The sequence below is a fragment of the Lolium rigidum genome, chromosome 6 (assembly GCF_022539505.1).
Source record: "Lolium rigidum isolate FL_2022 chromosome 6, APGP_CSIRO_Lrig_0.1, whole genome shotgun sequence".
Taxonomy (NCBI): domain Eukaryota; kingdom Viridiplantae; phylum Streptophyta; class Magnoliopsida; order Poales; family Poaceae; genus Lolium; species Lolium rigidum.
Window position 1 is genome coordinate 40,246,587 of NC_061513.1, and position 72,089 is coordinate 40,318,675.

The 72,089-nt window shown below is 43.5% G+C and overlaps 3 protein-coding genes and 1 non-coding gene across 5 annotated transcripts; all 4 read right to left on the reverse strand.

The window, feature by feature from the left end:
- Positions 1–27,365: 27,365 nt before the first annotated feature.
- TRNAK-UUU lies at positions 27,366–27,437 on the reverse strand. Its single transcript has one exon. It is a non-coding gene; the product is annotated as a tRNA-Lys (tRNA).
- Positions 27,438–27,853: 416 nt separating this feature from the next.
- On the reverse strand, positions 27,854–30,396 carry LOC124662506 (phosphatidylinositol transfer protein 3-like). Its single transcript, XM_047200334.1, has 5 exons — positions 30,295–30,396; positions 28,994–29,252; positions 28,352–28,388; positions 28,050–28,266; positions 27,854–27,964 (listed from the first exon to the last, which is right to left on the reverse strand). Exons 1-5 carry the CDS (start codon positions 30,394–30,396, stop codon positions 27,854–27,856), a joined length of 726 nt encoding a protein of 241 aa, XP_047056290.1.
- A 6,729-nt stretch (positions 30,397–37,125) lies between these two features.
- Positions 37,126–39,137, reverse strand: LOC124668189 (phosphatidylinositol transfer protein 3-like). The gene is made up of 5 exons (XM_047205365.1): positions 38,933–39,137; positions 38,044–38,302; positions 37,900–37,936; positions 37,559–37,775; positions 37,126–37,437 (listed from the first exon to the last, which is right to left on the reverse strand). Exons 1-5 carry the CDS (start codon positions 39,029–39,031, stop codon positions 37,327–37,329), a joined length of 723 nt encoding a protein of 240 aa, XP_047061321.1. The 5' UTR covers positions 39,032–39,137; the 3' UTR covers positions 37,126–37,326.
- Positions 39,138–62,795: 23,658 nt separating this feature from the next.
- On the reverse strand, positions 62,796–65,143 carry LOC124665387 (phosphatidylinositol transfer protein 3-like). 2 transcript variants are annotated; one of them, XM_047202800.1, is made up of 5 exons: positions 64,796–65,143; positions 63,847–64,102; positions 63,719–63,755; positions 63,285–63,501; positions 62,796–63,199 (listed from the first exon to the last, which is right to left on the reverse strand). In XM_047202800.1, the coding sequence occupies exons 1-5, from the start codon at positions 64,901–64,903 to the stop codon at positions 63,089–63,091; spliced, it is 729 nt and encodes a 242-aa protein (XP_047058756.1). In that variant the 5' UTR covers positions 64,904–65,143; the 3' UTR covers positions 62,796–63,088. The 2 variants fall into 2 exon arrangements, with proteins under 2 accessions (XP_047058756.1, XP_047058755.1); XM_047202799.1 differs by having other exon boundaries at positions 63,847–64,105.
- Between the last annotated feature and the right edge of the window lie 6,946 nt (positions 65,144–72,089).

Consider the following 72,089-nt stretch of genomic DNA (forward strand, 5'->3'; position numbering starts at 1 on the left):
AAAATCAACAAGGTTTTTCCAGAGCCTGGCCGGTCCCAGACCCGGTCAGACCGGCCCTGGCACCGGACGGCCCGGTGCCGACCGGCCCCAGCGCTTGTGCCATCCGGGCAGGATCCAGTAAAGGTTGGGCGAGCACCCGGTCAGCGTCCGGTCGCCAGCCCGGTTTGGACCGAACAATCCGGTCCATGTCCCGGTCGGACCGGGTTCCAGACCGGCTGCTCCGGCGCCCAACCGGAATTTGCACTTGTGTCATCCGGGCGTGATCCAGTAAGCTCAGAAGCTCGTCCGGTTAAGACCCGGTCCCAGCTCCGGTTGAAACCGGCCGGTCCGGTCACAGGCCCGGTCTGACCGGCCTGTGCGCCGGCCAGTCCAGCGCCAAATCCGGTCGACCGGGTTCCTCGAGGAATCTGATGACATGTCAAGTGAGCAGCGACCAGATTTCGAAGAACACTATAAATATCCCTTCTCCTACCTCTGAAATGTTAGGCAATATACTACAAGCTGTTCTTGAGCTCTCTCTCTCACACTCCATTGCTAGAAACACCAAAAGCCTCAGATCTCCCTCCTCCTCCACCCAAACTCAAATCCCTTCAGGGAAACGATAGAGGAGGACCCGATCTACTGTTCTACCAAGCCAAATCTCATCCCCCCTTGTATTCATCAAGAAGCTTGCTCTCTAGGGTTCCTTGGAAACCCTAGGTGGGCAAGAGTGGTCCGGAAGCATCCGGGCTGTGGATTTGCTCCGGGCAAGATTGTGAAGGTTTGGAGGCTACCTCAAAGTCTACCGAAGTGAGTGAGCTATTCCTTCGTGGGATAGGCTCCGGAGAATAGGGTGAGCCTTCGTGGCGTGGGGAATCCTTCGTGGGACCTCCACCCCTCCAAACGTGACGTACCTTCTTGCAAAGGAAGGGAACACGAGAATACATCCTCGTCTCCGCGTGCTATCGGTTATCTCTAACCGAACTCCTTACTTGTGGTTTAATCTGCTCGTGAGAGCCTTCGTGCTCGAGTTAGTTGTATCCTCATATAGGTTGTTTCACCTAGTTTGCATTAGGCTCACCTTTATATTCCGCAAAGCCTAATATTGCAAAGAAAGAATTAAAATCTGTAGAAACCTATTCACCCCCCTCTAGGTTTACCATCTCTATACTTTCACATACCTCTCAAAATACATTTTCAACACCTCTGTTTTATTCAAAATAAAAAGCTCTAGCACATGATTAATCTCTGCTTCCCTCTGCGATGGACCTTTCTTTTACTTATATGTTGAGTCTTCATCTTCTAACTTTATGGATCAATTAAAAGACCATAGTTGTCATTCTGAGTATAATGTGCATAGTCTGAAGATTTATTATTGATTGATTCATAATTATGTTACTGCTTGTTCTCAAATTATTTGTATCTAGTCACCCTTTTGAAGTTTAAAGGTGTCCTATGCATTTATGTTTTGTTATTTCATGAAGGACAAGCTGAATACCACTGATGAGTGCAGAGCACACCATTGGGGAACCCCAAGAGGAAGGTATGATGAGCACAGTAGCAAGTTTTCCCTCAGTAAGAAACCAAAGTTTAATCAACCGGTAGGAGAAAGAAATCACTTCTAAAGGTGTTGCTAGCTGAATTTTGGTAGGGCGCACTACCCGCGTCAGCAACAGCGTGGAACCTGCACACAACACAACCAAAATACTTTGCCCCAACTTAGAGTGAGGTTGTCAATCTCACCGGTTTTGCTGAAAACAAAGGATTAACCGTATAGTGTGAAAAGATATGTTTGTTTGCGGTGAAATAAAGAGAACAATGCTTGCAGTAAGTAAACAAAGCAGGTGCTTGCAGTAGATGAATTTATCAGTGTAAAAAAAGGACCGGGGTCCACAGTTCACTAGAGGTGTCTCTCCATAAAGATAAATAACATGTTGGGTGAACATTACAGCTGGGCAATTGACAGAATAAAGACCACACATGACAACATGATTACTATGAGATTTATCGGATCAACTTGACATAGTATTCCATATTCATCGGATCCCAACAAACACAACATGTAGCATTACAAATAGATGATATGCAGCTCACAAGATCTAAACATGATAGCACAAGAGGAGAAGACAACCATCTAGCTACTGCTATGGACCCATAGTCCAAGGATGAACTACTCACGCATCAGTCCGGAGGCGGGCATGGTGATGTAGAGCCCTCCGGTGATGATTCCCCTCTCCGGCAGGGTGCCGGAGGCGATCTTCTGAACCCCCGAGATGGGGTTGACGGCGGCGGCGTCTCTGGAACTTTTCTCGTATCGTGGCTCTCGGTACTAGGGTTTTCGCGACGGAAGGATTATATAGGCGAATGGGCAGAGTCGGGGGACGCCCGAGGGGCCCACCCCATATGGCGGCGCGGCCAGGGGTGGGTGATACGTCTCCAACGTACCTATAATTTCTGATGTTCCATGATTGTTTTATGACAATACTTACATGTTTTGCTTGCACTTTATAATGTTTTTATGCATTTTCCGGAACTAACCTATTAACGAGATGCCGAAGGGCCAGTTGTCTGTTTTCGTTGTTTTTGGTTCCGTAAAGGCTGTTCGGGCAATATTCTCGGAATTCGACGAAACGAAGACCCAACATCTTATTTTTCCCGGAACCTTCCAGAAAGTCAAAGGGGGACCAGAGGGGAGCCCTGGGGGCCCCACACGTGTGGTCGGCGCGGCCCAAGGGGGGGCGCCCCCCTAGTGTGAGGAGGCCCCGTGGCCGACTCCGACTCTTCGCCTATTTAAGCCGTCCTGACCTAAAACATCGATACCAATTGACGAAACTCCAGAAAGACTCCAGGGGCGCCGCCACCATCGCGAAACTCCGTTTCGGGGACAGAGTCTCCGTTCCGGCACCTCCGCGGACGGGGAAGTGCCTCCGGAAGCCATCTCCATCAACACCACCGCCTCCATCATGCTCCGTGAGTAGTTCCCCCATGGACTACGGGTTCTAGCTGTAGCTAGTTGGTACTCTCTCCCGCATGTACTTCAATACAATGATCTCATGAGCTGCCTTACATGATTGAGATTCATCTGATGTAATCGGTGTTGTGTTTGTCGGGATCCGATGGATTGTTACATTATGATTGTCTATCTACAAAGTTTATGAAGTTATTGTTGCTGCAATCTTGTGGTGTTTAATGCTTGTCACTAGGGCCCGAGTGGCATGATCTTAGATTTAAGCTCTATACTTATTGCTTAGATTGTATCTACAAGTTGTTTGCACATGTCTATGTCCGGAACCAAAGGCCCCAAAGTGACATAAATTGGGACAACTGGAGGGGAAGGCTTAGATACGAGGATCACATGTTTTCACGGAGTGTTAATGCTTTGCTCCGATGCTCTATTAAAAGGAGTACCTTAATTTCTAGTAGATTCCCTAGAGGCCCGGCTGCCACCGGCTGGTAGGACAAAAGATGTTGTACAAGTTTCTCATTGCGAGCACGTATGACTATATATGGGAAACATGCCTACATGATTAATAATCTCGATGTTCTGTCTTAATGCTATTTCAATCCTATCAATTGCCCAACTGTAATTTGTTCACCCAACACTTGTTATTGGAGAGTTACCACTAGTGTAGATAGCTGGGAACCCCGGTCCATCTCTCATCATCATATACTCGTTTCTACATGTCATTGGAAGTAGTATTAACTATTTTCTGGTGCCATTGCTCTCATATTACTGCTATCGTCGTCTGTGTTACTGTTACTACTTGCTCTCATATTACTGCTGCTTTCACATCACCCCTGTTACTAGTGTTTTTCCAGGTGCAACTTGAATTGACAACTCAGTTGTTAAGGCTTATAAGTATTCTTTACCTCCCTGATGTCGAATCAATAAATTTGGATTTTACTTCCCTCGAAGACTGTTGCGATCCCCTATACTTGTGGGTTATCAAGACTATTTTCTGGCGCCGTTGCCGGGGAGGCATAGCTCTACTCATAAGTTCACCTGGGAGTACACTCCACCTCTCTCTCTATTTTATTTTATTTTGTTTTGCTTAGTTTACTTTTGTCTAGTTTATTTGTGCTTAGTTTATTTCTGTCTACTATTATTTTGCTTAGTTTACTTTTGTCTAGTTTGTTTTTGTTTTGTTTTACTTTTCTCATATACCCAAAATCCATAAAAATTTGAAAAACTAAAAAATTAAAAACTGCTATTATGGGAGAACCTACAACCTATTTGGAGCTTATAGAATTATATAATAATTATAGAGAATCAAGAACGGGAAAAGTTATGAGTGCTGTGATAGAAAAATTGAATACAATTGCTAAAATCTTGCTTAAACGCCATGATATAAACTGTTGTTCTAAACATGATACTAAACATCTTAAATTTCAATGTGGCTTTAGTGAGGAAGTTTTAATTAAGAACTATAATTGGAATAGCTATATTCATTTTGGGTTCGAAGAAGTAGAACAATTTGTCTTATTTATGGGAGCTTCTGAGATCGAATCCTTCATTGCTAGGAATTATGAAACTTGTGTTGTTTGTAAGGACCTTAAAGATTATGTCTCTTCTATCCTTAATTTTTGCATAGAAAGCTACAGTGATAATCCTTATATCATTGATTATAAAGAGAGACTCATTAATGCACAAGAATGCACTCACAATTTGCAGGAACCAGTGGAAGAAGAAATTGATGAACTCGAAAGCTCATTGGATGAAAAAGAGGAGGAAATTGATGAACCTGAAAGCTCATTGGATGAAAAAGAAGAGAAGAGTGATGAACAAAAGGAGGAAGAATGGATTAGCTACCCATGGCAACCTTCTAATGAGAGTAACTCTTTATCTCTTACACTATTTGATTGTCCTCCATGCTTACCAAAGGCGGATGAAAGTTATGTTCCTGTGGATTCCCTTGAAATATTCCCTATGAGTAAAACTTGCGAGAATAATTATGCTATTGTTATCTATGATAATCCATGCTACTTTGATAAATTTTATGATAATGCTTTGTTTGTGCCTGATGTCGAAATGCATGGTACTAAAGAGTTTTGCTTGGCAAATGTTTATGATAAATCTATAGATGATGGTCCTATGTTACTTGATACTATTAATTGTACTACTAATGAAAATGGGATTGGAGAGTTCTTGACATTATCTATGAGTCCCATATCTTTTGAGATTGATCAATCATCTTGTTACATTATTGATAAAAGTGGGTTTGAAAGTTTTGATCCTATTATCTTTGAGCTTGATAAAAATTATGTGTTTGTGGATGATGAAAAGCATGTTGTATGTGATAGTTATATTGTTGAGTTTATTCATGAAGCTACTGAAAATTATTATGAGAGAGGAAAATATGGTTGTAGAAATTTGCATGGTACTAAAACACCTCTCTATATGCTGAAAATTTTGAAGTTACTCTCGTTTTATCTTCTTATGCTTGTCACTTTGTTCTTCATGAATTTATTTGTGTACAAAATTCCTATGCATAGGAAGTGGGTTAGACTTAAATGTGTTTTGAACTTGCTTTTTCATGCTCTCTTTTGCTTCAACTCTTATTTCTTGCGAGTGCATCATTAAAAAAGCTGAGCCCATCTTAATGGCTATAAAGAAAGCACTTCTTGGGAGATAACCCATGTGTTTATTTTGCTACTGTTTTGTTGTGTTTTGGAAGTTGTTACTACTGTAGCAACCTCTCCTTATCTTTATTTTATTGCAATGTTGTGCCAAGTGAAGTCTCTAATAGAAGGGTGACGCTAGATTTGGATTTCTGCGCAGAAACAGATTTCTTGCTGTCACGAATCTGGGTATGATTCTCTGTAGGTAACTCAGAAAAATCTGCCAATTTACGTGAGTGATCCTCAGATATGTACGCAACTTTCATTAGTTTTGAGTTTACTGATTTGAGCAACGGAAGTACCTCTTAAAAATTCGTGTTTACTGGCTGTTCTGTTTTGACAGATTCTGTCTCTGTTTTTTGCATTGTCTCTTGTGGACTTTAAGCAAGGTTTTCTAGACATCGAGAGCTGTAGCTAATGTTTTATTGAGTACTTTCAATGTGTCACTACAGGGCTAAGGTGAATTAAAGTTTTTTGAGTACTAACCCCTCTAGTGAAGTTTATGAGAAGTTTGGTGTGAAGGAAGTTTTCAAGGATCAAGAGAGGATGATGATATATGATCAAGAAGAGTGAAAAGTCTAAGCTTGGTGACATAGGCATCCCAAATGGGCCTGCCAAAGATAGTACCCGGGGTTTTATGAAGGTCCACTACCCGAAGAGTAAGAAGGTTCGAGAGCCCAAGATATATTAAGGAAAGTAGAATTGTAATAGGAAGTGTTGTTTGTAAATCTAGCGGGATGAGTTAGAAACCGTCCCGAACTCTGTAACTTGTACAAAACGAAGCCCTTGGCTTCACCTCTTATATAAAGGGGGAGTCAAGGGACGAAGAGATCATCGAATTATTGTCTGCAAACCCTAGTTTTCATAATCGTCGAGTACTTTTCGGCTGAAACCTTCGAGATCTACTTGCCCTCTACTTCTAACTAAACCCTAGCCTACAATCCATAGGCATTGACAAGTTAATCCCTTGTCACTTGGGGATGCCCCCGTGGTTCATCCCTGCATATTTCAAGAAGACTCAAGCGTCTAAGCTTGGGGATGCCCAAGGCATCCCCTTCTTCATCAACTTATCAGGTTCTTCTACAGAAAACCAAAACTGATCCCGGGTGCATATGCACCCGGTATGTATAAAACATATTTCAAAAACATAAAAAATTTAGGAAAAAAATTTAGCATGTAGAGGGACATGTTCTATGTGTGCACGTAAAGTTTCACATAAAACCGACAATTTTTATACCTCGTGTAAAAAAGATAAATAATGCCTCGAGAAATAGACTATTTTAGCACCAAAAATTTGTCTTTTTTGCACAGGGTACAAAACATCTTGATTTTTGCTGAGACAACTTTGTGAGCATGTAACATGTCAAGGTATACATGCGGCATTTTTATTTATATTTTTTTAACATTTGTAAATATATTTAATATGTATTTCAAATAAAGGGTGCATATGCACCCGGGTGCAGAAACACCCTGTCCGTTCTTCTATTGAAACTATATTTTTATTCGGTCACATCTTATGTGCTTTACTTGGAGCGTCTATGTGTTTTTATTTTTGTTTTGTTTGAATAAGATCGGATCCTAGCAATCCTTGTGTGGGAGAGATACACGCTCCGCTTTTTCATATGAACACTTGTGTTCTTCGTTTTACTTTTAATGTTCAATGATAAAAGTTGGAAGCTATTGCATTTATTGCTATTTGGTTGGAAAAATAAAATGCTTCATATTATCTTGGATAATTTGATAATTGGCAATTGTTTTGAGCTCTCAAGTAGATCATGATTAAGCTCTTGCATCATGTAGTTTAAACCTATTAGTGGAGAAATACCGTAGAGCTTGTTGAAATTGATTTGCATGATTGGTCTCTCTGAGGTCTAGATATTTTCTGGTAAAAGTGTTTGAGCAACAAGGAAGACAATGTAGAGTTTTATAATGCTTGCAATATGTTCTTATGTAAGTTTTGCTGTACCGGTTCATACTTGTGTTTGCTTCAAACAACCTTGCTAGCCCAAAGCCTTCTACTGAGAGGGAATGCTTCTCGTGCATCCAAAACCTTGAGCCAAAACCTATGTCATTTGTGTCCACCATATCTACCTACTATGTGGTATTTCCTGCCATTCCAAGTAAATACTTCATGTGCTACCTTTAAACCTTCAAAATGCTTCTCAATTTGTGTTGATGTTTTATAGCTCATGAGGAAGTATGTGGTGTTTATCTTTCAATCTTGTCATTTACTCCTGACGGACTTTCATAATGGACTAGTGGCACATCCGCTTATCCAATAATTTTGCAAAAAGAGCTGGCAACGGGGTTCCCAGCCCCAATTAATCAACTTGCATTAATAATTCTCTTCACGTGTTTTGCCCTGATTTATCACTAAGCAACTTAATTTTGCAAATAGACACTCCTTCATGGTATGTGAATGTTGGAAGCCACCTGAGGATTCGGTTAGCCATGGCTTGTGAAAGCAAAAGGTTGGGAGGAGTGTCATCCATAAATAATGAAACTAAAATACATGTGTAATAAAAGAGAAGAGGGATGATCTACCTTGCTGGTAGAGATAACGTCCTTCATGGGAGCCGCTCTTGAAAGTCTGGTTGATGAGGTAGTTAGAGTGCCCACTACCATTCGTTGACAACAACAATCACCTCTTAAAAACTTTACTTTTATGCTCTCTATATGATTTCAAAACTTAAAAAGCTCTAGCACATGATTTAATCCCTGCTTCCCTCTGCGAAGGGCCTTTCTTTTACTTTATGTTGAGTCAGTTACCTACTTCCTTCCATCTTAGAAGCAAACACTTGTGTCAACCATGCATTGATTCTTACATACTTGCTTATTTGCATTCATCATATTACTTTGTGTTGACCATTATCCATGAGATATACATGTTGAAAGTTGAAAGCAATTGCTGAAACTTACATCTTCCTCTGTGTTGCTTCAATGCCTTTACTTTGAATTTATTGATTTATGAGTTAACTCTTATGCAAGACTTTTGATGCTTGTCTTGAAAGTACTATTCATGAAAAGTTTTGCTATATGTTATCTATTTGTTAGCAACTATAGATCATTGCCTTGAGTCACTGAATTCATCTCATATGCTTTACAATAGTCACTGTTCAAAAAATCGTCCGATTCAACGATTAATCGCCCGATTAATCCCTATTTAGTGGTCACCGATTAGCCGATAAACTCATTTATCACCCGATTAACTCATTTATCGCCCGAGTAATCGGTCGATTTTCCTATTAATCGCTAATCATCAGTCGACCGAGTTAACCCCGATAAGCGAGTTCCTCAACATTGATAATAGTATGATCAAGATTATGTAAGTAGCATGTCACTACAGAAATTACTCTTTTTATCGTTTACCTACTCGAGGGCGAGCAGGAACTAAGCTTGGGGATGCTGATACTGTTATCACCAGATTTTGGCTAAATCAGGAGATGGGCCGCGATCAAGATGGGCTTGGAAGATTACACGTGGAAGAGCTCTGAAGCGGCCTTGCACGGAGAATTTGGGCTAGATTGCCCGTGTATCTTTAATTATAGAAGATTGTATCTAGATTAAAAGTTAGAGTTTGTCTCGTACACGGTGGGGATTATTCCCACGTTAGAAAATCCGCTGGACTATAAATATGTATCTAGGGTTTATGGAATAAACAACAACCAACGTTCAACACAAATAAATCTCGGCGCATCGCCAACTCCTTCGTCTCGAGGGTTTCTCCGGTAGCACCATGCCGCCTAGATCGCATCTTGCGATCTAGGCAAGCACAAGCCTGCCCATGTTGTTCATGCGTTGCTCGTATCGAAGCCTTTTTGATGGCGAGCAACGTAGTTATCTTAGATGTGTTAGGGTTAGCATTGTTCTTCGAATTACATGCTTTCGTTATGCAACCCTTGCACATCTAGCCGCCTGATACGTCTCCAACGTATCGATAATTTCTTGTGTTCCATGCCACATTATTGATGTTATCTACATGTTTTATGCACACTTTATATCATATTCGTGCATTTTCTGGAACTAACCTATTAACAAGATGCCGAAGTGCCGCTTGCTCGTTTTCTCGCTGTTTTTGGTTTCGTAAATCCTAGTAAAGAAATATTCTCGGAATTGGACGAAATAAAAGCCCAGAGGCCTATTTTCTCACGAAGCTTCCGAAGTCCGAAGGAGAGACGAAGAGGGGCCACGGGGAGCCAAACCCTAGGGCGGCACGGCCCCCCCTTGGCCGCGCGGCCCCGTGGTGTGGGCCCCCGTGCCGCCTCTCGACTTGCCCTTCCGCCTACAAATAGCCTCCGTGACGAAACCCCCGCACCGAGAGCCACGATACGGAAAACATTACCGAGACGCCGTCGCCGCCGATCCCATCTCGGGGATCCCGGAGATCGCCTCCGGCACCCTCGCCGGAGAGGGGATTCATCTCCCGGAGGACTCTACGCCGCCATGGTCGCCTCCGGTGTGATGTGTGAGTAGTCTACCCCCGGACTATGGGTCCATAGCAGTAGCTAGATGGTTGTCTTCTCCCCATTGTGCTATCATTGTCGGATCTTGTGAGCTGCCTATCATGATCAAGATCATCTATATGTAATTCTATATGTTGCGTTTGTTGGGATCCGATGAATAGAGAATACTTGTTATGTTGATTATCAAAGTTATGCTTATGTGTTGTTTATGATCTTGCATGCTCTCCGTTACTAGTAGATGCTCCGGCCAAGTTTTTACTTTTAACTCCAAGAGGGAGTACTTATGCTCGATAGTGGGTTCATGCCTCGCATTGACACTCGGGACAAGTGATGTAAAGTTCTAAGGTTGTGTTGTGTTGTTGCCACTAGGGATAAAACATTGATGCTATGTCTAAGGATGTAGTTGTTGATTACATTACGCACCATACTTAATGCAATTGTTTGTTGTTTGCAACTTAATACCGGAGGGGGTTCGGATGATAACCTCGAAGGTGGACTTTTTAGGCATAGATGCAGCTTGGATGGCGGTCTATGTACTTTGTCGTAATGCCCAATTAAATCTCACTATACTCATCATGATATGTATGTGCATTGTCATGCTCTCTTTATTTGTCAATTGCCCAACCGTAATTTGTTCACCCAACATGCTGTTCGTCTTATGGGAGAGACACCTCTAGTGAACTGTGGACCCCGGTCCAATTCTCTTTACTCGAAATACAATCTACCGCAATACTTGTTCTACCGTTTTCTCGCAAACAATCATCTTCCACACAATACGGTTAATCCTTTGTTACAAGCAAGCCGGTGAGATTGACAACCTCACCGTTTCGTTGGGGCAAAGTAGTTTGGTTGTGTTGTGCAGGTTCCACGTTGGCGCCGGAATCCCTGGTGTTGCGCCGCACTACATCCCGCCGCCATCAACCTTCAACGTGCTTCTTGGCTCCTCCTGGTTCGATAAACCTTAGTTTCTTTCTGAGGGAAAACTTGCTGCTGTGCGCATCATACCTTCCTCTTGGGGTTGCCCAACGAACGTGTGAAATACACGCCATCAAGCATATTTTCTCGGCGCCGTTGTCGGGGAGATCAAGACACGCTGCAAGGGGAGTCTCCACTTCTCAATCTCTTTACTTTGTTTTTGTCTTGCTTTATTTTATTTACTACTTTGTTTGCTGCACTAAATCAAAACACAAAAAAATTAGTTGCTAGTTTTACTTTATTTACTGTCTTGCACTCTATATCAAAAACACAAAAAAATTAGTTTACTTGCATTTACTTTATCTAGTTTGCTTTATTTACTATTGCTAAAATGGCCAACCCTGAAAATACTAAGTTGTGTGACTTCACAACCACAAATAATAATGATTTCTTATGCACACCTATTGCTCCACCTGCTACTACAGCAGAATTCTTTGAAATTAAACCTGCTTTACTGAATCTTGTCATGAAAGATCAATTTTCTGGAATTAGTTCCGATGATGCTGCTGCCCATCTTAATAATTTTGTTGAACTATGCGAAATGCAAAAATATAAAGATGTAGATGGTGATATTATTAAACTAAAATTGTTCCCTTTCTCATTAAGAGGAAGAGCTAAAGATTGGTTGCTATCTCTGCCTAAGAATAGTATTGATTCATGGACTAAATGCAAGGATGCTTTTATTGGTAGATATTATCCCCCTGCTAAAATTATATCTTTGAGGAGTAGCATAATGAATTTTAAACAATTAGATACTGAACATGTTGCTCAAGCTTGGGAAAGAATGAAATCTCTGGTTAAAAATTGCCCAACCCATGGACTCGACTACTTGGATGATCATCCAAACCTTCTATGCAGGACTAAATTTTTCTTCACGGAATTTATTGGATTCAGCTGCTGGAGGTACCTTTATGTCCATCACTCTTGGTGAAGCAACAAAGCTTCTTGATAATATGATGATCAACTACTCCGAATGGCACACGGAAAGAGCTCCACAAGGTAAGAAGGTAAATTCTGTCGAAGAAACCTCTTCCTTGAGTGATAAGATTGATGTTATTATGTCTATGCTTGTGAATGATAGGACTAATATTGATCCTAATAATGTTCCGTTAGCTTCATTAGTTGCACAAGAAGAACATGTTGATGTAAACTTCATTAAAAATAATAATTTCAACAACAATGCTTACCGGAACAATTCTAGTAACAACTATAGGCCATATCCTTATAATAATGGCAACGGCTATGGTAATTCTTATGGAAATTCTTACAACAATAATAGGAACTCACCCCTGGACTTGAAGCCATGCTTAAAGAATTTATTGGTACACAAACCGCTTTTAACAAATCTGTTGAAGAAAAGCTTGGGAAAATTGATATACTTGCTTCTAAAGTCGATAGTCTTGTCTGCCGATGTTGATCTTTTGAAATCAAAAGTTTTGCCTAATGAGAATCATCATAATAAAATTACTACTACAGCAAATGCCATTCAAGTTAGAATTAATGAGAATATGAGATTAATGGCTGAACTGCGTGCTAGGTGGGATAGAGAAGAAAATGAAAAACTAGCTAAAGAGAAGAATATAGCTAAAGTTTGGACTATTACCACCACTAGTAATGCTAATGCTACACATGTTGCTGCACCTCCTACTCATACTAATAAAAGAATTGGTGTTAGCAATGTTTCCACTTCTAATGCAAAGCGCGAAAACTGCCTGAAACCGCTAAAACCGCTGAAATTGCCCGTGATAAAGCTGCTGAAATTTTTTCCAACATTGGGGATGATGATCCCATTGCTTTAGATTATAATGGTTTGAATTTTGATGATTGCCACATCTCTGAAGTTATAAAGTTCTTGCAAAAACTTGCTAAAAGTCCTAATGCTGGTGCTATAAATTTGGCTTTCACGCATCATATTACAAATGCTCTCATAAAAGCTAGAGAAGAGAAACTAGAGCGCGAAGCCTCTATTCCTAAAAAGCTAGAAGATGGTTGGGAGCCCATCATTAAGATGAAGGTTAAAGATTTTGATTGTAATGCTTTATGTGATCTTGGTGCAAGTATTTCGTTATGCCGAAGAAAATTTATAATATGCTTGACTTGCCACCGCCGAAAAATTGTTATTTGGATGTTAATCTTGCTGATCATTCTACAAAGAAACCTCTGGGTAAAGTTGATAATGTTCGCATTACCGTTAACAATAATCTTGTTCCCGTTGATTTTGTTGTCTTGGATATTGAATGCAATGCATCTTGTCCAATTATATTGGGAAGACCTTTTCTTCGAACTGTTGGTGCTATTATTGATATGAGGGAAGGAAATATCAATTCCCTCTCAAGAAAGGTATGGAACACTTCCCTAGAAAGAGAATGAAGGTACCTTATGATTCTATTATTAGAACAAATTATGATGTTGATGCTTCATCTCTCGATGTTACTTGATACACACTTTCTGCGCCTAGCTGAAAGGCGTTAAAGAAAAGCGCTTATGGGAGACAACCCATGTTTTTACCTACAGCACTTTGTTTTTATTTTGTGTCTTGGAAGTTGTTTACTACTGTAGCAACCTCTCCTTATCTTAGTTTTGAGTTTTGTTGTGCCAAGTTAAGCCGTTGATAGAAAAGTAAGTACTAGATTTGGATTACTGCGCAGTTCCAGATTTCTTTGCTGTCACGAATCTGAGCCCACTGCCCTGCAGGAAGCTCAGAAAATTATGCCAATTTACGTGCATGATCCTCAGATATGTACGCAACTTTCATTCAATTTGAGCATTTTCATTTGAGCAAGTCTGGTGCCATTTTAAAATTCGTCAATACGAACTGTTCTGTTTTGACAGATTCTGCCTTTTATTTCGCATTGCCTCTTTCGCTATGTTGGATGAATTTCTTTGATCCACTAATGTCCAGTAGCATTATGCAATGTCCAGAAGTGTTAAGAATGATTGTGTCACCTCTGAATATGTCAATTTATATTGTGCACTAACCCTCTAATGAGTTGTTTCGAGTTTGGTGTGGAGGAAGTTTTCAAGGATCAAGAGAGGAGTATGATGCAACATGATCAAGGAGAGTGAAAGCTCTAAGCTTGGGGATGCACCCGGTGGTTCACCCCTGCATATATCAAGAAGACTCAAGCGTCTAAGCTTGGGGATGCCCAAGGCATCCCCTTCTTCATCAACAAATTATCAGGTTCCTCCCCTGAAACTACATTTTTATTCGGCCACATCTTATGTGCTTTTTCTTGGAGCGTCGGTTTGTTTTTGTTTTTGTTTTGTTTGAATAAAATGGATCCTAGCATTCACTTTATGGGAGAGATACACGCTCCGATGTAGCATATGGACAAGTATGTCCTTGGTTTCTACTCATAGTATTCATGGCGAAGTTTCTCCTTCGTTAAATTGTTATATGGTTGGAATTTGAAAATGATACATGTAGTAATTGCTATAAATGTCTTGGGTAATGTGATACTTGGCAATTGTTGTGCTCATGTTTAAGCTCTTGCATCATATGCTTTGCACCCATTAATGAAGAAATACATAGAGCATGCTAAAATTTGGTTTGCATATTTGGTTTCTCTAAGGTCTAGATAATTTCTAGTATTGAGTTTGAACAACAAGGAAGACGGTGTAGAGTTTTATAATGTTTTCAATATGTCTTTTATGTGAGTTTTGCTGCACCGGTTCATCCTTGTGTTTGTTTCAAATAAGCCTTGCTAGCCTAAACCTTGTATCGAGAGGGAATACTTCTCATGCATCCAAAATACTTGAGCCAACCACTATGCCATTTGTGTCCACCATACCTATCTACTACATGGTATTTTCCAGCCATTCCAAAGTAAATTGCTTGAGTGCTACCTTTAAAATTCCATCATTCACCTTTGCAATATATAGCTCATGGGACAAATAGCTTAAAAACTATTGTGGTATTGAATATGTAATTATGCACTTTATCTCTTATTAAGTTGCTTGTTGTGCGATAACCATGTTTACCGGGGAACGCCATCAACTCATTGTTGAATTTCATGTGAGTTGCTATGCATGTTCGTCTTGTCTGAAGTAAGGGCGATCTACACCGAGTTGAATGGTTTGAGCATGCATATTGTGAGAGAAGAACATTGGGCCGCTAACTAAAGCCATGTTTCATGGTGGAAGTTTCAGTTTTGGACAAACATCCTCAAATCTCTAATGAGAAAAGAATTAATTGTTGTTGAATGCTTAAAGCATTAAAAGAGGAGTCCATTATCTCGTTGTCTATGTTGTCCCGGTATGGATGTCTAAGTTGAGAATAATCAAAAGCGAGAAATCCAAATGCGAGCTTTCTCCTTAGACCTTTGTACAGGCGGCATAGAGGTACCCCTTTGTGAAACTTGGTTAAAGCATATGTATTGCGGTGATAATCCAGGTAGTCCAAGCTAATTAGGACAAGGTGCGAGCACTATTAGTACACTATGCATGAGGCTTGCAACTTATAAGATATAATTTACATGATGCATATGCTTTATTACTACCGTTGACAAAATTGTTTCATGTTTTCAAAATCAAAGCTCTAGCACAAATATAGCAATCGATGTTTTTCCTCTATGAGGACCATTCTTTTACTTTCAATGTTGAGTCAGTTCACCTATTTCTCTCCACCTCAAGAAGCAAACACTTGTGTGAACTGTGCATTGATTCCTACATATTCGCTTATTGCACTTATTATATTACTCTATGTTGACAATATCCATGAGATATACATGTTACAAGTTGAAAGCAACCGCTGAAACTTAATCTTCTTTTGTGTTGCTTCAATACCTTTACTTTGAATTATTGCTTTATGAGTTAACTCTTATGCAAGACTTATTGATGCTTGTCTTGAAGTGCTATTCATGAAAAGTCTTTGCTTTATGATTCACTTGTTTACTCATGTCATCACCATTGTTTTGATCGCTGCATTCACTACATATGCTTGTACAAATAGTATGATCAAGTTTATGATGGCATGTCACTCCGGAAATTATCTTTGTTATCGTTTTACTCGCTCGGGACGAGCGTAACTAAGCTTGGGGATGCCGATACGTCTCCAACGTATCGATAATTTCTTGTGTTCCATGCCACATTATTGATGTTATCTACATGTTTTATGCACACTTTATATCATATTCGTGCATTTTCCGGAACTAACCTATTAACAAGATGCCGAAGTGCCGCTTGCTCGTTTTCTCGCTGTTTTTGGTTTCGTAAATCCTAGTAAAGAAATATTCTCGGAATTGGACGAAATAAAAGCCCGGAGGCCTATTTTCTCACGAAGCTTCCGAAGTCCGAAGGAGAGACGAAGAGGGGCCACGGGGAGCCAAACCCTAGGGCGGCGCGGCCCCCTTGGCCGCGCGGCCCTGTGGTGTGGGCCCCCGTGCCGCCTCTCGACTTGCCCTTCCGCCTACAAATAGCCTCCGTGACGAAACCCCCGCACCGAGAGCCACGATACGGAAAACATTACCGAGACGCCGTCGCCGCCGATCCCATCTCGGGGGATCCTCGGAGATCGCCTCCGGCACCCTGCCGGAGAGGGGATTCATCTCCCGGAGGACTCTACGCCGCCATGGTCGCCTCCGGTGTGATGTGTGAGTAGTCTACCCCTGGACTATGGGTCCATAGCAGTAGCTAGATGGTTGTCTTCTCCCCATTGTGCTATCATTGTCGGATCTTGTGAGCTGCCTATCATGATCAAGATCATCTATATGTAATTCTATATGTTGCGTTTGTTGGGATCCGATGAATAGAGAATACTTGTTATGTTGATTATCAAAGTTATGCTTATGTGTTGTTTATGATCTTGCATGCTCTCCGTTACTAGTAGATGCTCCGGCCAAGTTTTTACTTTTAACTCCAAGAGGGAGTACTTATGCTCGATAGTGGGTTCATGCCCGCATTGACACCGGGACAGAGTGACGAAAGTTCTAAGGTTGTGTTGTGCTCGTTGCCACTAGGGATAAAACATTGATGCTATGTCTAAGGATGTAGTTGTTGATTACATTACGCACCATACTTAATGCAATTGTCTCGTTGTTTGCAACTTAATACCGGAGGGGTTCGGATGATAACCTCGAAGGTGGACTTTTTAGGCATAGATGCAGCTTGGATGGCGGTCTATGTACTTTGTCGTAATGCCCAATTAAATCTCACTATACTCATCATGATATGTATGTGCATTGTCATGCTCTCTTTATTTGTCAATTGCCCAACCGTAATTTGTTCACCCAACATGCCGTTCGTCTTATGGGAGAGACACCTCTAGTGAACTCGTGGACCCCGGTCCAATTCTCTTTACTCGAAATACAATCTATCGCAATACTTGTTCTACTGTTTTCTCGCAAACAATCATCTTCCACACAATACGGTTAATCCTTTGTTACAAGCAAGCCGAGTGAGATTGACAACCTCACTGTTTCGTTGGGGCAAAGTAGTTTGGTTGTGTTGTGCAGGTTCCACGTTGGCGCCGGAATCCCCGGTGTTGCGCCGCACTACATCCCGCCGCCATCAACCTTCAACGTGCTTCTTGGCTCCTCCTGGTTCGATAAACCTTGGTTTCTTTCTGAGGGAAAACTTGCTGCTGTGCGCATCATACCTTCCTCTTGGGGTTGCCCAACGAACGTGTGAAATACTCGCCATCACCGCCCTTACACCTATCTTAGGTGTAGGGGCGGCACCCCGCTTGATCATAGTTTAGTAGATCTGATCTGTTACGGTTGCTCCTTGTTCATCAAGGATTAGTTTAACATCCGCAATAGTTAGGCCTTACAAAGGGTTGGAGGATCCAGCGGCGTGTAGGGTGACGTTTGCTAGCCCTAGAAAGGATGTTCCGGGGATCAACCTCGTGTTGGTTTTTAGGCCCTGTCTAGGATCGGCTTACGGTCACCGTGCGCGAGCGCGAGGCCCAATCGTGAGTAGGATGATCCGATTATGCGGTGAAAACCCTAAATCGTCGTAGATCTCATTAGCTTTATCTTGATCAAGCAGGACCACCATATATTCGGACACCTCGTTCGAATCATGGGTGGATCGGCTCTTTGAGCCGATTCACAGGATAACCCGAGAGCCGATCGAGGCTCGTATTTAATGTTTACGTGTATGCCATGCAGGAAACTAAGCGAGGCATCATCCACACCTTCCCGACCAGGTATAGGTCAGGTGGCACGCCCTTGCGATTGCATCGGACGTGCGACCGGGAGGCTTTGCGGGCCGTCGCTCCGAGGGATCGGGGCCAGCCGCAGCCCTAGTTGTTCCCGGCTCTACTCGTGTTGCCCGTCTCTGCCCGCCGGGGGGTTTCGACGTCAACACATTCTGGCACGCCCGGTGGGACAACCTTCGACATCCACAACATCGCCATCTACATCCGAGATGGCGGAAGGCACTCCGGTCAAGTACGAGGATCTGCCTGATGACCTCAAAAAGAAACATGACGAGATCAAGGCAACCCTCGAAGCCGAACTCATCGGCTCCTTTGAGAAGACCCGGCCGCACAATATCAAGCTCGATAGAAACTCACGTCCGTTGCCTGGCGTCAACATGGTGGATCTCAGCCACTCCATATGCCAACCAGAGTTCTCCTTTGGTGTCAACATGGCAGGGCTTGCAAGCCGCTATGGCAAAGATGAAGCAGAAAGCAGCCACTCCCGTGGCAAGGATAAAGAGGAGGCCGATCCACGCGACCGGCCCCGAGATGATGACAGACGGTACCGGACAGAGGAAGAAGGGAGAAGCGTGCGGTATCAACGTCCACTCTCCGAGCACCTCCTCAACAAATATGAGCAGCAGTACGACCGACGTCGGCGCTACGACGTAGATGATGAGAGAAATTGTCGGTCTGATGCAGAGGACAGGAGGTACCGTCAGCATGATAGAAACAACGACGGGTACAATCGTCACGCTGAAGGAAGGTCAAGGGGGCAGGATGACATGGATAGGCACTGGGACTGTCCTTTCTTCAAACATTGCCGGGACTCGGGAATGAGCCGATTGCCAACAATCGAGAACTGCCCGTAATGCAAACAAAGGAAGAAGGATGCCGCTAACGTGTCCGTGATCAAGCGTCTAGGGCCTCTCCCGCCTCGGAACAAGCATGCCGAGTCCGCTCGGGTGGAAGATCTCGAGGAACTAGAGGACGATGATGAAGAAGATAAATATCATCGGCCCGTGTGGTGCCCCGATGGGCTCAGCCGTTCCCAAAAGCGAAGGGTTCAGCGCGTGCGTGGGTTGGAAGAAGCCGAAAGATTGTACCCGCACACGCCGAGGAAGGGACGACCTGATTTGGCCGCCAAAGTTCGGCGAACCCTCGGACGAAGAAGGTCGGCCACAAAGAAAAGAGTGGCGCCCAAGCGAGAGGAAAGCCGATGATGATACATCGGCCGACACAAACATGGTCTTCATTCTTCCAACGGAGTTTAGCGCTCCAAGATTATATGAAGCACCTGTGGCACAATTGGATCGCGGCCCACGGCCGGTCATCTTTGAGAAGCCGAAAGAAAGAAGTTACAGGCATCCGAAGGCCCCGTACTTGCGAGGTTACATCAATGGGCAGCTCGTCAACAAGATGTTGGTAGACACCGGGGCGGCGGTTAACATTATGCCATACTCCATGCTACGTCGGTTGGGACGCTCCAGCTCGGATCCGATCAAGACCAATGTAACACCGAGCGATTTCAATGGCCAAGCATCCGACGCACAAGGTGTTCTCGAATGTGGATCTCGACCGTAGGAAGGAAAACTGTCCCTACGACGTTCTTTATTGTCGACAGCAAGAGTACCTACGCTGTCCTACTAGGGAGAGATTGGATCCACGCCAACTGTTGCATTCCATCCACGATGCACCAATGCCTAATACAGTGGGATGGAGATGAAGTAGAAGTCGTCCACGCAGATGATTCAGTCGAGGTTTCAACAGCCGATATGGACATTTGGGAGACATCAGGCCAAGAGCCGCTCTCAGGCATCAATTTGGACGACTGCGAGCGCATCGACGTGACAAAGAACGGGGTTAGGCTAGTTTTATCCACCGGCCTGACCGTGTAACAAAACAAACGTCGATGGACGAACGTGGCGAGGCTGATCCTTGTGATCGGCCCCAAAAAATTTATGAAGGGACATTACAAAACCTTCACCGAGCAAACAACGTGGAGGCCGATTCCAGCAATCGGCCGAAATTATCCTCACCATCCATTCTCGCTCGGGTTCAACATGTAATCCAACAGAGCCGATACCATCAATTCTCTTGACAGAATCGGCTCGGGGGGCACCCAGGTGGATAAAACACGAGGATATGCAGTGGAAGCGTCTCATCTTTTGGTGATGGATATTGAAGTATGGGGGTCGATACATAAATCGGCCAAAAAATTCGGAAATTTTTAAGCACAGCCGATGTGCAGACACCGACTTAAGGATCAATGGAGCAGGAAGTGGATCGTAACCCTGACTAACGGCAAGGGCAGCATAAACGTGCAAGTCAGGGTAGGGATGAGCCTAACGAGGGGAGCACATCTCTTCTAGGACTATGAGAATAGCCGATGACGAAGCAATCGGCTGTGGCGTGTCTGCCTGGGGGCTTGGCCAAGGTGGCGACTTGATAGCTGTCACTTTCAGAGGTTGTTACGTCCAAGGTGTTGGAGGACATCAGAAATTCAAAACATCCTCACCGGAAGTTGCAACGGCCTGCCAGAGGTGATGAGCCGATCTGGTCAGCAAGGCGCAAGAATTGAACTGAAGAAGCTCGGGGGGCAGCTCACCCTGAAGGTTCTCTGCTCTTGGGGGCCGATTCTGTTGGGATCGGCTGGCCCTGCTCTACAAGTTGGAAACCAAGGATGGCTGAGTTGGTCGGCTCACCGCTGTCCTCACTCGACCGAGGCTCGGGGGCGTTTGCCCTGAAGGATCCTTTGCTATAGGGAGCCGATGTTTGCTGAAATCGGCTGGCTCTGCATCTCAATTTTATTTTACGAGATGGTTGCTGCAAGAAAACAGAGCAGGATTATAAACATCACTGCAGATTACTACAAGGGAATTTGTGGACAAATGATGCCTCGTTTCACGGAAGTGGCAGCTTCAACATTTGAGTTGACACAAGCAGCAGTCCCGGGGCTCCCCGAAAGCAAAGAGGATCTGGAAGAGAGGGATGCGGCAGAAGAATGTCTGAAATTTAAAAGATAATAAGGAGACTGGACATTATTTCAGGAGTTTTGCCGCTAAGTTTAACATTCCATTCGGTTGGATCTGCATTTACAAGATCTAGGGGTTGCACGATTATGGCTTGGCCTTGTTCGACCGGGAGTTGGGTCCGGATGGATCTATCTTGAAATTTATCGTGAGAGACCGATGCGCTGCCATCGGCTCATTGGGCATTGATCGAATTGACAATCGGCAGAATCAGTACGAAGGACAATCGGCTAAATTATTATAAAGGAATCGGCAAAATCAAATTGGGGAATTTCTTCATTGATAAACCAGATTTCTTACATAGAAGAGCTGATTGCTCTCAAAAGGGAGTACTAAGGGGATACATTGCCCCGTCTACTACTGCTGATCCTATGCTAAGGGTCCTATCTATGGGCCGTCGCTGCCCTCGTCATCACCCTCGCCGCTGCTGTCGGCACTGCTCCCGGCGGGCTCGTCGTCGCTCGCCGTAGCGGCCACCGGCGGGACCTTCGTTGTCCTCATCCTCCTCGTCGTCGTCGTCGTCGCCGTCGAAATCACCGAGATTCCCCGGCCGGGGCAGTGGCGCTTGGCCGGCGGCTCGTCGGAGGGGCTGTCGTCGTCGTCCTCCTCCTCCTCTTCCTCCTCCTTCGCCTCCTCGGAGGAGGTGAAGTCATCCCAGGAGAAGCGATCGTCATCGCTCTCCTCCTCCGTTTCCCCGTCGGCAAGGAAGCGGAGGTCGCTCTCCCGTCCGTCGAGGACTTGTCGTCCTCGGACCAGATGGAGAAGTCATGGTCTGGCTCCTCCCCGGCTTCTATGGCGCGACGGGTGTTAGCCGCATGGACCTCTTGTGGGTTCGGTTCTGGCGTCGGCTCGTGGGAAGAAGAGGACTCGAGAGAAAGTCCCGATGAGGCGGAGGAGGAAGAAGACATGGTGCGCAGAAGGGCTTTTGGAGTGCTAATGCGGAAGGGATGAGAAGAAGAACTGCTCGGTACGGTTAGATAAAAGAAGTGGGGATTTAATGTCCGAACGGTTTTCGAGGAAGTGGTGCCAAAAAACTGTCAAATCGTGCAGAGAAGTTGGGAAGGCAAGTTGTCATGATGGAAATACTGCGACGGTTCTCGCTCCGTCACGACATGACCCCTCGGAGGAAAAACGAGTGGTTTTGAAATTATCATTACCAAAACCAGGGGGGCATGTGTTATCACCAGATTTTGGCTAAATCAGGAGATGGGCCGCGATCAAGATGGGCTTGGAAGATTACACGTGGAAGAGCTCTGAAGCGGCCTTGCACGGAGAATTTGGGCTAGATTGCCCGTGTATCTTTAATTATAGAAGATTTATCTAGATTAAAAGTTAGAGTTTGTCTCGTACACGGTGGGGATTATTCCCACGTTAGAAAGTCCGCTGGACTATAAATATGTATCTAGGGTTTATGGAATAAACAACAACCAACGTTCAACACAAACAAATCTCGGCGCATCGCCAACTCCTTCGTCTCGAGGGTTTCTCCGGTAAGCACCATGCTGCCTAGATCGCATCTTGCGATCTAGGCAAGCACAAGCCTGCCCACGTTGTTCATGCGTTGCTCGTATCGAAGCCTTTTTGATGGCGAGCAACGTAGTTATCTTAGATGTGTTAGGGTTAGCATTGTTCTTCGAATTACATGCTTTCGTTATGCAACCCTTGCACATCTAGCCGCCCTTACACCTATCTTAGGTGTAGGGGCGGCACCCCGCTTGATCATAGTTTAGTAGATCCGATCTCGTTACGGTTGCTCCTTGTTCATCAAGGATTAGTTTAACATCCGCAATAGTTAGGCCTTACAAAGGGTTGGAGGATCCAGCGGCGTGTAGGGTGACGTTTGCTAGCCCTAGAAAGGATGTTCCGGGGATCAACCTCGTGTTGGTTTTTAGGCCCTGTCTAGGATCGGCTTACGGTCACCGTGCGCGAGCGCGAGGCCCAATCATGAGTAGGATGATCCGATTATGCGGTGAAAACCCTAAATCGTCGTAGATCTCATTAGCTTTATCTTGATCAAGCAGGACCACCATATATTCGGACACCTCGTTCGAATCATGGGTGGATCGGCTCTTTGAGCCGATTCACGGATAACCCGAGAGCCGATCGAGGCTCGTATTTAATGTTTACGTGTATGCCATGCAGGAAACTAAGCGAGGCATCATCCACACCTTCCCCGACCAGGTATAGGTCAGGTGGCACGCCCTTGCGATTGCATCAGACGTGCGACCAGGAGGCTTTGCGGGCCGTCGCTCTGAGGGACTGGGGCCAGCCGCAGCCCTAGTTGTTCCCGGCTCTACTATGTTGCCCGTCTCTGCCCGCCAGGGGGTTTTTGACGTCAACAGATACGTCTCCAACGTACCTATAATTTCTGATGTTCCATGCTTGTTTTATGACAATACTTACATGTTTTGCTTGCACTTTATAATGTTTTTATGCATTTTCCAGAACTAACCTATTAACGAGATGCCGAAGGGCCGCTTGTCGTTTTCGTTGTTTTTGGTTCCGTAAAGGCTGTTCGGGCAATATTCTCGGAATTCGACGAAACGAAGACCCAACATCTTATTTTTCCCGGAACCTTCCGTAAAGTCAAAGGGGTACCGCGAGGGGAGCCCTGGGGGCCCCACACGTGTGGTCGGCGCGGCCCAGGGGGGCGCGCCCCTAGTGTGAGGAGGCCCCGTGGCCCCTCCGACTCCGACTCTTCGCCTATTTAAGCCGTCCTGACCTAAAACATCGATACCAATTGATGAAACTCCAGAAAGACTCCAGGGGCGCCGCTACCATCGCGAAACTCCGTTTCGGAGGACAGAAGTCTCTGTTCCGGCACCCTGCCGAGACGGGGAAGTGCCCCCGGAAGCCATCTCCATCAACGCCACCGCCTCCATCATGCTCCGTGAGTAGTTCCCCCATGGACTACGGGTTCTAGCTGTAGCTAGTTGGTACTCTCTCCCCCATGTACTTCAATACAATGATCTAATGAGCTGCCTTACATGATTGAGATTCATCTGATGTAATCGGTGTTGTGTTTGTCGGAATCCGATGGATTGTTACATTATGATTGTCTATCTACAAAGTTTATGAAGTTATTGTTGCTGCAATCTTGTGGTGTTTAATGCTTGTCACTAGGGCCCGAGTGGCATGATCTTAGATTTAAGCTCTATACTTATTGCTTAGATTGTATCTACAAGTTGTTTGCACATGTCTATGTCCGGAACCAAAGGCCCCAAAGTGACATAAATTGGGACAACTGGAGGGGAAGGCTTAGATACGAGGATCACATGTTTTCACGGAGTGTTAATGCTTTGCTCTGGTGCTCTATTAAAAGGAGTACCTTAATTTCCAGTAGATTCTCTAGAGGCCCGGCTGCCACCGGCTGGTAGGACAAAAGATGTTGTACAAGTTTCTCATTGCGAGCACGTATGACTATATATGGGAAACATGCCTACATGATTAATAATCTCGATGTTCTGTCTTAATGCTATTTCAATCCTATCAATTGCCCAACTGCAATTTGTTCACCCAACACTTGTTATTGGAGAGTTACCACTAGTGTAGATAGCTGGGAACCCCGGTCCATCTCTCATCATCATATACTCGTTTCTACATGTCATTGGAAGTAGTATTAACTATTTTCTGGTGCCATTGCTCTCATATTACTGCTACTGCTGCTGTGTTATCATTACTACTGCTCTCATATTACTCGCTACTTTCACATCACCCTCGTTACTAGTGCTTTTCCAGGTGTATCTGAATTGACAACTCAGTTGTTAAGGCTTATAAGTATTCTTTACCTCCCCTTGTGTCGAATCAATAAATTTGGGTTTTATTTCCCTCGAAGACTGTTGCGATCCCCTATACTTGTGGGTTATCAGTGGGGCCGCGCCCCCCTATGGTGTGGCCGCCTCGTGTTCCCTCTTCGTCTCCTCTTCGGTGTTCTGGAAGGCTCCGTGAAAAATAAGACCGTGGGCTTTTGTTTCGTCCAATTCCGAGATTATTTCCTGTGTAGGATTTCTGAAACCAAAAACAGCAGAAAACAGGAACTGGCACTTCGGCATCTTGTTAATATGTTAGTACCGGAAAATGAGTCAAAATGATATAAATTGTATATAAAACATGTGAGTATTGTCATAAAACTAGCATGGAACATAAGAAATTATAGATACGTTTGAGACGTATCACGGGCCACACCCAGGCCGCGCCATGGGGTGGTCTGGCCGCCCTGTGGCGCCTCTTCGACCCCTCTCTAGACTCTGTCTTCATTTCGGTAAAATATTGACTTCGGTTTTTGTTTCGTCCAATTCCGAGAATATTTCCTTACAACTTTTCTGAAATACAAAAACAGCTGAAAACAGGGAACTGTGGCATCTTGTTAATAGGTTAGTGCCGGAAATCATGTAAAAGTGCAACGAAATGTTTGCAAAACATATATGAATTGGTGTAAAACAAGCATGGAGCATCAAAAATTATATATACGTTTGAGACATATCATTTATTTATCTTTATGGAGAGACACCTCTAGTGAACTGTGGACCCCGGTCGTTTCTTTTACACTGATAAAACCATCAACTGCAAATACATGTTCTGTTTCCTTACTGCAAGCACTGTTCTCTTTATTTCACTGCAAACAAATATCTGTTTCCACACTATACGTCTAATCCTTTGTTTTCAGCAAAACCAGTGAGATTGACAACCTCACTGTAAGTTGAGACAAAGTAGTTTGGTTGTGTTATGTGCAGGTTCCACGTTGTTGCTGACACCCGTAGTGCGCCCCGCCAAAGTCTGCCAACAACACCTTCAGAAGTGATTTTCTTTCTCCTACTAGTTGATTAAACTTTGGTTTTATAGTGAGGGAAAACTTGCTGTTGTGCTCATCATACCTTTCTCTTGAGATTTCTCAACTGCATACTCTGCACAACATAAATCACTTATCACCAAAGCGGTGTGACCTTAAGATCTTGGGCATGCGAAAAAGACGAGGTAGAGTTATTAAGGTACAAAGAAAGCGGACCAACATTTCCCACAACGGTAAACAAGTAAATAGAATATGGGTAATGGGGTAATTAGCAATTGGAGTTTCTTTTAAAGATGAGGTAGAGTCATTAAGGTGTAGTTATTGTGATACGAAGGCGCATTAACCACAACTCTTCGGTAATTAGCAATTGGAGTTTCTTTTAAAACTTAGCAATCAGAGTTTATGCATCTATATTTTTTAACTCATCGTGTTCTCTCTTCTACTACAAGAATTCACAAACAAGCGACCTAGAGCTAAAAGCATATTAATCAACAGGTGGTAGTCACGTGAGGCCTACAAGTGACTTGTCCACATTTTTATGGGTTTCAGCTGGAATCAACTTCAAGTGTATACTAATGATTGATTTTCGTTATTAGAGTAAAGATAGTTTGTCCAATCTAGGTGTATTTAAACCATCTCCTTGTGAAAAATTAGTATTGAGTATACATTGTACATACGCAACAAGACAAACTCTTGTTTTCGGTCTTCAAAATTATAAATCTTCTACCTTTTCAATCTCTCAACATTTAACTGAAACAGATTTGTGTGTGTGTGTGTGTGTGTGTGTGTGGGGGGGGGGGGGGGGATATGTTGCCGCCAAATTTGTGTATAAACAGATTAGGGAGGCCGGAAATTCTGAAAATCGTTTAAGATTTATATATTTTTGACAAAAAAGAGAGAAGAAAGTGTGCGTTGAAGATCTGTGTAATTTTTGACAATAAAGAGAGAAGAAAGTGCAAAACGTCGTGGGGATCAAACCCATGACCACATGGTTAAAAGCCACACACTCTATCACAAAGATAAGAAGGCTGTTTAAGTTTTTTATAATTTTTGACAAAAAAAGAGAGAAGAAGTGTGCGTTGAAGATCTATATGTACATTGTACATAGGCAACAAGACAAACTCTTGTTTTCAGTCTTCAAAATTATAATCTTCTACCTTTTCAATCTCTTACATTTCATTGAAATATATTTGTGGGGTCGTGGGGGGACTGTTGCTGCCAAATTTCGTGTATAAACAGATTAGGGAGGCCCAAAAAATTTGAAAGTCGTTTAAGATTTATATAATTTTTTACAAAAAAGGAGAGAAGAACGTGTGCATTGAAGATATATATAATTTTTGACAATAAACAGAGAAAAAAGTGCAAAACGCCGTCTGTGGGGATCGAACCCACGACCACGTGGTTAAAAGCCACGCGCTCTACCACTGAGCTAAGAAGGCCGCTGTGGCCAAATTAAATTATTTATGTTATAAAAAACCTATTTTACCCAATTTGTAATGCTCAACAGGTTCACGCCCGCCCGCACCGAAATCAAACTGAACGTGCAAATCGGGCACCGCGGTTCCCTCTTTTCATAGTACTCCGATACACCATAGCGTTGGCCATATATATACTGAATCTCCATCATCGACGAGGCTTCGTTAGCACCGGCCGGACAACACACACGGAGCAGAGCAGCCCCAAAGCACTGCAATCAAGTGACAGTGCAAGCGAGCTGCGCGTCTGTCGCAGTTACATCTTCACGACTAAACCGTCTTTAATTTGTTACACTTACACTACTAAACCACAAGGTCCACAACAAAGACGATCGATCGATATCCCTCTTGAGAACCCCTCCCGTGCGAGCATGCTCCTCCTAACTGAGGGGAATTGGTGTCAACTTCCCGCCGTACACCTCTGGCACCTGGCTCTCGTCCAGCTCTTGCCGCAGAGTCTCCCCTAGTTTCTTGTCGTCGATGAACACGAACTGGACCGATCCATCAAGAAGAAATATGATCAATATAAGAGAGATTGAGAACCGGGGATGGTCGAGGGTGCGAGGAAGTACATACCTTTTCTCTGGTGTTGGCATCGATGAAGGGTTGCACCATCTTCCAGGCCTTCATGAACAGGTAAGGGATGTGGATCATGAGCGCCTTGCCCAGCCTCTCTGGGTAGTAGTTCTGCATAATCTCTATGGCCGCGATGTAGGCCCTCACGTCGCAGTTGGCGTACCCCCACCCCTTCAGGTCCACGATGCACAGAAACTTCTCCTGCCCTCGAGGGATCCTGCAAAATCAAATCCCAGTGCTATACTGAATTCTGCTAAGATTCAGACTTATCAACAAACATGTAGCTAGTAGTAACGTAGTACCTGGTACAAATATTGTCGAGCAAGTAGATAATATACCCTGCAGAAAGAAAAATAATATCAATGATAACTCCATATTTTCTGAAATGCGGATCATGTTTGTTTCTTTAAAGCGTATAAATATGGGGCACGACTAAATCATTTAGCCGAAACTTTAGGATCTTCTTCAAACAGCCACTTAAACTTAATCACCACTCTATAGAATTTGTTTGGTTGGCCCACTTTTAAGTGTTGACAGAGCATCGTTCTTTTTCTTTTTTTGACATGGGGGCAAAATCTTTCAGGCATCTCATTAATTAAGAATAATAGAATTTCCTAGCTAATCTTTGACGCATTTCATTAATTAAGAATAATAGAATTTTCTAGCTAATCATAATAGTCCTGGTCTGGTGATATATTCTAACCCCAGGGTCCATGCATGTCTGCAAATCTAGAAAATGACCGCTCAAGAAAATCTTCGAGGCTTGCTTTGGTGTCTCCTGCTCACCAAAACTTGAAGGGGTAGGTTTTCTCGGGCTTTCTTTTTTTAGGCCGCAAAAACCCATATCAAGTGCCTATATATCCTTGTATAGATATCTTTGAATTCCATTCCAGTTCGCTAACAAATGATCATGAGAGTGAAGGTGGGATGTGCACGGCACGTACGCTTGAAGCCTGCCATGTCGCGGTTGGCCGATAAGTGCTTGGCCGGCAAGACGAGCAGAACGGGGCGGCCGGCTCGGTCGACGCCACACATGGAGGCCATCTGGTTCGACAGCTCCGCCTGCACCCGCTCGGCCGGGATACCGCCGCCCGGCACGGCGTCCCGTCTCCACGCGACGGACTTGAGGAGCATCGCCGACGCCTTGCCCACGTCCTGGCCCCGTGCCCGCAGGAACCTCCTCAGCGTCAGGTTGTCCACCTCCTGCACGACCCATGAATATGTGTGGCTTTGTGATTCCATGATATTCGATCCGCTAATTGATAAGTTACTGGATGGAACTAAATTGCTGAACTGCCGTGTACTAGCTTCGTCATGTGACTTTGTGATTCGAGCACATTCGATCCGTTGTTATCTTGCTTAATTACTTAATCATCTTGAGTGAGAGAAAAATAGTTGGTCGTCGCCCATGCTTCACGTGGTCACGAGTTTGCTAGCTAGGGTTGAAGTCGTGACACACGTGTTCCCAATTCCCATCACTTTTACTGGAGTATAATACTACACGAGTACTCAGTCATCGATCAGTTTGTTATAAGATGAATCCCCATGAGAGCTGAGTTCCAGCTCAGTGGCAAGGCAAGGCTAGTGCGCAGCCAACCCACCCGGGTTCGAATCCCCATCTCGCGGTAATTTCGCGGGAGTGGGGGCGAACTTTAATCGGGTTATCATCCTAGCGTCCATCCGCGGGGAGAGTCTCATTTCTACCTAACAACGTATAGCCAAGGGAGGAATCATTCCCCCGTTGGTCAACGTTTATAAGATGAATCCCCATCAGCTAGCAACTTAATAGGTGTGACTATTTCACAATTAACTGAGAACTAACTTCGTTCTCAGTCACATGATGTCATCAAATTTCAGATGAGTCGCAACTCATAACTAGCACGAATGATTCGTCCATACAAAACTGCTAAAGATTTTAACTACCGATGATTATAGTGACAACAACAATAGCTCTAAACATATAATATTACTGGCAAATTAAAGGGACATGTTGCCGGGCATATTAGTCCCTCCTTTTCGAATTAATTGACTCAGCTTAGATACACATACATATATTAGTACACTGTTGTTTGTGTTCTGCTACCTCCAAAGCTCAGGAGAAGATCACTGTATGAAACGGGAGCACGCAAATGGTCATGAAGCACAGATCGATCCACCATGTCACAGATCATCCTCGATAGGAAGAAGACCGACAGCGACGAGGAAAAGGAAGAAGACGAAGAATGAATCAAAGAAGAACGTATACCTTGGCATGTGGGTCCTGGGCTCCGGCCATGGCCTTCAGCTCGGCGACCTTGAGCCACTCCCCTTCCCCTGCATCGCCGGCTGCTTTTACGCTTTTCGCCATCTCCTGCGGCTACTGCTGCTGCTCCTCCTAGAGGTGGGTTGGTGTAGTGATACGGCGAGTACCGGGAGCGCCGAGAAATAGCCCGGAAGGGAGAAAGATGGTGGGTGTCTGTGTCCGCCTGCGGCCTGCGGGGGAGGGAGTAGTAGACTGTATGTCTGTATTCATAAGCCTGAAACCGTGGATAGATGCCAGTGGAAACCGTGGAATATAAGCGAGAGGTTTCCAGGGATTCTTCGTTTACGCTTTCTTGTCATGGCGTTTGGTTGCATTTGTTTTCTTATGTTCATTTTCTTCTCTCCCTTTAGTCAGCACACGTGATAATCTCTACGACTTGTGATTCTCTATTCTAGTGTGTCCGGTTTCCTAACCTCCTTAGAATGTCAGCACAGGTTTTCTGTGTCAGATGTCTGACCTAATTATTTGTCAAGGTTTTCTCCGCCCATGAGGGTTGATTAGTGGGCCTTGGATTTAGTGAAAGTACGTTAAAATTTATAAAGTTTGATTAAATGTTTAGAAGAAACACGAACATCTACAATATAAAATTTATTATATTACAATCATCATAGTATATATTTTTAAATTATATGCATTTGATATTATGAATGCTGATTTTTTTCTTCTGTTCTTGGTCAAACGTCATAATTTTTGACTTTTACTAAACCCAGAACGCGAGATAATTTGTTAACAGAGAGAGTATAACCAGTTCAATTTCTTAAAAAAATTATAGTAGGAAATATAGTTCTCGGAGTTATATGGAGGTGAAATTTCTATATCTAAAGTTAACTTGAAAGTTTCTAACAATCCTCCCTCCCCCTCTCTCTGTCTAGTGTGTGATATATAAACATATTTACATGTCAAAAAGTATTTGTTTATCGATTGGGTCGTGCTGATAATCCTTCGGAGGATCAAACCCTCCGAACCTCCGACTCTAGCGGTCGACACGTGTCCTTTGCCCCACCTTCCTCCCACTGACCGCACGAGAAGCTCTCCCATGTTCCTTTCTGAAAAGCTCCATGGCAAGACCGTGCTAGCGCCTCCCTCCTAGCTTCTCCTCCGACCGTCCCCGCTGGCAGCCCGCTATCAAGGGCTTCGCCGCCCACCGCCGGCGCACCACCGTGATTCCCTGCAGCACAGACGACCCCATCCAGTAGCAACCCCGCCAACCGCTCACAGCACCACCATTGACCGCTTGAAGAACCGCCCGCCAATCGCCGGCAGCGCACCGCCGCCAAGCGTCGGCATCACCGCCGCCGGGCGGTAGTAGCACTTTCACTTGGATATGGCAGCACCATCGCCCACCATTGGTAGCAAATGCTCCCGCGGTCAGCAACACCGCCGCCGGGGGTTGCTAGCAGCCACGCCCGGCTTTGTAGCATCGACAACCAGCCATTGCAGCTCGGTCGGACAATCTTCGCAACACCGGCATGCACTCGTTGCTGCTACCACAGGTCACCGCCGATGCTACCATGGGCCACCCGAGGTGCTGCGAGCCGCCATCGCAGGTGCTACCACCAACCGTCGCCGGTGCTACTAGCACCTCCGGACTTTGCTTGAAGCATCCTGATTTTGGCCGGTAGCACCATCATCGTCGACCGGTAGCACCGCCGCCCTTTCTTCGTAGCACCACCACATGGCGTATGTAGCTCCTCCACCGCCGCTCGAAGCAACGCCGGATTGCTGTTGCAGCACCGACGGCCTGGCCTCGCCGCATCGATGCAGCGCTGCCTCCATCTTGATGTAGCATCAACGACCGCCGAGGCGTCGTCTCCCTCTTCTTGCTGCTGCGTCATAGACGCACCGGCGAGCTCGGGTTCCGCATCCGCATGGTAGCCCTTGCAGCAACGGCAGGGGATGGCCATGGCCACCGTGGGACGCGGGGGCGCAGCTAGGTGAAGTATTGGAGTAGGCTGGTGCCAATGCACCGCCTCACTCCCGCCCCGCCACGTCAGCTTTTCTCTCACTCTCACCCCACTCTCACCCCACTCTCACCCCACCTTGCCAATGCATGGGCTATAGTCCCCACTCTCACTTCTCTCTCCTCCACATCACCATCAGGTCGCGCCACGTCAGCTAGCCGTTACTCGCTCCCGCCCCTCTCCCGCCCCACTCCCGCCCGCTACCGCCCCACTCCCGCCCCACTCCCGCCCGCCTACCGCCCACTCCCGCCCGCCCTCTCGCCCGCCCACCTCCCGCCCCGGCCCGCCAATGCGCCGCCCCGCCTCCCGCCCCCGCTCCCGCCTCCATCTCGCCGCCAACGCGGGCGACAGCCGGGCGGTAGCGGGCGCTACCGCCGGCGAGCCCGCCAGCGCCCGCTGCTCCAGTCCCGCCCGCCTCCCGCCCCTTTCTCCTCTACGGCCGCCGCTACCGCCTCCGCTACCGCCTGCGCTGGCACCGGCCGTAGAGGAGAAAGGGGAACGGCACAGAGATCAGAGGAAGGAGAAAGCCGTGTGGAAGGTGAGATAAGGTTGCTTGTGGGCCCTACTTTGCTGCCTCCCACGTTGGTCGTTTGCTGGACACGTTCGGGGACACGCGTCGCGCGGTCGACCCGGAGGTTGCTAGGCCTGCAGCCTCCGGCTGATTAGAATGATTTTCCTTATCGATTTGTTCTTCGGTGCTGACGAAGCTAGTTGCTTGTCATTGTCGGTAAGGCGTTAGGGGCATGTCATATACTCCTCCTTTCTAATTTTGGATGCATATTAGTTTTGGTCAAATTTAATATTAGAAAGTTTGACCAACTATATATAAGTATATATCAGCTTTCATAGTTCTAAATTCATATGATATGAAAATATATTTAGTGATGGTTGTAATAATATTGAGTTGATGTTGATATTGTTTTTTTTACATATTTGGTTAAAAGTTTATAAAGTTTGGTGTTGACTAAAACTAATATGCATCGTAATGTGAGAGGAAGGGAGTAAGTAAAATAGGTTTAATAGGATGCCACCGGAATGTGAATACACCTCTAGAAAATTTGCACAATCCATTGAATTGCGAATTCGTGGGTTTTAACATAAAGATTCTTTTTACCGATACTATTACATGGCAACAATTGTTTCTTTGGACTTAGATCGTACCATTTTTGACCCTTCCTTTTGACTTCCTATCGAAGACAATGCTGCAAATTTTAAAAATAATACGATTCAACTATGTTTTAGCACAATATTTTTTGTTGGAGTTTACGGAGGAGAAAAGACTAGATCTAAAACAACTTGAAATATAAAGAATTTTTAACAACATTAAACTTAGTTGAAAGTGTTTCAAATTTGTGCTATTCTAACGTAGAATATGATTCATTACTTTATCAGGATTGGTGCCCTAGAGGCGCTAATATCAGCCTTGTATTCATAATATATATTGTCCCGTTTGTAAAGTATTTGCACCTTTTGTTAGATACGATTCGGCTATGGAACCTTGTGCTTAATTAGTTTAGACATGTTTTTATTTTTAGTCGTTTGAGGTTGTGATGGATACACACCGCCGAGACTAATGTGTTAAGCTGGAAGATGACTAGGTTCCATATGTCATGTACATAGAGGTGCTATTTGACTTAAAATGGCTAAGCAAAAGAGCTATGCTAGCCGGACTGACCCAAAAATCAAGACGTCACTAGCATGTCTTCATGTGCTCGATTTGAGTATGGAATCCTTAGACCTAAGGTTTTCACACTATTCGGGTTGTGCACTATCTGGGTTTGAGGTTACCCAAAGGGTTTGAGGTTACCCAAAGCTCTCCGTAACTAGTAGCTATAAAGGTGACTCTTGGGCTGACTAGAAGCAAGCCGCATGACGTGGTTCAACCAAGACGGAATTTGTCACTCCATCATGGAGACATATTCTCTATTCTCTCTCATGTGGTATGATTCGGAAGCATGGCCATACACAATTCGATTAAGTGTTTAACTAAGGTTGTTCGACTAAGGTATTAGCGGAGGGAATCACATATCACATAGATGAGAAAAAAGAGCTAAGTCGACATTGACATGTTGAGTTACTCGCCTACGGCTTACCACCAATATTGTGAGGCAATGGGACTTAGACAGAGAATCACATTTATAAGCTACTCAAAGGTATCCAAGAGATGACATGCTTTGCTAGAAGCAGCTACCATCTATATGCTTTGATCACGTCTTACAAAGCTACGTCTGACTTTTTTTTAGATAATGGACGCTTTAGTACTCGTAATAAGCAATTACACCCGATCTCTGCATAGCTAAGATGCACACAACCGTTCAAAGAGTCCCAATAATCTGGAGTGCTAAAAAAAGCAAATTACATATCAGCCTGAGAGAATGTAAAAACGCCTAAGGTGAAGGCGGAGGCCCAATCCGTAGATTATGCTGTCACCCATGTAGGGAAAAGTATCCCTCGTCGTGTCCTCCAACCGTGTACATACCTCCGTCAACAGGTCGCGGTTCTCCACCTTCTACAGTGCAGACCACGAACGGAGAGTAGCGGTACACCTGTAGATAACCTGCAAGAGAGAACAATTCTTATCACTAAAAACTTTATCATTTCTACACAACCATAACAACCATATAATGGCAAGCGCCCGCACCCTAATAAATGTTCTAAATCTGTGATCGATCCCATGAAGCAAATTACCGAAGATGTTGGTCACACTAGTCGGGGGACAGATCAGAAGCTACTTGGATGCATGACCATATAGATCTGACAAAGCGACACTGGAAGAACAAGTGTTTAATCGTCTCGTCGTGTTGACGGAAAACACAGTGCGAACTCCAATGCCAATTGCGTTTGACAAGATTATCTTTGGTTAGGATTACTCCTCGACGCAAATACCAGCCAAAAATCTTAATTTTGAGCGGTATCTTCATCTTCCAAATCTTCTTGTTTTTATCAACTGGTATTACCGGTTGGATAATGGCATTGTACAATGAACTTACATAGAATTTTCTATTGGATTGTAAGTTCCAACGAAATTCATCTTGCCCTTTAGACAACTGGATGGATTCCAAACGCAACAGTAAGGCGTTCCATGCATGAAGTCTGGGACCGATTAAATCTCGTCTAAACATCACAACTGGAGGTGACGTTGCTATTACTAATGCAATGGTATCACTTTTGCGACGCACAATGCGGTATAACGCTGGATATTGTTCAGAGAGAGGCCTATTCCCTAGCCATGTATCCTCCCAGAACCGTATCTGCGATCCACCCTTAATAATGAGTACCATATCTGAAGAAAAACTTCTTCGTTGCCATTAAGCCAGCCCAAAAATGCGAATCTCCCAGTTTCCAAATGATTTGGGATAGCGCTTTATCGCCGATGTACTTTCTTCTAAGCATGGTCTGCCATACACCATCTTCGGTAAGTAGCTTAAAAAGCCACTTACCTAATAAGGTTGAGTTCTTGACTTCAAGATCATGAACTCCTAGCCCACCCATATCTTTAGATCGGCATACGACAGACCATTTGACCAGTCGATATTTCTTTTTTTTCACTATCTCCTGCCAAAAAAATCTCGATCTATAATAATCAAGCTTGTGTAATACACCTTTAAGAGAGTGAAATGAATCGGATGAGATCTGAATGACCGAAGTCAACTAAGTGGAGACTTAGGAATACAAGGACACATGGGGTTGTCCCCTCACCCACTCCCTATAAAAGGAGAAATGCAGTTGCAATGGCTTGAATCCCATCCTGGTCTGATCCAGTCCAAGGAAAGGACTTGTCTTGGAAGGCTAGTTGGTACGCGCCACCACCTACCCTTTTGTCATCGTTTCACCCTATATGTGTGTAAACCGGCAGAGGCACCACACCTGTGGTGTTCTAGGAGGCGGAGTAACTAGAGTAGGAGAAGGACAATAAGCCAGCAGCGGAGCAAGCTCAGTGAAATTCTTGTCTTCACCAAGAAGGACAAGGATGAGAAGTCTGAGACGAGCACAAGGATTGCATTACCCCGAGGGACGTGCCACCGACTTTTGCACGAGCGCGATAGCAGTAAGATCCATGGCCTGTCACTTGAGTCGGGTCCTTAGCGACATCTGACCAGAGCCAATGGGGATTTTTTTGTTGCTCTTCCTGCTCCGAACACGGGACCCAACATACTTATCAAAAAACACACTTAGGACAATATACCCCTAAAATACATCCCTTGGTTCTCACGTTTGTGCGCTCAAGGTCGCAACCTTCAAAGGGGCCTACCACCTCTTGTCCACAACTCGAGGTTGAAGTCGATTACTATAATTATTGTGTCCCTCGATTTAGTGTCCAACTCCCAAGAACGTGGTCATCAAGCACACCCTTTAATTTATCGATATTTTCGCGTACCCCGTATTCATGTTGTTTCTTCATGATAACAACATTGGTGCCCGACCATGGGCATTCACTAACCTGAAGATGTGCCTCCTCCAACATTCTGTAACTAGGCAAATCAGAAACTCAGGTCAAGTTCAAGACCCCTGGATCATCACTTTCAACAAACGACTAGTGGCTTCAAAGGAAGATCAATGGCTCCAGGCCTACAATGGCACGTCATGAGTCATATGTATCTCATCTCTCATGTGAAGGCAAGAACTCTCCCTAGGGGTGACACCGATTCCTTAAGGTGATTAGTTCAGACATCGGGTTCAGGTACTGAATTCGAAGGTCATGAAAAGGATATCGAGTGTGGTGCATATCAGTCGGAACAAATCCTAGATGCGTCTTCCAGCGGTCACCTTTGTTCGAGGATGTCACAGCCCTCAATGGGACCTAGGCCCCTCTAGTTCGTGAGTCGAGGCTGGACCCGATTACTAAAAATATCGTGTCAAATGTTTTTGTGTATGTTATCCATCAACACGATTGTCAAGCATGCCCTGAGTGTGATATCGATCGGTACCCGGAATTGTTTCACTACTACACACAACAGAGGTCGAGTTGACAACTCGACATCGCTCTTGAGAACCCCTTCCGTGCATGTTCGTCCTAACTGAGAGGAACAAGAGTCAACTTCCCGCCATACATCTCCGGTACCTGGCTCTCGTCTAGCTCCCGCTTCAGCGTCTCCTCCAGTTTCTTGTCGTCGATGAACACGAACTGCATCGCGCACATACATAACCGATTGAGAAGAAAAGAAGTAATAACACATATCAGACGATCTGGAGTATATATATATATATATATATACGTTCTTGGCAGCGATGGAGCTTGTACAAACCTTGTCCTTGGTGTTGGCGTCGATGAAGGGCTGCACCATTTTCCACGCCTTCATGAACAAGTAGGGGACGTGGATCATGAGCGCCTTGCCCAGCCTCTCCGGGTAGTAGTTCTGCATGATCTCAATGGCCGCGATGTAGGCCCGGACGTCGCAGTTGGCGTACCCCCATCCCTTGAGGTCCACGATGCACAGAAACTTCTCCTGCCCTCGAGGGATCCTGCAAAATCAAATTCGATTCGATTCAGGTCAAAACAAAATTCAATTCAATGTGCCATTCCACTGCAAAAATCGTTCAGACACATGAGGCAGGCAGACTGTTGTAAGTGCAGTAGTAGGAGTACCTGGCGCAGATATTGTCGAGCAGATAGACGATAAATCCTGCACAAAGTTATTTCGAAGAAAAATCATCATAAGATTCTGCTGTGGGGTTACTGGTTAGCAACCAACATCATGTTAGCTCGATGTGCAGGTTGGGGTGCACGTACGCTTGAATGTGGCCATGTCGCGGTTGGCCGAGAAGTGCCTGGCGGGGAAGGCAAGCATGACGGGCCGGCCGGCGCGGTCGACGCCGGCCATGGAGACCTTCTGGCCGGCGATGTCCGACCGCACCTGCTCCGCCGGAATGGCGCCGTCCGGCACGGCCTCGCGCCTCCACGCGACGAACTTGAGCAGCATCGTCGACGCCTTGCCCACGTCCTGGTCGCGCGCGCGCAGGAATCTCCGAAGCGTCAGGTTGTCCACCTCCTGCACGCAGTTCAGCTTTTTTTGTGAGAGGAAAAAATTTAGTAGCACTGAATTCTTCTGGCCGTCCCATGTGACTTTGTGATACGATCATATTCGATTATGTGACTATGTGTATGTTTGCTTAACTATTCATCGCGAATGGTATTAAGTCGCCTATGCTTCACGTGGCCACGACTTTCCTACTTGTGGTGTATAATGTATACGATTGTTCAGTCAACGATCAGCTTGTTGACGAGTCCCTATCAGCGAGCTTAACTAATATGTCCTTACACCATGCCAACAGCTGCTAAAGATTCTAACAACAGTACTGATGATAGCTCTCTATGTATTGTTATTGGCAAATTAAAGGAACATGTCACCGGCCATGTCATTATATTATACTAATACAATCTGTTTTTTGTGCTCCCAAAGATCAGGAAGAAGAAGCAGACTAGCATAAACCACAAGAACATAGGGATTATTGCATGGTTGCAGATCGGTCGATCACGGGCCGTGAGACAGCAGAAATCTGTCAAGCATCGCCCCTCAAAATGAAGATGACGGGAAGAGGATGAAGATCTTTTTTTCGAGAATGAAGAGAACGAAGAATGATTGAGTGAATCAATGAACTGTCGAGTAAGAAGAACGTACCTTGGCTTGTGGGTCCTGGGCTCCAGCCATGGCCTTGAGCTCGGCGACCTTGAGCCACTCCCCTTCCCCTGCATCCCCTGCTCCTCTCACGCTCGCCATCTCCTCCTGCTCCTTCTCCTCCTCCTCCACCTAGAGCGCGGAGGAATAGCCGGAGAGGAGAAAGATGGTGGATGCCCTGTTCCGTCTGCAGAGGAGAAGGAGAGAGAGAGAGTACTACAATGGTGCCGGTATGCACCGGACGGCCTTGACTACAGAGGTGCTAATACTCGGGTGGGAGAGTCGACCGGTGGAATTTATAAGCGAGAGGTTTCCAGGGATTCTTGGCTTCCTCTCCTTGTCCTAGCCTGGGTTTGCATTTGTTTTCTTGCACACGTGAAAACTTTTACGACTTTTAGAGCATCTTCACTCGCGTCCTCTAAATCGTCCCCAAACGGTGTCGGATTGAACGTTTGGGGGACGTCGCTCCCCAGCCGCGTCCTTCAAACACCGCCCCCAAACATTAAAATACTCTTATTTCGTTATTTTTGCACTTTTATTTCAATAAAGAGAAGAAATATTCCACAAACTAATACATAATTGGGAACCTGATTTACACGAAGACATAATTTGGAACATGGTATTCCACAAACTAATACATAGTTTAAACCATGGTTGACACAAATATATAATATCAAAAAAGAAACTAAACCTAACAAGGCCAAATGTTTCGTGTGTTCGCTGCCAAGAAAGAACACTCGAGGGCACACTCAGTCACCCAAACTGGAAAATCCAACTGGTGAGGGTGTCCCTGTTCTTCATGCATATATTCGCCGCGAAGAAACAACATTCATCAGTCCTCGTCCTCGTCGGTGCTGTCGTCGTGGTAGTTCCGGCGCAACGCGTATCGTCGAACACCTTGACGCACATGTCCATGTCGCCAAAGTAGGAGAACACGAGCACGAAGCCGGTTTCGAGGCGGTGGTAGCGCGCGAACTTCTCCTAGCCGATGTGGAGGTACATCTTGCCGCGCGTGTCGTAGATCACGTCGACGATTCACCGGTAGCAGCCGCAGTCATCCTCCCGCACATGCAGCGAGCGCGGGCGCTCGTCGCCGGCGATGTAGTCGGTGAAGGTGTCCGACAGCCTCTGGATGCCGTGTGGGTCGCCCTTGAGGACGACGATGAACTCGAACAGCACGGGCCCCTCCTCGTCCTGCATGTCCGATGATGAGGACGACTACGGCGTCGCAGGCGACGGAGAGCGTGCATCTCTGCCGCGGCCGCAGCCACGACCACGACCATGGCCGCGAGCTCGGCCTCCGCCTCTACCAGCCATGTTGTCGACTCTTGAGATGGTGGTGGCTAGAGTTGGGAAGAGAGACGCTAGGGTTTGTGTGTGAGAGAGACGATGAGAGGCGGCCCTTTTTATAGGCCGGAGGGAGGCGGGGGAGCAGTGGCGCTCATTAACGCCGGCACGCAGAGCTAGGCGCGATGAGACGCTTCGCTGCGCCTCTGCGGAAACTGCATCGTCGCTGCGCGCCAATAACTTCCGTCGCGAGGTAAGCGACGGTTAGGTTAAAATTCAATGTGCCGCTGACGCGTCGGTTCCGCCACTCCCCGCCTTGCTTTTCGGTGTGTCTGGCGTCTCCGGAGCACCGGACACCGTATCGAGATGCGCCGGACAAAAATTGGATTTGGGGGACGCGGCTGAGAACGTTTTTTTTGTTCCGTCCGCCCTAAATCCCTTTAGGAAACGATTTGGGGACGCGACTGAAGATGATCTTAGTAATTAATTATCGCTACTATTCTTCCTAGCCATCTCAGCACAGGTTTTCTCTGCCAGATGTCTGCCCAAAATTCTAGTCACGGTTTTCTTCGTCCATGAGTTGTTGATTAATGTGTCGACGAGTACCCCATTTCACTGTTTCAGGGGTTGATGTGCCAGATATAAAAGCATATAAATAACTGAAATATACGTCCCCGCTCTCAAGGCTATCCGCCGCTCGGATTTGTGGTTCACCTAGGATTTTTCTTGAAAAAGTCTATCCGCCGTTCGTTTGGTTCACCTAGGATTTTTCTTGAAAAAGTCTATCCACTCAAACCATTTGCTTCAAATCCTTCATGTGATGTCAAACACAATTTAATCCAAATTCATATAGTTTTCTATTAAAAAATAATTCAATAGGACAAGACGGTTTGGAAGAGAGGTTCAACACACGTGATAATTTATATGACTTTCAATAACTAATTACCGCTACCTGTCATTGGCATTGAGGCCTTGGTAATGACATTGTAGTTTACAGGACGACTACGAGAATCCTTAAGAAATGTGAGAGTTTTTTTTTGACAATCAATACTACATATATTCATAGCAACAAATAGTACATGGTAGAGATACATGAACTGACTCAAACGATTACAAAATAAAGTCTAAAAGATAGTAACAAATCTTCGAGGTCTTCAATTTCTTTCTTCTTCCAGAACACAATCTTGTACTCTACTGAAGGCAGCCAAAGATAGATAACGAACCATAGACCTGTAGATACCGACGAAAGTTGTCCCATAATTTTTTGAGCCGCAATGGCTGCGTGCACGCACGCAACCATTAAAGCAGTCATACAACATCGGCAAGAGTACCAATATCAGTATATCAGGGATAATAACCAATTAGCTTTGTCGTCGTCGATGGAGAGCCGAGAGTACGAATCACCATTGTCGAGAACGTAGCAGCCGGGAAAAAAACTGCGAGAATAATCCTCCTCGCGGCAACAACGACAAAAGATCCAAAATCTATCTGGCGAAGCAAGATCCGAAGATCCATACCTAGAAAAGTGTGATTGTTCAACACCACCATTGACGCCGGGAAGAAGATCTCGTCGCCGAACGAAAGGCCGAAGATCACTTATTGCAGACGATGCCATCTCCATTGAGGGGAAACCAACAAGAAGACGGCTACCAAAATCCTAACAGAATCTAACGAAAACAATACTTTTATTCGAAACTCCACGCATAGATCGGATTCCCCACTCCTCCTGACGCCGGCGAAGCCGACCGGAGGAGGGGGAACCAATCTATGGAGGAGGATGAACTGGAGGCGGCTAGGGTTAAGGCGGCGGCTAAGAAGAGATACCACGGGAGGAAAAGAATAATGGACCTGGTTTAAGAAATGTGAGAGTTAACATTAATTAGGATGAAGAAATTACCCACGGCAGAAGTATCTGTTAAGTAGCATGGCTTGTGGACAAAGGTGGAGCTATGTGTAACTCGATGGAGGCACCCCCACCCAAGATTTGGTAAAATCACTGAAAAAATAGGGACTTATATAGATAGAAAATATATTCACCCCCCCCCCCCACCAAATCTTCCCTGTTTTTAAAAGAAACCCCCCTCTCCCTGACATCCTTTGCTACATCCGCCACTGGTTGGGGCATAGTTATACAATGGACAACAAAGAGAGGGGATATGAGAAGAAAGAGTAACCGGTGTCATAGAAATCATAGAAACTAACAATGAATTAGGGTAGAAAGAGAAATTGTACAATGCTTTTAACTTTTAATGGGCTTCAATGGGATAACGGACATTCCTAACATCTTTTTATTTTATTATGCATTTCTATAGGACCAATACTACACGTATGTATTACTTGCATATGATTGGTGCGGTGATCGAACACACCAATGCATGTTATAGTGCGCAAGCCGTTGATCATATCAGGTACTCCAGGTCTTAGAGGTTTATTTTATTAGCATAGATAGAACTCATATCTATCATATCCGTTGTCACCACATTTCATATCCGGATTTGGCGCAGATGCCATGAAACATAAAAGGACAAATCACGTTGTTAGAGTATGTATATGAGATAGACTAGGATTCTGGCCTTTGCCTTGTACATTAAGTACCTCTCTTTTACCAAGTGTGGCATTTTGGTGGCAGTGCTACATATAGCTTTTTACTTTCAAACACATAAATTTTGTATTTCAAAGTTTTAAAAAAATATGAAACACAATTCTAGACGTAGCCAATGATGTAAGTATGCTACAATTGAGTAAAATCTCAATGCAAATTAATTTGTATTATATGCTACATAAAATTGATAAATCTGACAAACTTAGTCTTGAAATGTGCACTATTCACAACAAAAATTTGTCAGAATTTGTTCCTTTTGTGTAGCCTAGAATATAAAGTAGTTTGTATTGAGATTTTACACCATTGTAGTATATGTTATTGGCGTTTGATGCGTGCAGTTAACACACGTCCGTTGGAAACCCCAAGAGGAAGGTGTGATGCGTACAGTAGCAAGTTTTCCCTCAGAAAGAAACCAAGGTTTATCGAACCAGTAGGAGCCAAGAAGCACGTTGAAGGTTGATGGCGGCGGAGTGTAGTGCGGCGCAACACCAGGGATTCCGGCGCCAACGTGGAACCTGCACAACACAATCAAAGTACTTTACCCCAACGTAACAGTGAGGTTGTCAATCTCACCGGCTTACTGTAAACAGAGGATTAAAAGTATTGTGTGAAAGATGATAATTGTTTGCGAAGAACAGTAAAGAACAATTGCAGTAGATTGTATTTCAGATGTAAAGAATTGTACCGGGGTCCACAGTTCACTAGTGGTGTCTCTCCCATAAGATAAACAGATGTTGGGTGAACAAATTACAGTTGGGCAATTGACAAATAAAGAAGGCATAACAATGCACATACATATATCATGATGAGTACTATGAGATTTAATCAGGGCATTACGACAAAGTACATAGACAGCTATCCAGCATGCATCTATGCCTAAAAAGTCCACCTTCAGGTTATCATCCGAACCCCTTCCAGTATTAAGTTGCAAACAACAGACAATTGCATTAAGTATGGTGCGTAATGTAATCAACACAAATATCCTTAGACAAAGCATTGATGTTTTATTCCTAGTGGCAACAGCGCATCCACAACCTTAGATGTTGCTGTCACTCCCCCAGATTCAATGGAGGCATGAACCCACTATCGAGCATAAATACTCCCTCTTGGAGTCACAAGTATCAACTTGGCCAGAGCCTCTACTAGCAATGGAGAGCATGCAAGAACATAAACAACATATATGATAGATTGATAATCAACTTGACATAGTATTCAATATTCATCGGATCCCAACAAACACAACATGTAGGATTTTAGATAGATGATCTTGATCATGATAGGCAGCTCACAAGATCTAACATGATAGCACAATGAGGAGAAGACAACCATCTAGCTACTGCTATGGACCCATAGTCCAGGGGTGAACTACTCACACATCGATCCGGAGGCGATCATGGCGATGAAGAGATGATTCCCCTCACCGTCAGGGTGCCGGAGGCGATCTCCTGAATCCCCCGAGTAGGGATTGGCGGCGGCGGCGTCTCTGGAAGGTTTTCCGTATCGTGGCTCTCGGTCATCGGGGGTTTCGCGACGAAGGCTTTAAGTAGGCGGAAGGGCGGAGTCGGAGGAGGCACGGGGGCCCCACACACTAGGGCCGCGCGGGCCCAAGCCTGGCCGCGCCGCCCTAGTGTGGCGTCGCCCCGTGGCCTGATGTCTACGGGTGCTTCTATTCTTGTAGACAGTGTTGGGTCTCTAAGAGCAGAGGTTTGTAGAACAGCAGCAAGTTTCCCTTAAGTGGATCACCCAAGGTTTATCGAACTCAGGGAGGAAGAGGTCAAAGATATCCCTCTCATGCAACCTTGCAACCACAAAGCAAGAAGTCTCTTGTGTCCCCAACACACCTAATAGGTGCACTAGTTCGGCGAAGAGATAGTGAAATACAGGTGGTATGAATAAATGTAAGTAGTAGCAACGGCACCAGAAAAGTGCTTTGCTGACCAGGACTGGTGTGTGGTTGATGGTGGTAATATTGCAGGAAGTATAGATGCAGTAAAACAGTAAACAAACATCGATAGCAGTATTTAGGAACAAGGCCTAGGGATCATACTTTCACTAGTGGACACTCTCAACATTGATCACATAACAAAATAAATAGATAGATGCTAGACTCTACACCCTCTTGTTGGATGATGAACACCACTAACCGTGTAGGATTACACGAACCCTCAATGCCGGAGTTAACAAGCTCCACAATATTCAATGTTCATATTTAAATAACCTTAGAGTGCATGACAGATCAACATAACCAAACCAAGTACTAACATAGCATGCACACTCGTCGCCTTCACACTACGAAAGGAGGCATAGATCACATCAATACCATCATAGCAATAGTTAACTTCATAATCTACAAGAGATCACAATCATAGCCTACGCCAAGTACTACACGATGCACACACTCGTCACCATTACACCGTGCGGGAGGAATAAACTACTTTAATAACATCACTAGAGTAGCACACGGATAAATTGTGATACAAAACACATTGCAATCATAAAGAGATATAAATAAGCACTTCACTATGCCATTCATAACAGTGAATAAGTATTCTGTGAAATATAGCCTAAGAGACCCACACGGTGCACACACTGTCACCTTTACACACGTGGGACAAGGAGTCTCCGGAGATCACATAAGTAAAATCCACTTTTTTTTTTTGACTATTTACTGTAGGGCAAAAGCCCCACAGCCTCCCTTTATTAAAAGAAATTAGCCAAACAGGCTAAAAAAGAGTACAAAGAACAAGAGAGCTATGAGATATAGCAAAGAGAAAACAAAAACTAAAACTAAAACTAAAAAACTAAAAAGAACAAACTAGGGAAAGATCTAATGCAGATTGGAGATCCATTGTAAAATCTGAGCTTGCTTGTTTTCCTTAAACCTATGAGCATGTAGGGACAGGTCTTCAATAAAATTTCGACGCCAAACAGCAAATCTGGGCTGCACATTCTCAAAAACCCTTGCATTCCTCACCTTCCATATATGCCAGCATGCCAAGGCCACTACCTCTCGTGAAGAAAAAATGCCCAAACCTCTTTCTAGCCACTTCAGCCGTTTGAACCATATTTCCAGAAGTACCCCACTGAATTTGCAGATAAATCCAAACACTGCTGCTAAAAACACAGTTAAAGAACAAATGATCCCTGTCCTCATGATGATGACCAGGACACAACACACAATTATAATCATTAGTCACATTCCAATGCCTTCTCTGAAGAAGATCCTTTGTGTTTAACCTATCACTGAGCATAAGCCAGGAAAACATTTTGATCTTCATGATACACTTACTTTTCCAAATCCACTGGAACTGAGGGTCAACCACCACATGATTATATAGAGAGGCATAATAAGCATTAGCTTTGTAATCCCCTCCTACACAACTCCAAATATCTGCCCCCAAAGGCTGAAGGTGAACATCATCCAACCACCCCTGAAGTAATAAAAACTCATCATAAGCCCTACTGGACAGAGGAAGATGAAATTCCTCAGCTCTATTCTGCAGCTGCACCATTTCCCTCACAGATACCTTACTGTCCTTAACAAACGAAAAGAGTCTGGGGAATCTATCCCTCAAAGGAACTCTAGAACCATCCAACTCCCACGAATCTGACCAGAATAGAACAGTCTCTCCACTTTTCACCTCTGGTTTTGTAAAGCCTCTGTACTGATCCATCAGCTTAATTAAATCCTTCCACCAATATGAGCCACAAGCCTTGGCAGCATGAGGAACTTCATCCTCATAATAAGATTCCCAGATAAGCTTGACCCATGGTATATCCAATTTCTTATTATAGAACTTATGTAAAAATTTCATGAGTAGAGCAGCATTCTTTTTCTGGAAATCAATAATCCCCAATCCTCCTTTTGTTTTTGGCTTACAGATCATCTTCCAAGAAGCAAGAGATTGCTTTGGAGTATCCACATTATCTCTCCAAAGGCATTGCCTGATAATTCTGTCAAATTGCTTAGTTATCCCTGGTGGAAGATGCACAGTACATAACATATGAACTGGCATGGAAGAAATAGCAGATGTGATAAGCTGCAATCTTGCTCCCTGAGAAAGGAAACTGGAGGTAGCCAGCAACCTTCTTTCCAGCCTATGTACCACAGGAGTAAGATCTTGAATGGATGGCCTAGTGGTGCCCACTGCAAGCCCTAAGTAAGGGAAAGGCAAAGAACCAATCTGACAGCCAAAACCTTGAGCAAGAGCCTGCATCCTTTCATTCTCCACATTTATAGCCATCATGGAAGATTTATGATAATTAATATGCAGTCCAGTGGATAAAGAGAAAGTCTGTAGCACCTCCTTTAGTGCCAAAACCTGATCCAACTCAGCAGGAAGAATTAGAAGAGTGTCATCTGCATATTGAATTATAGGAAAATCCTTATCTGAGGTATCTATTGGTAACTGAATTCCTCCCAAAAGCAGCAAGTTATTGACTGCAGATTGCAGCAAATCTCCACCCAGCACATACAACAAGGGGGACAAAGGATCCCCTTGCCTCACTCCTCTCTTACAGTAAAACTGTTTGCCTGGCACCCCATTCAGAAGCACAGATGAAACTCCAGTGGAGAGAAAATCTTTCACCCATCTGATCCAATCCTCTCCAAACCCTTTATACCTCATAATCATATACAGAGCCTCATGCTCAATAGAATCAAAAGCTTTCTCAAAATCTAATTTGAGGATGACAATTGGTTTTTTAGAAGCATGACACCGATGCGAGATATTCCAAAGACCAAGCTAAACGAGTCATGAATGGTTCTAGATCTGATGAACCCATATTGATTCTTGTGCACACATTGCGAGAATATGATCCCGTAGTCCGATTAGCTGCCATTTTAGTAAGAAACTTGAGACACACATTGGTGAGGGATATAGGCCTATAATCATTTATAGTCTCAGAGCGAGTTAGTCTTTGGGATCGGAGTAATATAAGAGGAATTTAAACTCTCCAAATTGACCAACCCCTTATGAAAATCAGATGCCAAATTATAGAAATCTTGAGAAATAATATCCCAGCATTTCTTCAAAAACAAACCATTGAATCCATCTGGACCTGGGGATTTATCAGGAGCCATATGTTTAATCACTAAATCCATCTCTTCCTTCTCAAAAGGCCTAGTAAGAACATGCAAACCTTCTACAGGGGTGAGTAAAGTTGACAGATCAAACCCCATCACAATTCCCTTTGCCTGTCCCATTCTCTCTTTAAATTTGTTTAAAGCAATCCCTGCCATCTGATGATGATCTGAAACAATCTCTCCTGACTCTGATTTCAAACTAGCAATATTATTCTTCCTGTATCTCTGTGTAGCCATAGCATGGAAAAACTTAGTATTATCTTCACCCACTTTAATCCATCTAATAGAGCACCTCTTTCTCCAATATTTGCATTGGGCCACCAGCAACTTATCAAGATGCAGCTTAACCATATTCCTGAAATTAAATTCAGGTGTAGTAAGCCTTCTGTACTCCTCCAACTCATCCAAGAACAGTATCACCTTATTGCAATTCTCAATGAGAACTTTGATAGATGAGAGACCAGTCTGCCACTTTTTCAAATCTTGCCTGAGAACCTTAAATTTATGTGCTAAAATTGCAGCATAGTTACTCTTATAAGACCTCTTTTTCCAAGAATTTCTTACACATTCTAGGAAAGTAGGATTATCCACCCAATAATTCTCAAAACGGAAAAGATTTGCCTTGGGAATAACAGTATCAATGGTAACCATGCAAGGAACATGATCAGAGGAAGATTTGGCCATAGGGAGCACCACTGTATTGGGGTATTCTATTGTCCAGGAAGGGGTGGTAAAAAACAAGTCTAGTTGTTCAAGCAAAGGCTCATTTTGCATGTTTGACCAAGTATATGACCTTCCTTTAAGGGGTAGTTCAATAAGCCCCAAATGTCCAATAATATCATTAAACAGAAACATCTCATTAATATCTCCCCCAGGCTTGTTTCTGTTTTCAGATGATCGAATAAAATTAAAATCTCCTAGCAAAAGCCAAAGAGAGTCCACAGGGATGACAAGATTATATAACCATTGTACAAACTCATCTCTTTCCAAACCCTTACACGGCCCATACACTGTAACCATTGTCCAACTATCAGAATTATGAGTGGAGGTGAAATTAATAACAATGGCAAATCTTTTGATCTCAATCAGCATCCCAGCAAATACAGCAGAATTCCACAACACTATGATACCTCCAGAAGCTCCAACAGAAGGAGAATATACAAAATTATCAAATCTTTTAGGACAAAATTTCCTTATAATTCTGTGATCAAAAAATTCCATTTTTGTTTCTTGCAGGCAAATTATAGAACAGTGGCTCTCCTCAATTTTTTCCCTGACATTCAGTTGCCTTTGTTCAGAATTAAGACCTCTAACATTCAGATCAAGCACACACCATTTCCTTGTACTGATATTATCCATTACAAACCATAAAATAGGACAGAATAGAGGAACCCACATCTAGGCAGGATACCATTACAGTCATGAAGGACAGCATTCTCAAAAGTGCAGTTTCAAATACAAGGACATAGAGAATATAAGAGGACACTGAACTATAAAAAGGACACAAGACTTCCAAGCACCAAAAGCACCAATGACAAGCTGTATGACACCTATTCATTGGGAACATCTGTAGGAGCTTTATCATCAGGAGCAGTCATAAACCTCTCCTTAGTGAGATCAGTAGCCTCCATACCAAGAGCTAAACCCACCCTTTGCATGACAGAGATAGGGGTTGGAGGCAAATCACAAGAGCTACTGTTTGGATCTGCAGAAGACTTCTCTTTCTGTGTCCTCTTGCTCCTCACAACCTTGACAGAAGTTCCCTCTTCCTGGTCCTTATTCTTCTGAACTTTTCTCTTCTTGGCTGGTGTAGCTCTAGTGTCTGGCAGTACTTTATGCATGTAACCATCCTTCTGTGCTGAGCTTCTAGTGCTTCTTCTGACCATGGTATCCACTAAAGGGGTCTCTTGCTTTCTCGACCTTTTACCAGCTTTTTTCTTCAGCTGAACATCAGGGCTAGCAAAAGTAAAACCAGCCTCTGCATTGTTCTGCCCTAGAGAGGTTGACTGCTGCAAAAGAAGCCTATACTGTTTGTGACCAGACTTCCCACACATCATATCCCTGAGCCAATCCAAAGAAACCACATTGTGCATGTAAAAATCTATGCTCCACTTCTCATCAGTGAGCAGCAGAGTATGAAACAAAGATGAAACATCTGGTGCAACAGGAATTGAGCAAAATGCAGCAGAAGGATCCTTCCACTGGAACAATTCCTTCAACAGCATATGAACAGAAAGCTGAGGCCCACATTCAGGTGAGAACAGTTGACCAAGAAAATTCTCAATAATATCCAACCCATTGTAGCCAGATTGCCTAGATTGATATGAACTCTGAAAAACAGATCGAGATGGAATTAACTCCGCACATTCTCGTCGTACCTCTGGCTCTCCTTCATCTTCATCACCAGAGCCACCTGACCCTTGAACAATAGAACTAACCACTTGCTCCTCTACCTGCTCCTCTACCTGCTCCTCCTCATGCTCATGAACCTGTTCAACTTGTTCTTGCTGCATGTGTTGCTGCTCCATAACTATAGGTTGCTGTTGCACATTCTGCTGATCTGGCCCCTCATGCTCTGGCTGGAAAAAATTATCATCATTCACTTGGGGGAGTGGTGGCACCTGCTCATTCCATCCCAGTTCTGGGAATTGAGGCAACACAAAAATGTTGTTATCTTGCTGCATCTGTCCTGGCATTGGATGGGGATTCCCATTAAAAGGCATTTGGTCTTCATCAGGAGGCAGAACATCAGCAAAATCAGCAGATAGCACATAGCAAGGAGCAGTCCAGGATTCTCTCACTGGCCCTTGATCACCATATTTGCCAAAGACAACATCACGTGGCACCAGAGCTACTGAGGGAAAAGAAGCATATACCAGTGTTCTCTCTAGAACCTCATCCTCATGATGCCAATAATGATACTTGCCAAAGGTGGCGACTGCATTGGCAATATCATATTCATTACGATAATCTAGATGCACCCCCAGAAACATGAGCCAACCACGTCTGTACCCTTGTACTGCCCTATGATTGTCCCTATCATCATGAGTAACAAAGCGAACAAAGTAAAATCCACTTGACTAGCATAATGACATCTAGATTACAAGCATCATCATATGAATCTCAATCATGTAAGGCAGCTCATGAGATTATTGTATTGAAGTACATAGGAGAGAGATTTAACCACATAGCTACCGGTACAGCCCCGAGCCTCGATGGAGAACTACTCCCTCCTCATGGGAGACAGCAGCGTTAATGGAGATGGTGGTGGTGTCGATGGAGGAGCCTTCCGGGGCACTTCCCCGTCCCGGCGGCGTGCGGAACGGAGACTCCTGTCCCCGGATCTTGGCTTCGCGATGGCGGCGGCTCTGGAAGGTTTTCTCTGGTTTCGTCGAACGTGTCGAGGTTTTTAGGTCAGGGACCTTTATATAGGCGAAGAGGCGGAGTCGGAGGGTCGACGAGGCGGTGACACACTAGGGGGGCGCGGCCACCCTGTCGTCTGGGGGCCCAGTGGCCCCCTCTGGCCTCTCTCGGGTGTTCTGGAAGCTTCGTGGAGAAATAGGATGCTGGGCGTTGATTTCGTCCGATTCCGAGAATATTTCCTTACTAGGATTTACGGAACCAAAAACAGCGAAAACAACAAGCTGGCCCTTCGGCATCTCGTCAATAGGTTAGTTCCGGAAAACGCATAATAATGACATAAAGTATGCATAAAACATGTAGATATCATCAATAATGTGGCATGGAACATAAGAAATTATCGATACGTCGGAGACGTATCATGGCCCCACTTCGTTTCTCCCTCGGTCCTCTGGAAGCTTCGTGGAAAAATAAGACCCTGGGCGTTGATTTCGTCCAATTCCGAGAATATTTCTTTACTAGGATTTCTGAAACCAAAAACAGCAGAAAACAACAACTGGCTCTTCGGCATCTCGTCAATAGGTTAGTGCCGGAAAATGCATAATAATGACATATAATGTGTATAAAACATGTGAGTATCATCATAAAAGTAGCATGGAACATAAGAAGTTATAGATATGTTTGGGACGTATCAAGCATCCCCAAGCTTAGTTCCTACTCGCCCTCGAGTAGGTAAACGATAACAAAGATAATTTCTGAAGTGACATGTTATCATAATCTTGATCATACTATTGTAAAGCATATGAGATGAATGCAGCGATTCGAAGCAATGATGAAGATAATGAGTAAACAAATGAATCATATAGCAAAGACTTTTCATGAATAATACTTTCAAGACAAGCATCAATAAGACTTGCATAAGAGTTACTCATAAAGCAATAGATTCAAAGTAAAGGCATTGAAGCAACACAAAGGAAGATATAAGTTTCAGCGGTTGCTTTCAACTTCAACATGTATATCTCATGGATAATTGTCAACACAAAGTAATATAACAAGTGCAATAGGTAAACATGTAAGAATCAATGCACACAGTTGATACAAGTGTTTGCTTCTAAGATAGAAAGAATGGGTAAACTGACTCAACAATAAAGTAGAAGATTGGCCCTTCGCAGAGGGAAGCATGGATTACTATATTTGTGTTAGAGCTTTTCATTTTGAAAACAAGAAACAATTTTGTCAACGGTAGTAATAAAGCATATGTGTTATGTATAAGATATCCTATAAGTTGCAAGCCTCATGCATAGTATACCAATAGTGCTCGCACCTTGTCCTAATTAGCTTGGATTATCATGGATTATCATAGCATAGCATATGTTTCAACCAAGTGTCACAAAGGGGTACCTCTATGCCGCCTGTACAAAGGTCTAAGGAGAAAGCTCGCATTGGATTTCTCGCTTTTGGTTATTCTCAACTTAGACATCCATACCGGGACAACATAGACAACAGATAATGGACTCCTCTTTAATGCATAAGCATTCAACAACAGTTAAAATTCTCATAAGAGATTGATGATTAATTGTCCACACTGAAACTTCTACCATGAATCATGGCTTTAGTTAGCGGCCCAATGTTCTTCTCTAACAATATGCATACTCAAACCATATGATCATGAAAATCTCCCTTACTTCAGACAAGACGAACATGCATAGCAACTCACATGATATTCAACAAAAGTAAAAGTTGATGGCGTCCCCAGAAACATGGTTACCGCTCAACAAGCAACTTATTAAGAAATAAGACACATAAGTACATATTCTTCACCATAATAGTTTTTAAGGATATTTTCCCATGAGCTATATATTGCAAAGACAAAGGAATAGAAATTTTAAAGGTAGCACTCAAGTAATGTACTTTGGAATGGCGGAGAAATACCATGTAGTAGGTAGGTATGGTGGACACAAATGGCATAGTGTTTGGCTCAAGGATTTGGATGCATGAGAAGAATTCCTCTCAATACAAGGCTAGGCTAGCAAGGTTGTTTGAAGCAAACTCAAGTATAAAAGGTGCAGCAAAGCTCACATATGAACATATTGTAAGTATTATAAGACTTTACATCGTCTCCTTGTTGTTCAAACACCTTAACCGAGAAAATATCTAGACTCTAGAGATCAATCATGCAAACCAAATTTTAACAAGCTCTATGTAGTTCTTCATTAATGGGTACAAAGTACATGATGCAAGAGCTTAAACATGATCTATATGAGCACAACATTATACCATTTACCACATGCGGCATTTTCCGTTTCCAACCATATAACAATGAATGAAGTAGTTCAACCTTCGCAATGAACATTAAAATAAAAGTAAGAACACATGTGTTCATACGAAACAACGGAGCGTGTATCTCTCCCAAACAAATAATGCTAGGATCCGATTTTATTCAAACAAAAACAAAAACAAAAACAAACAGACGCTCCAAGTAAAGCACATAAGATGTGACAGAATAAAAATATAGTTTCACTAGAGGTGACATGATAAGTTGTCGATGAAGAAGGGATGCCTTGGGCATCCCCATGCTTAGATGCTTGAGTCTTCTTAAAATATGCAGGGATGAACCACGGGGGCATCCCCAAGCTTAGACTTTTCACTCTTCTTGATCATATTATATCATCCTCCTCTCTTGACCCTTGAAAACTTCCTCCACACCAAACTCAAAACAATCTCATTAGAGGGTTAGTGCATAATTGAAAATTCATGTATTCAGAGGTGACATAATCATTCTTAACACTTCTGGACATTGCACAAAGCTACTGAAAGTTAATGAAACAAAGAAATCCATCAAACATAGCAAAACAGGCAATGCGAAATAAAAGGCAGAATCTGTCAAAACAGAACAGTCCGTAAAGACGAATTTATTAGAGGCACCAGACTTGCTCAGATGAAAATGCCCAAATTGAATGAAAGTTGCGTACATATCTGAGAATCACGCACGTAAATTGGCAGATTTTTATAAATTTTCTACAGAGACTACTGCTCAAATTCGTGACAGACAAGAAATGCTTTCTGCGCAGTAATCCAAATCTAGTATTGACTTTACTATCAAAGACTTTACTTGGCACAATAATGCAATAAAATAAAGATAATGAGAGGTTGATACAGTAGTAACAACTTCCAAGACTCAAATATAAAATAAAGTGCAGAAGTAAAACAATGGGTTGTCTCCCATAAGCGCTTTTCTTTAACGCCTTTCAGCTAGGCGCAGAAAGTGTGAATCAAGTAACATCAAGAGATAAAGCATCAACATCATAGTTTGTTCTAATAATAGAATCATAAGGTAATTTCATTCTCTTTCTAGGGAAGTGTTCCATACCTTTCTCGAGAGGAAATTGATATTTAATATTACCTTCCTTCATATCAATGGTAGCACCAACGGTTCGAAGAAAAGATCTTCCCAATATAATGGGACAAGATGCATTGCATTCAATATCCAAGACAACAAATTAACGGGGACAAGGTTATTGTTAACCATAATACGAACATTATCAATCTTCCTCAAAGGTTTCTTTATAGCATTATCAGCAAGATTAACATCCAGATAACAATTTTTCAATGGTGGCAAGTCAAGCATATCATAGATTTTCTTAGGCATAACGGAAATACTTGCACCAAGATCACATAAAGCATTACAATCAAAATCATTGACCCTCATCTTAATTATGGGCTCCCAACCATCTTCTAAGTTCCTAGGAATAGAAGTTTCAAGTTTTAGTTTCTCTTCTCTAGCTTTTATGAGAGCATTTGTAATATGTTTTGTAAAGGCCAAATTTATAGCACTAGCATTGGGACTTTTAGCAAGTTTTTGTAAGAACTTTATAACTTCAGAGATGTGACAATCATCAAAATCTAAACCATTATGATCTATAGCAATGGGATCATTATCCCCAATATTTTGAAAAATTTCAGCAGTTTTATCAGTTTCAGCAGTTTTAGCAGTTTCATGCAATTTTGCATGCTTTGCACTAGGAGTAGAAACATTGCCAACAACAATTATTTTACCATTGATAGTAGGAGGTGTAGAAACATGTGAAGCATTATCATTACTAGTGGTGGTAATAGTCCAAACTTTAGCTACATTATTCTCTTTAGCTAGTTTTTCGTTTTCTTCTCTTTCCCACCTAGCATGCAATTCAGCCATCAATATAATATTCTCATTAATTCTAACTTGGATGGCATTTGCTGTAGTGACAATTTTATTATCAATATCCTTATTAGGCATAACTTTCAATTTTAAAAGATCAACATCAGAGGCAAGACTATCAACCTTAGAAGCAAGAATATCAATTTCATCAAGCTTTTGTTCAACAGATTTGTTAAAAGCAGTTTGTGTACTAATAAATTCTTTAACCATGGCTTCAAGACCAGGGGGTACATTCCTATTATTGTTGTAAGAATTCCCATAAGAATTACCATAACCATTACCATTATCAGAAGGATATGGTCTATAGTTGTTACCAGAATTATTCCTATAAGCATTGTTGTTGAAATTATTACTTTTAATGAAGTTCACATCAACATGTTCTTCTTGGGAAACCAATGAAGCTAAAGGAACATTATTAGGATCAACATTAGATCTACCATTCACAAGCATAGACATAATAGCATCAATCTTATCACTCAAGGAGGAGGTTTCTTCAACGGAATTTACCTTCTTACCTTGTGGAGCTCTTTCCGTGTGCCATTCGGAGTAATTTGTCATCATATCATCAAGAAGCTTTGTTGCCGCCCCCAAAGTAATGGACATAAAGGTACCTCCAGCAGCTGAATCCAATAGGTTCCGCGAAGAAAAATTCAATCCTGCATAAAAGGTTTGGATGATCATCCAAGTAGTTAGTCCATGGGTAGGACAATTCTTTACCAAAGATTTCATTCTCTCCCATGCTTGAGCAACATGTTCATTATCTAATTGCTTAAAATTCATTATGCTACTTCTCAAAGATATAATTTTAGCGGGAGGATAATATCTACCAATAAAAGCATCCTTACATTTAGTCCATGAATCAATACTATTTCTAGGCAGAGATAGCAACCAATCTTTAGCTCTTCCTCTTAAGGAGAAAGGAAACAATTTTAATTTTATAATGTCACCATCTACATCCTTATACTTTTGCATTTCACATAGTTCAACAAAATTATTAAGATGGGCAAGCGAGCATCATCGGAACTAACACCGGAAAATTGCTCTCTCATAACAAGATTTAGTAAAGCAGGTTTAATTTCAAAGAATTCTGCTGTAGTAGCAGGTGGAGCAATAGGTGTGCATACGAAATCATTATTATTTGTGCTAGTGAAGTCACACAACTTAGTATTTTCAGGAGTATTCATTTTAGCAGTAGTAAATAAAGCAAACTAAATAAAGTAAATGCAAGTAACTAGTTTTTTTGTGTTTTTAATATGGAGAGCAAGACAGTAAATAAAGTAAAGCTAGCAACTAATTTTTTTGTGTTTTTGATATAAGAAGCAAACAAAGCAGTAAATAAAGTAAAGTAAAGCAAGACAAAAACAAAGTAAAGAGATTGGATGTGGGAGACTCCCCTTGCAGCGTGTCTTGATCTCCCCGGCAACGGCGCCCGAAAAAGAGCTTGATGCGTGCAGTTAACACACGTCCGTTGGGAACCCCAAGAGGATGGTGTGATGCGTACGATAGCAAATTTTCCCTCGAAAAGAAACCAAGGTTTATCGAACCAGTAGGAGCCAAGAAGCACGTTGAAGGTTGATGGCGGCGGAGTGTAGTGCGGCGCAACACTAGGGATTCCGGCGCCAACGTGGAACCTGCACAACACAATCAAAGTACTTTGCCCCAACGTAACAGTGAGGTTGTCAATCTCACCGGCTTGCTGTAAACAGAGGATTAAAAGTATTGTGTGGAAGATGATGATTGTTTGCGAAGAACAAGTAAAGAACAATTGCGATAGATTGTATTTCGGATGTAAAGAATTGGACCGGGGTCCACAGTTCACTAGTGGTGTCTCTCCCATAAGATAAACGAGATGTTGGGTGAACAAATTACGGTTGGGGAATTGACAAATAAAGAAGGCATAACAATGCACATACATATATCATGATGAGTACTATGAGATTTAATCAGGGCATTACGACAAAGTACATAGACCGCTATCCAGCATGCATCTATGCCTAAAAAGTCCACCTTCAGGTTATCATCCAAACCCCTTCCAGTATTAAGTTGCAAACAACAGACAATTGCATTAAGTATGGTGCGTAATGTAATCAACACAAATATCCTTAGACAAAGCATTGATGTTTTATCCCTAGTGGCAACAACGCATCCACAACCTTAGAGGTTGCTGTCACTCCCCCAGATTCAATGGAGGCATGAACCCACTATCGAGCATAAATACTCCCTCTTGGAGTCACAAGTATCAACTTGGCCAGAGCCTCTACTAGCAACGAAGAGCATGCAAGAACATAAACAACATATATGATAGATTGATAATCAACTTGACATAGTATTCAATATTCATCGGATCCCAACAAACACAACATGTAGGATTACGGATAGATGATCTTGATCATGATAGGCAGCTCACAAGATCTAACATGATAGCACAATGAGGAGAAGACAACCATCTAGCTATCGCTATGGACCCATAGTCCAGGGGTGAACTACTCACACATCGATCCGGAGGCGATCATGGCGATAAAGAGCCCTCCGGGAGATGATTCCCCTCTCCGGCAGGGTGCCGGAGGGGATCTCCTGAATCCCCCGAGATGGGATTGGCGGCGGCGGCATCTCTGGAAGGTTTTCCGTATCGTGGCTCTCGGTACTGGGGGTTTCGCGACGAAGGCTTTAAGTAGGCGGAAGGGCGGAGTCGGAGGAGGCACGGGGGCCCCACACGCTAGGGCCGCGCGGGCCCAAGCCTGGCCGCGCCGCCCTAGTGTGGCGTCGCCCCGTGGCCCCACTTCGTTTCTCCCTCGGTCTTCTGGAAGCTTCGTGGAAAAATAAGATCCTGGGCGTTGATTTCGTCCAATTTCGAGAATATTTCCTTACTAGGATTTCTGAAACCAAAAACAGCAGAAAACAACAACTGGCTCTTCGGCATCTCGTCAATAGGTTAGTGCCGGAAAATGCATAATAATGACATATGATGTGTATAAAACATGTGAGTATCATCATAAAAGTAGCATGAAACATAAGAAATTACAGATACGTTTGGGACGTATCAGCGTTCTCTAGAATTTTGTTTCGGATATTTTGTAACTTTTCTTCAATTCCGAGTGTTTGCAAACAAAAGTCTATGTGTAACTCGGCTTTTGTTTTAAGTTTTCCTCTTTGACCACTTTATATATCCCTGAGAATCATGACAATACAACAATAAATTATAGTATATATATTTTCTACATGGTGTGAACAGTAACAAAATTGTAGTCTATTTGGTATACCTACTCTAACTATGTGAATACTAACCAAATTTGATTTTGGTTGCGAATCTAGACCATTAACATGATTTGTGTCAAACTTGTAGTTTTTTGTTTCTCGAGGTACAAAATGAGTTTGGATTTGAAACATTGTATCATAATAGATACATGTAATATGAATATAATAATTTACTAGGGACTTGTAAAAAACTCAAATAATATAGGTGAACCAGGACTCTAGGAGTACTCCAAGCTGGGCACCTGATATGTTCCCGGTGAGAGGATGATTATTGCATCGACATTAACAAAGCACCATACCTTCGGGCAGCGAGACCATGTGAGAGTTGATGAAGAGGTCTCAAACATGTAGTTATTAACAAGTTTATATAGATTCACAAAGATCATGTCAACATATGCTTTTGTTGGTTGTGTCAGTATGACTTGTGATGGCGCGTGATGCACATGTCCGTTGGGAACCCCAAGAGGAAGGTGTGATGCGCACAGCAGTAAGTTTTTCCTCAGTAAGAAACCAAGGTTATCGAACCAGTAGGAGATGAAGGCCACATGAAAGTTGTTGGTGAAGGAGTGTAGTGCGGCGCAACACCAGGGATTCCGGCGCCAACGTGGAACCTGCACAACACAATCAAAATACTTTGCCCCAACTTAACGAAGTGAGGTTGTCAATCTCACCGGCTTGCTGTAAACAAAGGATTAAACGTATGGTGTGGAGAATGATGTTTGTTTGCTAAGAACAACAGAGAACAGTGATTGCGGTAGGTTGTATTTCAGATGTAAAAGAATGGACCGGGGTCCACAGTTCACTAGTGGTGTCTCTCCAATAAGATAAATAGCATGTTGGGTGAACAAATTACAGTTGGGCAATTGACAAATAGAGAGGGTATAACAATGCACATACATATCATGATGACTACTATGAGATTTACTTAGGGCATTACGACAAACAACATAGACCGCTATCCAGCATGCATCTATGCCTAAAAAGTCCACCTTCGGGTTAGCATCCGCACCCCTTCCAGTATTAAGTTGCAAACAACAGACAATTGCATTAAGTACTGTGCGTAATGTAAACAATACAAATATCCTTAGCCAAAGTATTGATGTTTTATCCCTAGTGGCAACAACACATCCACAACCTTAGAACTTTCTGTCACTGTCCCAGATTCAATGGAGGCATGAACCCACTATCGAGCATAAATACTCCCTCTTGGAGTTACAAGTATCAACTTGGCAGAGCCTCTACTAGCAACGGAGAGCATGCAAGAACATAAACAACACATATATGATAGATCAATAATCAACTTGACATAGTATTTCATATTCATCGGATCCCAACAAACACAACATGTAGCATTACAAATAGATGATCTTGATCATGATAGGCAGCTCACAAGATCTAAACATGATAGCACAAGAGGAGAAGACAACCATCTAGCTACCGCTATGGACCCATAGTCCAAGGATGAACTACTCACGCATCAGTCCGGAGGCGGGCATAGTGATGTAGAGCCCTCCGGTGATGATTCCCCTCTCCGGCGAGGTGCCGGAGGCGATCTTCGAATCCCCCGAGATGGGATTGACGGCGGCGGCGTCTCAGTAACTTTTCTCGTATCGTGACTCTCGGTACTAGGGTTTTCGCGACGGAGAGATTATATAGGCGAAGTGGCAGAGTTGGGGGACGCTCGAGGGGCTCACCCCATAAGGCGGCGCGGCCAGGGGTGGGGCCGCGCCCCCCTATGGTGTGGCCGCCTCGTCGCCCCTCTCCGTCTCCTCTTCGGTGTTCTGGAAGGCTCCGTGGAAAATAAGACAGTGGGCTTTTGTTTCGTCCAATTCCGAGAATATTTCCTGTGTAGGATTTCTGAAACCAAAAACAGCAGAAAACATGAACTGTCGCTTCGGCATCTTGTTAATAGGTTAGTGCCGGAAAATGCATCAAAATGATATAAAGTGTATGTAAAACATGTGAGTATTGCCATAAAACTAGCATGGAACATAAGAAATTATAGATACGTTTGAGACGTATCACTTGCTTCGGGACAATAAAAACTATATTTATCAATAAAAAAATACATAGACATAGATCGATCGACATTTGTCAATTTTCTGCACGCTCTCCTCCTGACCTACGCCTGCCGAGCCTGAACCCTACACACCAGGACGTATGCACTGCGCGCATCAATCTAGGAAGCTAGTCATCGACGAAGGGGGTCACAGTCAGCTTCCCACCTATTTACCCCAGACCTAAGCTTGAGTGTGTTGTTTTTAGTCCTTCGTTGTATCGGTTGACTGTGATCTGCGTGTGATTGTACTGGTGGTGTTGTGTGTGAGGGGTGTGTTGTATGCCTTTGGTTCTTTGCCATGCGTGGCTTTATATAGAGTGAATTTCTCTTACCCCCTAAGATCAATTATGTGCCACTTTTTACCCAATTTAACAGAAATTCCTAAAAACTACCATATTTAGCATATTTTCTTCCAGTTTTTACCCTTTTCTATATTTTGCCATCCTCGCCGGTGGGTCCCACTCAAAGTATGGCGCGGCGTGTCCTAGTCAACTTCTTGAGCCGAGCCGAGCTGATTTAGTCAGGGCGTCACACATTAGTTGGGCCGAGCCAGACCTGATAGTACCAGACGGTGCCTCGCTGGTTTAGCCGAACCAACCCACATCACAGTACCAATCCGCTCACCCTCTAGCATCGCACAAGAGAGAAAACCGAACAGAGGCAGGCGACTGGGGTGCTAGTTCACCGCGTGGCCGGTGACCGGGGCGATCACCGGAGAAATAGGTGGTTCACCCATAGGCTATTTAGTCCCAGGGATGTTACCGCTATGATTTGGCTGTATATACTCTCCCCATGTTGGGCTCTTTGCTCCGGTTATTTTGCCCCAACGAGAGTGGGTTTAGATTGAATCTAATGGCAGTGGTCAATTGTTGCAAGATTGAACCTTTCGTGAATTATTATTACAGGGTGTATTGCCATTAGGTTTCATTTTTTAATTTCTTAGATCGAGACTAGATCTGAATTGGTAACACTGATGCAAACTTCAGAAAGCAAAAGTAGTTCAGTTAACTCTGAACTGTTTCATCAATGGATATACCTGTAGTAACACAATTTAGATCATAAACATGCGGACCATATATAGGGTGCCTGAACTTTTCTTTGAGTGAAAGCTTTCAATCATTTGTTTCTAGGATGATTAGATGTGTGTTGAAGTTGTACTTGACTACGATATGATTTTTTTAGTTGCAATAGACATAAATTTGTGAATCTGATTTTTGTGTACATTGCAATTATTACGTGTGTAAACTGCAGCCACTAATGATTACTAATTTTGAATTTTCCGAGATGGCTGCAGCCACTAATACAGAAAAAGGTAAAAATGGAAGAAAGTATGGTAAATAAGGTAGTTTTGAGGAATTTGGGTAAAAAGTGGAATTCACTCCTTTATATATTATAATGCCAAACCTGGAGGCATTTCATTTAAAAAAATATTAGGATAGACATGGTCCTCGCCTCGTGATGGTGGCGTTCCTCGCAAAGGGCACCACGAAATACCTGCGCCTGAATTTCAACGGTGATGAACTCCCCTGACGCTCGGTTGTATGAACTGCAGGCTGAACTGAATTGCTATGATACTACTAAAACGGTCACCTCCTAACTGTCAAATCCAGTCCAAGCCATGGAACTGCTGAGCAAGTCCAGTTTCCACAGCTTCTCCACTATGTTTTCCTCAACTTCTAGACCTGCTCTTCCTCATGAGCTCACAACATGGCAGGAAGATAATGCAAATAGTTGATCTATGCATAGCTATTACTTAGGTACTTTTAGCTTTCTCGGAGAATGCTTCAGGTTGAAGTTATATCTAGCATTTCCACATCCTTCATAGAAGAAGAATACGTAATCTGACTTATAGCTTATTTTGCAGTTAAACTTTTAATTGTGTTATCACGACATGTGTGACAATCAATCTGAAAAACAAACAACAACAAAAATAATGGAGTGTCTTTAGGCTTTATGTCTTACAAGGTTACCATCATAGATTGGTTATTTTTTAGAATTATATTATTTTTTTAAAGATAATTTAAATAATCTTAGCAATTTGAATTAGTTTCATAGCAACACATGGGTTATTTGTTAGTGTTTCTAAATACATCTCCAATCATCTTGCATTGTACATGGCTAAGAAAGTCTAAAAAGGGTCACGATCCACAAGAAGAAGTCCGACAAGAAGGCCACACAGGAACCAAGTCTCCGCGAACAGACCGTGGCTGGCATGAGATCGGTCGATACCCCTGAATTTTTTCACAACTATACCAAATCAGAGGTCAATCGATGTCCCTCTTGGGAACCCCTTCCGTGCAGGGATGTTCATCTTAACTCAGGGGAACAGGAGTCAGCTTCCCGCTGTACATCTCTGGGACCTGGCTCTCCTCCAGCTCCCGCTTCAGCGTCTCCTCCAGGTTCTTGTCGTCGATGAACACGAACTGCATCGTGCACACGGCGATCAAGAAGAAAAAAGAATTAGTACTAACACATATGAGAAAGGAATAAGATCGAGCTTGTACACACCTTGTCCTTGGTGTTGGCGTCGATGAAGGGCTGCACCATATTCCAGGCCTTCATGAAGAGGTAAGGAACGTGGATCATGAGCGCCTTGCCCAGCCGCTCTGGGTAGTAGTTCTGCATGATCTCAATGGCCGCAATGTACGCCCGCACGTCGCAGTTGGCGTACCCCCACCCCTTCAGATCCACGATGCACAGAAACTTCTCCTGCCCTCGAGGGATCCTGCAATCAAAATTCGATTCAGTTCAGGTAATCCCTCTGATCCATAATAAATGTTACGGTTTTAGTTTAAATTTAGATAAGTACATTTGAACTAAAACCCATATACTTATTATCAATCAGAGGGAGTAAAAAAATCAATTCAATGTGTCATTTTGCCGCAAAAATCGTTGAGACATATAAGGCGGACACTGTTGCAGTTGTGCAGTAGTAGGAGTACCTGGCACAGATGCTGTCGAGCAGATACACAACAAATCCTGCACAGAGAAGAGAATGATCAATGATACTACCATGAATTGGGTAGCAATCAACATCATGAAAGTCAATGTGAGCTCGATGTGTGCGTACGCTTGAAGGTGGCCATGTCACGATTGGCTGAGTAGTGCCTGGCGGGGAAGGCGAGCATGACGGGGCGGCCGGTGCGGTCGACGCCGGCCATGGAGACCTTCTGGTCGGCGATGTCCGACCGCACCTGCTCCGCCGGAATGGCGCCGTCCGGCACGGCCTCCCTCCTCCACGCCACGAACTTGAGCAGCATCGTCGACGCCTTGCCCACGTTCTGGTCGCGCGCGCGCAGGAACCTCCGAAGTGTCAGGTTGTCAACCTCCTGCACGTACGCCGCCGTCGTCAGCCTCGCAATTCACCCAGTTAACTACCTCATTCCCATGATGTGGTGTTATAATTGTCTTCAGCCTTCAGCCTCCGGTCACATCACGGAGCGGATGGCGTAGTACTGAATTATTGTTGCCGTCCCATGTGACTTCGTGATTTGAGCATATTCGATCCATGTATGCTCTAGGTACGCCAATGTGGCCACGACTTTGCTAGTTCAATAGTATCCCCATCAATTATACTTTGGGATAAAATACTATGATTAATCAGTCAACAGTCAGATTGTTACGACGAGTCCCCACTATCCGCGAGCCTAACTCATTCGTCCATAAAAACAGCTGCTAAAGATTTTAACTAGTAGTGACGATGATGACAGCTCTCTATGGATAATTGGCAAATTAAAGGGACAGCCCACCGGAGTAAGTACAATCTGTTCTGTGTGCTCCCGAAGGTCAGGAGAAGAAGCAGAGTAGCTAGATAATTAACGATAAACAGCTCGGATCGAGGTGAAGGAATACAATAACACAAGAACACGGTGGTTGACTAGTTGCGCATCGGTCACCACCGGTGAGATAGTACAAATCCGTTAAGCATGTGCATCGTCAGACGTCAGGAAGAGGACGACGGCGACAACCACACGCAAGAATGAATCGACGGACGAATCATCCAAGAAGAACATACATACCTTGACATGTGGGTCCTGGGCTCCCGCCATGGCCTTGAGCTCGGCGACCTTGAGCCACTCCCCTTCCCCTGCATCCCCTCCTCCTCCTCCTCTTACGCTGCTCGCCATCTCCTCCTGCTCCTTCCTCCTCCTCCAGGCAGGTTGGTGCGCGACCTACTGATACGGCGATTACGGGGGTCGCGGAGGAATAGCCGGAGGGGAGAAAGATGGTGGGTGTCCTGGTCTGGCTGGAGAGAGAAGTTAGCTTCGGAGGAAGGAGGATGGGATGGGGAGGGACGAGTGCTACTTGTAACCACGAGCTTGAGTAGACGTTTAATTTCTTGGTGTTGGCTGTTAGGGCGGGGAGACCGGTGGAATATTAAGCATGAGGAGAGGTTTCCAGGGATTCTTCGTTTCCTCTGCTTGTCCTGGCGTGGGTTGCATTTGTTTTCTTTGGTTTCTTTTTTCCTCCCTTCTCAGCCTTTACTAGTCCGCAGTTCAGGGAGGTGGCGTTTTAGCACACGCGTGTATATACATCTATTATAGAAAATAACAAAAAAATAATTTTAAAAATATCAAAAAAATCTGACATAAATATTTTGGTATACATCGTGATATCCTATGTTCGTTCACAAGTTTTCATGGAAAAACAATATTTTGTGTGGTGTGTACAACAAAGACAAAAAATGTTATGTACGTAGTCGTGTTAGAACATCAAAATTTGTCTTTTTTACCGGAGTCATAGAATTTTTTTTGTTTGAAAACTTGTATACCAACATAAAATATCTAGATCTACATGTAAATATTTAGTTTAATTTTTTTTACATTTTAAAATATGGATTCACATAATGGGAGCATATGCTCCTATGAGCCAAAGTGCATTTCCTGCAGTTCAGCACATTTGATAATATGTAGGACTTTATAACTCTGGCTTCTGGTCTTTCCGGTCTTATATGTAGCCTTTTCAACACAGGTTTTCTCCGCAAGTGTCTGACCAGAAGTTTGGTCATCCGTTTGAAAAGGAAAGTTTGGTCATGGTTTTCTTAGCTTTGATGATTAATGTGACCACAACAAATACCTCACTTGAGGGATTTCCTTACCAATGTACCGCACATAAGAGTAAGTACAACAAGTGGCTTAGACATCTCCGCATGCCTCCCCTTATAGTCTCTCGTGATTGTGTACTTTGAGAGCGTCAGCACAAACTACTGTAGATTGGGACAACTGTTCACACCAGTACCAACTAAAATAGAATTCTAAACTATTTTCTGCATAATTTAAACAAACCAAAATACAACCTTTTTAGAGGGGATTTCTTACCAATGTGCCGGTATAAGAGCGAGTACAACAAGTGGCATATGATCGTAAACATGTCACTTTTCCCAATGTGAAGGGACATGAAAAAAGCGAGGGGAGACACTCTGGTTCTATGCAAACGCAACAAATACAAAAAAAAGACAGAGAAGGTTGTAGAAAATAGAGCATGTTTGGAAACAGCGTGGCTTCCCAAACTCCACCGATCTAACTTATGTTTAGCAAATTCTGCTTCCCGGTAGAAGCGAGAAACTTTCTGCACTGCTCCATCAAACTAGTGGGATGGAAGCCCAAAGTCGCTAGGCCAACCTGCTTTGTGGATTGTATCCGGTCTCCCATCCCAAACTAGACCATTGGGAAATGAGAGAGGAAAAATACAGAGGTAGCACATATTGGCTGGCACCGGCTGCTGCTTTTGGAGGAGATTCAGGGAGGCGCCGACCGAAGTTGATGCTTGATGAGGAGTTCGCGGTGGCACCGACCAAGATGCTTCTTGTGGAGGATATTCAGGGAGGTGCCGGCCGGAGCTGCTTCTTGAGGAGGAGACCACAGAGGCTACAACAGGGACGGAGCCAGGGGGTGCTGGCCAGGGCCATGGCCCCCCCTAATGATGAAAAAAATTCTGAAACCCTCTTGTATTATGTAAAAAAATGTAGAAAAAGATCCAAATTCACCCATATGGCCCCCTCCAAGAAAAAATGTTGTTCATTTGGCCCCCTGATACGTCCAATTTGCATCACTATTTTATATCATAATTTGCTGTTATTCATTGATATATTTCATATTTGGATATAATACTTATGTTATTTCATCTATTTTGCATGTTTCATGATTATTGGAGGATCGCGCACCGGAGCCAGGATTCTGCTGGAAAAAGCACCGTCAGAATGCAATATTTCGGAAGATCAATGATGGCGTGTATTTCACACGTTCGTTGGGCAACCCCAAGAGGAAGGTATGATGCGCACAGCAGCAAGTTTTCCCTCAGAAAGAAACCAAGGTTTATCGAACCAGGAGGAGCCAAGAAGCACGTTGAAGGTTGATGGCGGCGGGATGTAGTGCGGCGCAACACCGGAGATTCCGGCGCCAACGTGGAACCTGCACAACACAACCAAAGTACTTTGCCCCAACGAAACAGTGAGGTTGTCAATCTCACCGGCTTGCTGTAACAAAGGATTAACCGTATTGTGTGGAAGATGATTGTTTGCAGAGAAAATAGTAAAAACAAGTATTGCAAGCAGATTTGTATTTCAGTATTAAAGAATGGACCGGGGTCCACAGTTCACTAGAGGTGTCTCTCCCATAAGATAAAAGCATGTTGGGTGAACAAATTACAGTCGGGCAATTGACAAATAGAGAGGGCATAACAATGCACATACATGACATGATAAGTATAGTGAGATTTAATTGGGCATTACGACAAAGTACATAGACCGCCATCCAACCGCATCTATGCCTAAAAAGTCCACCTTCAGGTTATCATCCGAACCCCTCCGGTATTAAGTTGCAAAGCAACGGACAATTGCATTAAGTATGGTGCGTAATGTAATCAATAACTACATCCTCGAACATAGCATCAATGTTTTATCCCTAGTGGCAACAGCACAACACAACCTTAGAACTTTCGTCACTCGTCCCGAGTGTCAATGCGGGCATGAACCCACTATCGAGCATAAGTACTCCCTCTTGGAGTTAAAAGTAAAAACTTGGCCGAGCCTCTACTAGAAACGGAGAGCATGCAAGATCATAAACAACACATGTATAATAACTTGATAATTAACATGACATAGTATTCTCTATCCATCGGATCCCGACAAACACAACATATAGAATTACAGATAGATGATCTTGATCATGTTAGGCAGCTCACAAGATCCGACAATGATAGCACAATGAGGAGAAGACAACCATCTAGCTACTGCTATGGACCCATAGTCCAGGGGTAGACTACTCACTCATCACACCGGAGGCGACCATGGCGGTGTAGAGTCCTCCGGGGGATGATTCCCCTCTCCGGCAGGGTGCCGGAGGCGATCTCTCGGATCCCCGAGATGGGATCGGCGGCGACGGCGTCTCTGGAAGGTTTTCCGTATCGTGGCTCTCAGTACTGGGGGTTTCGTCACGGAGGCTATTTGTAGGCGGAAGGGTAGGTCAAGAGGCGGCACGGGGGCCCCACACCACATGGCCGCGCGGCCAAGGGGGGGGGGCGCCGCCCTATAGTGTGGCCCCTCCGTGGCCCCTCTTCGTCTCTCCTTCGGACTTCCGGAAGCTTCGTGAGAAAATAGGCCCCGGGCTTTGATTTCGTCCAATTCCGAGAATATTTCGTTACTAGGATTTCCGAAACCAAAAACAGCGAAAAACAGAATCGGCACTTCGGCATCTTGTTAATAGGTTAGTTCCGTAAAATGCACGAATATGACATAAAGTGTGCATAAAACATGTAGGTATCATCAATAATATGGCATAGAACATAAGAAATTATCGATACGTCGGAGACGTATCAAGCATCCCCAAGCTTAGTTCTCGCTCGTCCCGAGCGGGTAAAACGATAACAAAGATAATTTCTGAAGTGATATGCCATCATAACCTTGATCATACTATTTGTAAACATATGTAGTGGATGCAGCGATCAAAACAATGGTGATGACATGAGTAAACAGGTGAATCATAAAGCAAAGACTTTTCATGAATAGTACTTCAAGACAAGCATCAATAAGTCTTGCATAAGAGTTAACTCATAAAGCAATAAATTCATAGTAAAGGTATTGAAGCAACACAAAGGAAGATTAAGTTTCGGCGGTTGCTTTCAACTTGTAACATGTATATCTCATGGATAATTGTCAACATAAAGTAATATAACAAGTACAATATGCAAGTATGTAGGAATCAATGCACAGTTCACACAAGTGTTTGCTTCTTGAGGTGGAGAGAGATAGGTGAACTGACTCAACATAAAAGTAAAAAGAATGGTCCTTCAAAGAGGAAAGCATCGATTGCTATATTTGTGCTAGAGCTTTTATTTTGAAAACATGAAACAATTTTGTCAACGGTAGTAATAAAGCATATGAGTTATGTACATTATATCTTACAAGTTGCAAGTCTCATGCATAGTATACTAATAGTGCCCGCACCTTGTCCTAATTAACTTGGACTACCGGATCTTTGCAATGCACATGTTTTGACCAAGTGTCACAATGGGGTACCTCCATGCCGCTTGTACAAAGGTCTAAGGAGAAAGCTCGCATTTTGGATTTCTCGCTTTTGATTATTCTCAACTTAGACATCCATACCGGGACAACATGGACAACGAGATAATGGACTCCTCTTTTATGCATAAGCATGTGGCAACAATTATTATTCTCATATGAGATTGAGGATATGTGTCCAAACTGAAACTTCCACCATGAATCATGGCTTTAGTTAGCGGCCCAAAGTTCTTCTCTAACAACATGCATGCTCCAACCATGAAGGTGGTAGATCTCTCTTGCTTCGGACAAGACGGACATGCATAGCAACTCACATGATATCCAACAAGAAATAGTTGATGGCGTCCCCGAAACATGGTTATCGCTCAACAAGCAACTTAATAAGAGATAAAGTGCATAAGTACATATTCAATACTACAATAGTTTTTAAGCTATTTGTCCCATGAGCTATATATTGCAAAGGTGAATGATGGAATTTTAAAGGTAGCACTCAAGCAATTTACTTTGGAATGGCGGATAAATACCATGTAGTAGGTAGGTATGGTGGACACCAATGGCATAGTGGTTGGCTCAAGTATTTTGGATGCATGAGAAGTATTCCCTCTCGATACAAGGTTTAGGCTAGCAAGGTTATTTGAAACAAACACAAGGATGAACGGTACAGCAAAACTCACATAAAAGACATATGGTAAACATTATAAGACTCCATACCGTCTTCCTTGTTGTTCAAAACTCAATACTAGATGTTATCTAGACTCTAGAGAAACCAAATATGCAAACCAAATTAACAAGCTCTAAGTATTTCTTCATTAATGGGTGCAAAGTATATGATGCAAGAGCTTAAACATGAGCACAACAATTGCCAAGTATCAAATTATCCAAGACATTTTAGAGTTACTACATGTAGCATTTTCCAATTCCAACCATATAACAATTTAACGAAGAAGAAACTTCGCCATGAATACTATGAGTAGAACCTAAGGACATATTTGTCCATATGCAACAGCGGAGCATGTCTCTCTCCCATAAAGTGAATGCTAGGATCCATCTTATTCAAAAAAAACAAAAACAAAAACAAACCGACGCTCCAAGCAAAGTGCATAAGATGTGGCCGAATAAAAATATAGTTTCAGGGGAGGAACCTGATAATGTTGTCGATGAAGAAGGGGATGCCTTGGGCATCCCCAAGCTTAGACGCTTGAGTCTTCTTAATATATGCAGGGGTGAACCACCGGGGCATCCCCAAGCTTAGAGCTTTCACTCTCCTTGATCATATTGCATCATACTCCTCTCTTGATCCTTGAAAACTTTCTCCACACCAAACTCGAAACAACTCATTAGAGGGTTAGTGCATAATAAAAATTCACATGTTCAGAGGTGACACAATCATTCTTAACACTTCTGGACATTGCATAAAGCTACTGGACATTAATGGATCAAAGAAATTCATCCAACATAGCAAAAGAGGCAATGCGAAATAAAAGACAGAATCTGTCAAAACAGAACAGTCCGTAAAGATGGATTTTATTAGGCCACCAGACTTGCTCAAACGAAAATGCTCAAATTGAATGAAAGTTGCGTACATATCTGAGGATCACTCACGTAAATTGGCATAATTTTCTGAGTTACCTACAGAGAATTAGACCCAGATTCATGACAGCAAAGAAATCTTTTTCTGCGCAGTAATCCAAATCTAGTACTTACTTTTCTATCAAAGACTTTACTTGGCACAACAAAACATAAAACTAAGATAAGGAGAGGTTGCTACAGTAGTAAACAACTTCCAAGACACAAATATAAAACAAAGTACTGTAGGTAAAAACATGGGTTGTCTCCCATAAGCGCTTTTCTTTAACGCCTTTCGGCTAGGCGCAGTAAAGTGTAACTCAAGTAACATCAAGAGATGAAGCATCAACATCATAATTTGTTCTAATAATAGAATCATAAGGTACCTTCATTCTCTTTCTAGGGAAGTGTTCCATACCTTTCTTGAGAGGAAATTGATATTTAATATTACCTTCCTTCATATCAATAGTAGCACCAACGATTCGAAGAAAAGGTCTTCCCAATATAATGGGGCAAGATGCATTGCATTCAATATCCAAGACAACAAAATCAACGGGGACAAGGTTATTGTTAACCATAATATGAACATTATCAACTTTCCCCAAAGGTTTCTTTTTAGCATTATCAGCGAGATTAACATCCAAATAACAATTCTTCAATGGTGGCAAGTCAAGCATATCATAGACTTTTTTAGGCATAACGAAATACTTGCACCAAGATCACATAAAGCATTACAATCAAAATCTTTGATTCTCATTTTAATGATGGGCTCCCAACCATCCTCTAGCTTTCTAGGAATAGAAGTTTCAAGTTTTAGTTTCTCTTCTCTAGCTTTTATGAGAGCATTTGTAATATGTTTTGTGAAAGCCAAATTTATAGCACTAGCATTGGGACTCTTAGCAAGTTTTTGCAAGAACTTTATAACTTCAGAGATGTGGCAATCATCAAAATCTAAATCATTACAATCTAAAGCAATGGGATTATCATCCCCAAGGTTGGAAAAAATTTCAGCAGCTTTATCACAAGCGGTTTCAGATAGCTTTAGCAGCTTCGAGTAATTTTGCGCGCTTTGCACTAGGAGTAGAAGCATTGCCAACACCAATTATTTTATCATGGATAGTAGGAGGTGCAGCAACATATGAATCATTAGCATTGCTAGTGGTGGTAATAGTCCAAACTTTAGCTACATTTTCCTTTTTAGCTAGTTTTTCATTTTCTTCTCTATCCCA

Bases quoted from the DNA above. Each gene is read 5' to 3' on its own strand.
- LOC124662506 (XM_047200334.1), bottom strand. From the start codon at position 30,396: ATGGCGAAAAGCGTAAAAGCAGCCGGCGATGCAGGGGAAGGGGAGTGG. The intron at 29,253-30,294 runs GTATACGTTCTT...TGGGTCGTGCAG, and splicing joins CCCAGGACCCACATGCCAAG to GAGGTGGACAACCTGACGCT. The intron at 28,267-28,351 runs GTACTACGTTAC...TTGATTTTGCAG, and splicing joins CTCGACAATATTTGTACCAG to GATCCCTCGAGGGCAGGAGA.
- LOC124668189 (XM_047205365.1), bottom strand. From the start codon at position 39,031: ATGGCGAGCGTGAGAGGAGCAGGGGATGCAGGGGAAGGGGAGTGGCTC. The intron at 37,937-38,043 runs GTACGTGCACCC...AACTTTGTGCAG, and splicing joins CGACATGGCCACATTCAAGC to GATTTATCGTCTATCTGCTC. The intron at 37,438-37,558 runs GTTTGTACAAGC...TGCGCGATGCAG, and splicing joins ACGCCAACACCAAGGACAAG to TTCGTGTTCATCGACGACAA.
- LOC124665387 (XM_047202799.1), bottom strand. From the start codon at position 64,903: ATGGCGAGCAGCGTAAGAGGAGGAGGAGGAGGGGATGCAGGGGAAGGG. The intron at 63,502-63,718 runs GTACTCCTACTA...TTTTGATTGCAG, and splicing joins CTCGACAGCATCTGTGCCAG to GATCCCTCGAGGGCAGGAGA. The intron at 63,200-63,284 runs GTGTGTACAAGC...TGCACGATGCAG, and splicing joins ACGCCAACACCAAGGACAAG to TTCGTGTTCATCGACGACAA.